Source organism: Podarcis melisellensis, assembly GCF_964234715.1.
Source record: "Podarcis melisellensis genome assembly, chromosome: 4".
In the NCBI taxonomy this organism is placed as follows: domain Eukaryota; kingdom Metazoa; phylum Chordata; class Lepidosauria; order Squamata; family Lacertidae; genus Podarcis; species Podarcis melisellensis.
In genome coordinates, this window is record NC_138531.1 from 62,385,341 (window position 1) to 62,457,429 (window position 72,089).

The window sequence follows — 72,089 nt, forward strand, 5'->3', positions numbered from 1 at the left end:
AAAGTGCCTTAGAGTGCTCACCAAATATCTACGATGTCTTTGTATGCATATTCTTGCCAATTGTCATCAACCAACTTTGTATTTAAAATGTCTCTTTCCCAGCCTTAAGGAAAGTCCAGTCAAGATTGAAGTGTAGAATGGGTGAATTGAACCTTAATCTAATGTGCTTGGTGGGCAAAAAAAAATCCTGCTTGGCCCATAAGTACCAGTTAACTTTACTGCATGGCCAGAGCAAATATCAATACAGCCACGTGTCATGTCCAATGTGCCTGCCTCACTTCTGAGGAACACAAAACTGCTCCCAGGTGGACAGGTGAGACCACTTCCCCAGTACAGTTTGACAGGTAGTTAGGAAGACAAAGACAGATTTGAGGGCAGAGAGTGGGAATGAGCAGCAAGCTGGGAAGAGAAAGAATCAGAGTCATGCTTTTTATTTATCCCAGGCTGTGGCTATGGAAGAAGCAAGCTCCTCTTAGGATGTCAATGCTGTGAACCCCTCCATCTTATCATAAAGACAGCACAACCTCCACTGTAGCTCGTTCCAAAAGGAAACACAAACCCTAAATAAGTGCCTGGAATCCCTGGGACCTCACAGGATTCAAGATATGATTCTAACGCAGTATGTAATAACGCTGCACCATAAGTTCTTCTTCTTTTGTAACAGCACGATGTGACCTTTGGAGCTGGTCGTGACTGGAGGAGGTACAATGCAAAAGTAAGATATATTAGGAAATGCAAAGGAATGCAAAAAGTGGGTTGAGAGCATATAGCATAAAAGAATATGGTAAAATATAGATGTGTTAGTACATGAAGTAGCTGAGACAGAATGAGTGCTAGCGTGGAGGTGTACACATCCTTGGTCTAATTTCTTTTATTTCAGAACTATAAAACCACTCCTACATGCTTATTCTTGTGCAACACTGTGCTAATATTTTAAGAATTTATAAATCCTTGCTGAATGTTTAAAATGCCAGCAATGAAGTTCTGAACGTTTTTTCCCCTTTTAATCTTTAGCTGAAGCTCTTATTTACTTAGAGATAACCCAGCTAATTCAGACCTTTTTTTGGTCTTCCAATTCTAACTTGCTTTTAAATTAAGTTTTTCTTTTTCTTTTTTTATAAAGGAACTCAGCTAGGGAAATTTATCCCTGCCAGGAATCAATCAGATTTTCACATATGCCAGGCTAGTTATCAGTAAATTTAGCAATTTTTTTAATGAATGAAAACACTTTCTGATAACAACACAAAGTAGAGACTTTTTTATATAAAAAAACAAACACTCAATCTTTTCTGTCTGGTTAATGGGCTTTTATCATCTAGTTGAGAGGGGATTGCTCTGACACCCTCAGCAGCCAGCTGTACTTTCTCAGGCACTTTGGGGACAGAATCAGTCAGATTTAGACAGTTAGAAGCCACTGTTAGAGCAACTCCAATGGAGGGAACCAGTGCACTGTCTGTTCCATCCATGCTGGACCGGTTTTGATTACTGTGTTCCAAAATGGCTGCATTAGAATAGCTAAGCACCACAGATAGCAGCAAAGAGGTCTGACTAGTGGAGGCATGCACTTCATTAACCCTCCAGAGCCAATATCAGTATAGTGTAGCCACATGCCATGGGAGTTATGTGAGCTAAACAATTACCCAGCCCAAGATTCTGTTCTCCCAGGCTACATGGAGAAGGCCTGCAAGGCAGGGAGTAACTCTTCCAGGACTCATAGCCAAGATGATCACTACTCCTCCACCCTTTCCACACATGCATGCTGCGATCTCCCCTAATTAACCCATGAAAACAGCAAGAAAGAATTAAATGCCAGTATACCACTCATCTACCTCTCAATCTCTATATAGCTCTCCATCTCTAATCACCACACAATATACAAAGTTATGCTAGCTGACCTTCTGCAAGGTGTTTTGTGAGCTTCTATCAATACAGCCACAGATGCAACCATCTAAAGGGATACCTATTAGCAGGTAAGGGACTTCAAGAATAGCACATTCTTTGACTTCCGGAGGCGGCGCAAAACGGCAATGGCGGTCCTCTTTACCCAGTGAAGAGGGGCTCCGCGAAAAAGGGTCGTCCGCTACGGCAAAGCGGAGACCCATTAAGATAAACCGCAGGCAGAGCGAGCCTGCGGCCGTGGGACTCGGCGGGTGCCAGAAGCCCCCCCAGAAGCGAGGAAGGGACCTCGTAAGAGGCTCCGGAACGTGAAAGGGGGAGCGGCGCTGTGAGTTCATCGCTCTTTTCGCGGAAGTGAAGCCGCGCTGCTGCTGCTGATGAGCGTCGACCTTTCTTCTTGAAAAGTATCGGAATTGGCTGCAATTTACCCGTGAGTAAGGGGTACTAAAGATTGACTTAAATTTATTTAATTCGGCTGAAAACGGGAGGCGAGTAACAGGAAGTCCGTCTCCCGACCCTGCTAATCAGAGCAAAGCAAAGAATTTGATGTGGGCTGAAGCGCTTAAAAAGAGATTTTGAAAATAGTATGAAGGGGCATCAATAGACTGTGTTTTTAGAAATTAAAAGGAATGAAGGACTAAATCATTTGGTTTATTTTGCTACGGAACCTTCCCCCTACTGCGGAGTGACGTGGAGTTAAAGGGGACAACCGAACTGTCGGGCTGCCAGTGTTGCAAAGGAGAACTGTCAGGCTGCTGAAACTTCTTCTGAAGTATAAATTGTTGCATGGATGGATACATTATCGCCTTAATATTGATACTGGAACCTTTCTGTCACCTTGTGGCACTATTTTGAAACAGAACTATCTGGAAACCTCCTTTTTGAACTTGGGGATTATAAAAGTTGATAGGAACTTTGATGGCGGAAAAGAAACTTTCCTTCTCATGAAACACCCCCCCCCCTGGTGGATTTGCAGAGGTATAGAAGCCTGGGAACTGTATTATATCGAGATTCTTTGTGGTTTAATTGTTTACATTCTGGACTTGCCTTTCTCATGGATTGAAAGACTACTTGACCTTGAACAGAGGCAGCTGGGGAATGAGCGGCCCAGGGAAAACAAGAGCAGCCAAAGCTAAGGAAGCTAAGGAAGCTAAAGAAAAAGATAAGAGAGCTGGGCAGCTTGTTCAAACAACGTTAACACATCAACGTAGATCCTCTGTACCAACTGTGCTGACGGCACAGGAGGGAGAAGTTGAAACGCTTGCTACAGAAGAAATGGCAACTGGAGGAACTGATCCAGTCTTGAAACAAATCTTGGAACAATTGGCACTTTTGAATAAGAAGGTGGACGATCAGTCATCTAAAATTGATAGAGCTACATCTACTATCAGTAAGTTATCAGATCAGGTTTCCCAGCATACTCAGGCTATTGAGAAATTGCAAGGAGCTACGGCTGAGAACTATAAATTAGCTGCGGAAGCCAATCAAAAAGCTGAGCAAGCGTGCAAAAAGGTTGAGGAGATCAAAGGGGAAGTAAGACCTCTGAAAAGACAGGTAGGAGAACAGCAAGCCTACCTGTCAATGGTGGAACTGAAAAGTAAGGAATGCAATCTTAGGCTGAGGGCCGTCCCAGAACTGGAGCAGGGCAACCTAGAGGAATTTTTGACGCAGTTATTTTCTAAATTTTGGGGGGTTGAGGAAGACAAAGACTTCAAAATTGTGACGGCCTTCAGATTGGGAAGATCGGCTAAGAAAGACAAGTCCAGAGACTGTTTGGTTTGCTTGAGAACAAGAGAGGAAAGAGACAAGATACTAGGCCAACATTTTAAAAAATCTCTGGAAGTTGAAGGCAAAAGAGCAGAAATTTATAGAGATATTCCCAAATATCTGTTGGACCTTAGAGCCTCATATACAGACTTGGCCAAACTGTTAAGGTACAACGCAATTCCTTACAGGTGGGAATTCCCTCAAGGTTTATCATTCACCTATAAAGGAAAGAAGGTAAGAATTAAAACACTAGAGGACCAGCAGAAGTTCCTGTACGACAACGAGGAGGACCTCCAAAAGAGAGCCGCAGATTCTTGGCCTCCACCACCGGGATTACCACCAGGACACGTACCATCTGGAGGCGGACCGGCACCACATCCTTCGGGAACGGAGGATAACATAGATACCCAACTGTGATACTCAAGTACTAGACCAGGATGTCAAATTTACAGCTTCTTAGTTGGAACATAAATGGCGGGAACTCTCCAGAAAAAAGGAGAAAAGTATTTCATATTTTGAAAAAAGAACAATTGGACATTATCTGCTTGCAAGAAACACATGTGACAAGACTCCACAGAAAAGTGTTAATTAATAAAAGGTTAGGCCAAGAATTTATTTCATCGGACAAAGTCAAGAAAAGAGGAGTGGTGATATATGCAAAGGAGAACTTGTCACCAAAATTTGTATTTAAAGATGAACAGGGCAGAATTTTGGCGGTTGAAATTCAGACACAAGGAGAAAAGTTTAGGAATCTACGCCCCAAATGAAGGGAAATCGGAATTTTTCAAGAGGCTGCATGAGACTATGCTGGACTATTTGGATTACAACAACATTATCATGTTGGGAGATATGAACGGAGTCGTCTCAGTGAATATGGATAAGTCGCAAAGTGCTAACATAACGAAAGACGGCAGACTACCAAAAACTTTTTTCGAAATGACTGACAATTTGGACTTGACTGATATATGGAGGATCAAGAACCCTCTAGGGAAAGAAGGAACTTTCTTTTCTGAGGCCCACATGACATGGACGCGAATCGACCAAATATGGATAACTAGAGGACTGGCACCTAAGACTAGAAAAGTGGAAATCTGCCCAAAAACCTGCTCCGACCACAATGCTTTGAGAATGGAACTGAGATTAAACACAACCGGATCTTTCAGATGGAAAATGAATGACGCTTTGTTAAGAGATCAGGAGATTGTTAAGAAGGCCCAAAAAGTTTTAAAGGATTATTTTGAAATAAATTTAAAGACAACTGTGGAAAAAAGAACAATCTGGGACGCAAGTAAAGCAGTTATGAGAGGGTTTCTTTTTTCTTTTTTCTTTTTCCACATGCTTTTTATTGATTTTCAAAATAAAAGATACAGAAACATAATACACAAAATTAAATTCTCATTTTCACAGATTTTAAATATGACTTCCTTCAACCTTTCCTCAAATCATCCGTACTAACCTCTTTATAAGATTTCGCATTTGTTAGTTTGTAATGTCATTAAACATTTTGATTCTACCATTTCTCTTTCGACAATACCCTTTACTCTTTACAGAACTCCCTTAAAACCCACCAATGTTATTTGGCCCTCACTTAAGTTTTCCAGATAGTTCGTAAAACTTTCCCAGTCCTTGATAAACCTCTGATCTTTTAAGTATCTGATTTTCCCTGTCATTTTGTCCATCTCCACATATTCTAGCAATTTTGCTCTCCATTCCTCAATCGTCGGCAGACCTTCTGATTTCCAACTTTGAGCCAATAGGACTCTTGCCGCCGTTGTTGCATACTGGAACAGCTTGTGGTCTTTCTTTTTTATCTCCTTCCCTAGTAGGCCCAGCAAGAAGGCCTCGGGTTTTTTAACAAAGGTGTATCTTAAAATTTTTTTCAGTTCGTTATACACACTCTCCCAGAACTCTTTAACCTTTTGGCAATCCCACCACATGTAGTAGAAGGACCCCTCCCGTATCTTACACTTCCAACACTTATTGCAGGAACCATACATTTTAGCTAATTTTGCGGGGGTCAGGTACCAGCGGTAAAACATTTTCATTAGGTTCTCCTTCAGTGTCACGCAAGCCGTAAACTTAATATGTTGTTTCCAAAGTTTTTCCCATTCTTCAAAATAAATGTTATGGCCAAGGTCTCTAGCCCAGTGTACCATTGCCGGCTTGACTTCTTCGTCTATTAAGTTCCAGTCTAGTAACAGGCTATATGTTTTAGATAGGGTTTTGTAATTATTATTAAGTGTCTCAATCTGGAATCTAGAGGGTTTATCGATATATCCTTTTTCTTTGTTATCTTTCTTAAACATGTTATTTATCTGCAGGTAGTGCAACCAGTCGTAAACTTGCTCTTTAACCTGGTCATACGGCTTCATTTTCCACTTTCCTTCCTCTTTCATTAATAGTTGTTCATAAGTAGCCCAATTAGCCCTCATATTTGTTTTTTTAACACTCATAACTTCTAGTGGCGACAGCCAATGCGGTGTTTTGGGCTCTAGCATGTCTTTATACCTCTCCCATACCTCAATCTATGGGCCCTTAAAAATATGATTTCCGAATTCTTTATGTGTTCTCCTGCGGCCGTGCCATAAATAAGCATGCCACCCAGACCGGTTGTCATGTCCCTCTAGATCTAGCACTTCCCTATCTTCCAGTTTTATCCATGTTTTCATCCAGCATAGGCATGACGCCTCGTAGTATAATTTCAGGTCTGGCAGGGCAAAGCCGCCCCTTTCCTTCGCATCTGTTAACAATTTGTATTTTATTCTCGGTTTTTTGCCCTGCCAGACAAATTTTGAAATCACCCTCTGCCAGTCCTTAAATACCTTCATGCCTTTAATCACGGGGATATTCTGGAATAGAAACAGTACTTTTGGGAGCACGGACATCTTAATTGTGGCTATTCTGCCCCAAAATGACAGTTTAAGCCTACCCCATGTTTCAATATCTTTCTTGACTCCCTTCCATACTGTTTCGTAGTTGTTTTTAAATAAGTCTATATTTTTTGGCGTTACCCAGATTCCTAGATATTTTACCTTCCTGGTCACCTCTATTTCCGTTTCTCTTTGCAACTCCTCTACTTCATCCGTGAGTTATGAGAGGGTTTCTAATACAGCAGAACACGATCAAAAAAAGGCTCTGGAATGAAAAGAAGGAGAAGATTTTGGAGAAAATAAGAGAAGGAGAGAAAAAACTGAGATCCAGGCCTAAATCGAAGGAAGTGTTGAGAGAAGTGAAGTTTTTCCAGGCACAATATTCGAAATTGATAAATCAAGAGGTGGAATGGAAAATTAAACAAATGAAACAAAGATCCTTTGAATCAGCTAATAAGTGTGGGAAGCTGTTGGCTTGGCAGTTGAAAAAGAGACAAAAGCTTAATACAGTTACAAATCTAGAGATTGAAGGGAGAATGGTTCAGAAACCTGAGGAAATTAGAAAGTGTTTCCAGAGATATTTCAGAGAACTCTATTCACAAAGGCCACAAAAAGATTCGGAGGTGGATCAATTTCTCATAACTAATGGATTACAAAGAATATCTCAGGAAATGAGAGCAACCCTGAACTGTAACATTACGCTCCAAGAAATTGAATGCGCCATTCAGAATCTTCAATTAGGCAAGTCTCCAGGACCAGATGGACTCACTTCCAAATACTATAAGGTATTGAAGGACTCTTTGATACAACCACTGTTGGAAGTTTGCAACCAGATTATGGAGGGGAGGAAGGCACCGGAAACGTGGAAAGAAGCTTTCATCACGTTGATACCAAAATTAGAAACTGAAAAAACTCAACTTAAAAACTACCGTCCTATCTCACTCCTAAATGTGGATTACAAAATCTTTGCAGACATTTTGGCAAGTAGGTTTAAGAAAGTATTAAATGAAGTGATCCATAAGGACCAAACAGGCTTTCTCCCTGGTAGGCATTTATTTGACAACACAAGAAACATCATTGATATTCTGGAATTTTTACAGACAAATTCAAATACAAGAGCGGTGTTGATCTTTATTGATGCGGAGAAAGCCTTTGACAACATTTCTTGGATGTTTATGAAGAAAAATTTGGAAAGGATGGGAGTAGGGCGGGGGTTTGAAAATGGAATAGAAACAATCTATTCAGAACAAAAAGCTAAATTGATAGTGAACAACGTGGTGACAGAGGAGTTCAAAATTGAAAAAGGGACACGACAGGGGTGCCCTCTGTCTCCTCTGTTGTTTATCTCAGTCCTGGAGGTGCTATTGAACAAGATTAGAAATGACCGGTTGGCACAGGGAATTGTGGTCGGAGAGAAACAATATAAACTGAAAGCATTTGCAGATGACTTGGTATTAACACTACAGGAGCCAGCCTCTAGCACTAAAAGAGCGTTAGAATTAATTTCTGACTTTGGTCGGGTGGCGGGATTCAAGCTGAATAAACAAAAAACTAAAGTTCTAGCAAAAAATTTGACAACTATTGAAATAGAGGAGTTCAGAAAAGAAACGGAATTAAATGTGGTTAAAAAAGTAAAGTATTTGGGGGTGCACTTGACCTCCAAAAACTTGAATTTGTTTAAGGACAATTATGAGAAATGTTGGTCAGAGATCAAAAGAGATTTGGAAACATGGTCAAGACTGAAACTTTCCTTGTTGGGTAGAATAGCTGCTATAAAGATGAATGTATTGCCGAAAATGCTATTTCTGTTTCAGGCCCTCCAGATCGTGGACAAGGTGGAATGTTTTGGAAAATGGCAGAGGGATATTTCTAAATTTGTCTGGCAGGGCAAAAAGCCCCGAATTAAGTTTAAAATACTAACGGATGCGAAAGAAAGAGGGGGGTTTGCCCTGCCGGACTTGAGGTTATATTATGAATCTGCAGCCCTCTGCTGGTTGAAAGATTGGATTTTATTGGAGAACACCGATGTCCTCGACCTGGAAGGATTTGATAATGCTTTTGGGTGGCATGCATATTTGTGGTATGACAAGGTTAAAGTTCATAGATCATTCAAAAACCATATTGTCAGAAGGGCAATTTTTATGGTCTGGTTAAAATATAAAGACTTATTGGAGAGTAAAACTCCGAGGTGGCTCTCACCGATGGAGGCCAAAGCACGGAAAAGACTCAATATGGAGGCCCACTGGCCTAAATATTGGGAAATAATTGAAAAAATTGGAGATAATTGGAGGTTGCAGAGTATGGAAAAGTTAAAAAACAAGGTGCGAGATTGGTTACATTATGCTCAAATTCAGGAAGTTTTTAAAGCGGACAAAAAAGTGGGTTTCCAGGAGGAAAAGTCGAAATTAGAGACAGAGCTGCTTGAGCCAAAATTTAAGTTAATTTCGAGAATGTACAACTTGTTGCTTAAATGGAATACACAGGATGAGATTGTTAAATCCTCCATGATAAAGTGGGCGCAGGATTTGGGGCACAACATTATGTTTGAAGACTGGGAAAGGTTATGGAACACCGGAATGAAATTTACGGCATGTAGTGCCCTGAAGGAAAATATTATGAAAATGACATACCGGTGGTACATGACCCCAGTCAAGCTTGCAAAGATATATCACCTGTCTGACAACAAATGTTGGAAATGTAAAGAGGAGGAAGGGACATTCTTACACCTCTGGTGGACCTGCCCGAAGGTGAAGGCCTTCTGGGAGATGATACATAATGAACTAAAAAAGGTGCTTAGATTTACCTTACCCAAGAAACCGGAGGCCTTCCTCCTGGGCATGGTGGACCAGAGGGTGGCAAAGAAAGATAGAATTTTCTTTATGTACGCTACTACAGCAGCAAGGATCTTGATGGCAAAGCACTGGAAGACACAAAATCTACCCACATTGGAAGAATGGCAGACGCAGCTGATGGACTATATGGAACTGGCTGAAATGACTGGCAGAATCCGAGACTCGGGAGAAGAAGAAACGGAGGAAGTTTGGGAAAAGTTCAAGGATTATTTGAAAAAGCATTATAAGTTGTATGAATGTTAAAAAATGCTCCTTTTTAGGAAATTACAGCTTCAGCATCGGTTAATTTTTTGAATTGGAAAATAAGGAACAACAAGACAGAAGTGGTGTAATGAAATAATTTTATTGTGTTGAAACTAAAACAATGGATTTGGACTGAAATGTCTAGAGACCAGATATCACGATAAAATGGAAGATATATTATTATGTTTAAAATAAGTTAACAATTTGCTGAGGTTTTAAATTTACAGAGAATGCAGTGTTCGGAAGATGGGGGGAGTCCACTAGATTTATGGAAATAAGTGTTTGGAAGTTGGATTTTGTATACTATAAACTTAATAAAAATTATATTAAAAAAAAAAGAATAGCACATTCTTTGAAGTTTCTGGTCTAAAGCCAAGAGAATTAGATACTCATTCCTTCGCTCCTAAGCTTTGGTTAATGGCCAGCCGTGGGAATGAAGTGATACATCACCTGACTGCAGCTGCTGCTGCTATAGCATTTTTGCAACTGTGGACACTGCTGTTCTCCTCCTGGACTGCATCTGTGCTTTCCAATCTCAAAATAGAGGCAGCATCTGTCTTCTAAAAAACAAAATGCAAGCCCATTGTTCTGTGCTTATTTTGGCTTTTGGTGAACACTGCTCTCAAACAATCTTCCTTTCCACACTCCTAATCTTATTTATAGAAGCATGTTCTAGAACTTCTTCTGCAAACAATAATATCAGTTGCTTCGACACTAGGCATTTAAAATTGCCACAAATTATTCCTACACTCTTTAGCTATGATACTGTCATTGACATCTTGTTGTCGTGTGTTTTCCTTGTGCTTTTTCAGCCATGCCTCCCCCAAGAAATAGTAGCATAATGGCCAGAGGTGTGGTTAGCACACTGCCTTAGCACACTGCCTTTTCTTCTGCTTCTACTTCTTCCGCTTCTGCTTCTTCTTCTTCAAGAGGCATGCTTTTGAGGTGTCCAGTGAGATGCTGGCTGAATTACTGAAATTGCTATACAGGTGAATTCTTGTAAAAACTGGTTCAAAACATTGAAATCCCATGCCTGATCTATGAAAATGTCTTACTTGGAAGTAGGCATGCATGGGATTAAACTGGCAATTCCTTCAAAACTATATTTTGGATTCTCTTTACAGATTGTCTGAAAACTGCTACAGCATACAATGGTCCAGTTCTCCATATGCATCATCATCATTATCATCATCATTATTATTATTATTATTGATTTTTGTTGGTGGGCAATTTTGCATTCTACCAAATGGTAAAACATGTGCACCATTTGGGTTGCTTTATTCTCTTTGTAAGACTTCTGAAATAATGATTGCTTTCAATGACTGTTTAGAGGCTGCAGTTTATTGTAGGTTAACATGGTTTAAATATCAGTATATTTTGTTTTACTTGTTTTAAAACAGAATTGTCCACTCTTAACCTACAGGATATATAGTTTACAAAACACAAAAAAGAGAAAGTTATTGATCATTTTGGAGAAATGGAGTATACTTTAGGTACTGCAGGATAATCTCAAATTCACTAAAGACAGCATATAGGCGAGGGAAAATAAAGCAGCATGTATAGGTATTTAGAGTATTGTCTCTGGGTATAAATAATTGACAGCAGAAAGAATGCTGTACTCACTTATGCTGCATCTTCTTAACACAGAGCCTGTAGGCTAAGCAGTCAAAGTGCATTTAGACATTTCAAGACTCATGAACATATAACTTGAATTAGTGTGCTGTAGACATCTTGTTGTACACCACCTTAATCGTCAATCAGGGCGAGTTTCCAGGGGTTCTAGGCACTTACCCAGGGTGTGTGTTTCCTTTTGGAAATGAGGCACAGTGGAGACTATGGTGTCTTTATGATATATTGTTTATTTATACATATATTCAACCTGCTGTCAGGGTGTGGCTGGGCGAAGAGGAGTGGTGGTAGGTACCAGCCGGGGAGTTGGATTCTGAAAGTGTTTAGTGAGCAGGAAGGGCCAGTGACAGGGAGCAGTTCAGACTCCAAGGCTAATGCAGAGGATGGGGTCAAGAGCCTGCTGAAGAATCCAGGGACTATCCCTCTCATTCTGTGACAAGCTCCCCTCCCCTTTGGTCTCCAAGAATACTCAGAACAATGAGGAGGGCAGAACAAAGACCAGAGGTGCACAGACACAGTTTGAGACTGCTTGGGAAACATCCAGAAGAGGAAGAGTTTGGATTTGATATCCCACTTTATCACTACCCTAAGGAGTCTCAAAGTGGCTAACAATCTCCTTTCCCTTCCTCCCCCACAGCAAACACTCTGTGAGGTGAGTGAGGCTGAGAGACTTCAGAGAAGTGTGACTGGCCCAAGGTCACCCAGTAGCTGCATGTGGAGGAGCGGGGAGGCAAACCTAGTTCACCAGATTACGAGTCCACAGCTCTTAACCACTATACCACACTGTTCCATAGGGGCAAGACCTGCTTTATTCCTTGAATAAAGATTTAACTTCACTGACAACAGAGCCTTGAATCTTTTGTACTGACCTGTGTCTGACTCCAGCCCTAAAACATAAGTTCACAGCATCAACACCCCAAAAGAGTCTTGTTTCTCCCTTAGCTTCAGCCTAACTTTCAGACATCAAGCATTGCTATCTGACTCTCTCTCCAGCTTGCTGCTTTACTTCTAGTTTACATCACACATTAAACTAAATTCTGGCTTTATCTATTGAAGGAGGGCCACCTCGCCCATTTGCCACCTCTTATGGTAATCCCCCTTAATGGCTAATCACCCAAGTTATGACTTCATGAGAAGCTATCTTGACTTGATTAGATTTTAACATTTGCTGGATCCAGGGATTAATTAGAGGGGTCAGGCACTCACAAACTCATATCATTATTTGGCTACCATGCTAACAAAAGCTGATTTCTACTCATACAACATTTGAAGAGCAGGAAGAATTCTACCTCCATGCACACACACAGCGAGAGCTCTTTGCTTGTCATTGCACATACTCCCACACATAATCATGCTCTAATACAAATGTGTTTAACTCCCCAGGCTGATGTGCTGTAAAGCAGTGTTTCCTAACCTTGTGCCTCCAGCTGTTTTTGAACTACAATTCCCATCATCCCTGACCACTGGTCTTGCTAGCTAGGGATGATTGGAGTTGTAGACCAAAAACATCTGGAGGCACAAGGTTGGGAAACACTGCTGTAAAGTCATATTCAGATGCTCTTACACCTAGATACTCCCAAAATACTTGACTCCTTAAAACAGAACATCTCTGCAATTAATAATAATAATTTATTATTTATACCCCTCCCATCTGGCTGGGTTTCCCCAGCCACTCTGGGCGGCTTATCTTTGAACATGCATATGCTTCCTTTCTCAATAGGTTGACAGTACATTATCAAAGGGCATTTGATATCTAAAAATAAAATAAAGTTAACTAACTGACCACATAACTTTCTTTAGAAAAAGCAGTTACGATTTCTAAAATGCACCTGACATACACAGAGCTCTGTATATGTCATATGAGGACAGTCAGACATTGCAAAATTTCAGACAGTCCTCAAGAGAAAAGGGCCCATTCTGGAAGAAAATCTCCCAGCAATCAGATATGTAAACCACAGAAAAAAATTCACGGCATGGACAGAGTATATATCATTCATTTCCACACCCAGTGGGGAAGGTGTCATTCTGGAAGACAGGAATACAGAGAGAACAATTACTAAATGCTCTTTTTAAAAATAAAATAAAACACCTAATATTCACTGTCAAGAGTTTTCAATGACGGATGAAACTCATGTAACTGCTGTGTCAGATGGTTGTTGAAAAGTTATCTCCTAGCATATGCGGATGTTACTCATCTGCATTACAATATGTTCTCTTCTCACAGTGCCCTGCCGAAGTTAATAGGCAACACTTTTTGATGTAGCTCATGTAAGTAGAAGTCAGGTGAATCGAGGCTTTCATGACTAATCAACAGGAAGGAGTTATGTGGCAGACAGACCAATCCTATATTCCCAACAGGGGTAGAAATATATCACTACTGTGCAGGTGCAAGTTCATCATAACCTACACACATATAGTTCAGAGCAGGACAACACTTTGCTCCAAAAGAAAAGAATGGAACAGAAGCCTCACTTTCAGCATCTGTGACAACCAGTAGCAAGCAGTATGGTGGAGCAGCATGGCTCACCTGACCTCCAATTGGTGACATTCTGCTGCTTACCGGGAGGTAGAGGGGAAGAAGTGAAACGATAGGGAGGTTGGTGTCATGAAGTCCCTCAGCATTCCACTCCCCCTTGACTAGCTATTCACCTTGACCAGTACTGAGCCTTTTATTGAACACAAGACAGGCCCCTCTGATCAAGCTCTACAATTTAGCTGAAATTCCACCCTCTTAGTGGTCAATCATTATGAGCCAATAAGATGAAGTAGAATGTCTGGTAACTGACCACTCTTTTTGATGCCTTTGATTTTAAATATATGGCCAGAAACTACCCCAAACATAGCTATCCACTTGTTGACGCTAGGTTATAGCGACAGCTTAGCTGACACTTGTTTCCTACTGGTGTGCAATACAACATATCCCTCTAGCTCCCAGCAGCAACACAAGTCAGCTTACTTCACAGTCAATGCTTTGCATAAATCAGCCAGGTTGAAATGATACAACATTCTTAATATAAACTGTGGCACACAAACAATATGATTTTATACATACACTATGCTTTTTCTTCTTATCAATATGCTTACTAAATCCTGTCAAATTTAACTGTATTATGCCTTAGATTCTTATTGTATCTGTTCTGTTAATAGGGCATATCTACTGCGGATGAGTTATCTTCTGAAATGATTCAGCAGAAGAATCATATAGAGAGAAGTGTTTGACTAGACTCTATAATTTCTTCAATAAATATGCAGACAAATGTAGAATAATCTTTTAATAAATGAGAAAGGGCTTAAATCTGCCCCATTCATATCCACCTTTCATTGTGGAGCTTATATATATATTTAAACAATTTTTTATACTGCTCTTTAGCCAAAAAATTGTCCCAACCCTCCCAGAATAGCTTACAGATCAAAACAAATAAGGCAGCCCCTACCCTCGGGCTTAAAAAAATTAATGACATAACACAAAAGGAAAATGTATTGGGAAGGAGGAAGAAACCATCAAACATGGATGGAAAATTTGAGGAAAGGCAAAGTGAACTTGGAAAGTCTTCCAGTTACTAGATTTAGTATGTGGACTATGATGTGGTCCATTTGCTAGAACATATACATCATGTATACGGTTATATTACAGTGTTGTTATTGTTGTTTTGTCACAGCTAGCTTAAATACACTTGGATTCTCTGGTGCTTGCTACAGACTGTTTCATTCATCCAGACCTTTGCTGCTTATCAGCACCAAACTTCTAGTGATTTCCTATTGCATTTTTTGTTTGTGGATGCATTTATATATTATGTACCACCCTGGAATTTTTATGGATACATTTGAAATAAATATATAAAAACATCCCATACTTCAAGTACTCTCTTCCTCTCCAAACACAAATCTCAGGTGTTCTCCATTACTGTAGGTTTCTATAGAGACTGAAAGAGCTAGAACAATATTTATTCCTGAGCACAAATAACGATATATTGACTTGTTAAAAACATCCCCACACATTTGTATGTAATGCCACATGCAGCTGATCCAGTTTTATTAATACCTCTCTTTCTTGTAATTTTAAACAATTTTATATTTTATGAAAGAAACTGGTCTTTGTGCAGAAATGTTTGAATGCTCTGCAGTTCTTGGCCACTGCTTATTTGGTCTTAGATGACTTGGGTGTTTAGATGAGTTTTTACACTGTCGTCTCTGTGCAGACAGTCATCTTGTAAAGCATTATTGTCTTGTAAATGCTGAGCTCATGAAAGCAACTATTCCATGACAGTTGTCAGTATTGAAGACTGCCCTGACAAATATCAGTAGCGGACCAGTCCCATTTTATACTGGACTAAAATACTGGGCACTTGCGTCTAAAGGAGGAGATTGATGTGGCTGAATTTGTACCATAATTGAAGACATTCAAGTGTTCTATTACAGCTTTCTAAATATTCAGCCACAGAACTTTTCCCTAGGATTTACAATCCATTGAGATCCAATAAAAGTAAAATGTGCATACGGCTTTTGATTTCCCCATTGCCCTCCCATTCTTGCAGGAAATGGAATAAATTATTCTATGCTGTGCTCAATGAAATACTCAAAACTTTCTCAATATTCTTCTGATGTAAATGTTTGAAGATAACCTGTACTGCCTTACGTCAATAGAAAGCTTGCCCAGTCTCGTTAACATTGCCATTTTCTCTGAAACTAATATGAGACTAATGATAAAGCAAGGAAGAGGCAGAACAGCACAGAATAACATCTCTGTGTGAAATAACATCTCACACAAGTTTCTTAACTACGAAAGATTACACACCAACATCCTTTTCCACAGAGCCACTATCAGGAGTTGGCACCAGTGAGCAACCTGAGTCCTCACCACTGACATAATTGGTCAGCTACAACCACTTGGGCTTAGCACCTAGGGTCCAATAGTTTTATTCTGCTAGTGCTGGGTATCTGTGGCAGGTTCCAATAATTTTATTCTTCCACAGTGCCTCCAGACATTACATTTGGTCCCTAAGGCATTGTAGGGAAATGAAATGGCAGATGACAGCAATAGAAAGTCTCCAGAACAAAGCAAAAGCAAAAAGCAAAAAAGCTATAGTATTGCCACAATATGGCTGTCCATCAAAGGTGGATCTAGGGGAGCTTCTGGGGTGCTGTGACAATGATGTCCAACAGAAGGCAAGAGACAGGGGTGTGCTGGATTTTGCAATCACACAAGGCGACACTGAAATTTGAGTCACCAAGGTCCGCCATGGTGTCCATCTTTTGCTTGTAGACTTGCACCAAGTCTTCCCCATTCTTGTGCTAGCAGAATGGCAGCATTGGATATACAACTGCTACTTACTGTAGCATTTATCTGAACTAATAAAAATTAGCTTTTCTGACATCTAAGATACATACAGTATATGACTACGCTCAGTGGCAGAGCTTCATGCACCTGCACCGGGGGGCAGAGAGCAGGTGGGGTGGGGCTGGCGCGTGTCCTGGGGGCATGGCACGTCGCCCACAGGGGTGTGGCATGCATCCAGGGTGTGTGGCATGCCGCCTGTGGAGGTGTGGTGCCCAGCATGGATAGGGGGCAGCCGTGATGGCACCCCACCAGTATCGTGCTCCCCCCGCACTCCTCTTCCTCCACCAGTGACTATGCTCACCTTTAGTTTAACATGATCACAAATTCCAGCATCATGTAGTCACTTTCCTACTACTGTGATATTTTCTGAATTGGTGGGGATCAAGCTAAGGATAACCAGTAGTGTCCTCCCTATATCTTCTGAAATAGGAAGTTGCCAGAAAGCTATGTCAGCTCTTTATTTCAAATCCCACACTTAGCAGAGTTTGTCCACTATTATTATTAATCCTAGATTCCTGTTTGCTCCAGAAATAAAAATATTATACATCTTCTCCTTGGTATTTCAGCCTATGGTAGAGTCTGAGCACTATGTTAACTTCTTTCTCCATTTTTATACTATCCATAATAGGCAGTCAACAAAGTGTTAAGCTGTATGCAAAAAGAACAGAAACAATGATATAGAAAATATGATTTTGGGGGTCATTGTACACTTTATGTAGGCCATAGAAGTGGAAAATGATGAATGTAATAGAGAATTCATCAGAATTACCTTGTGGCTACTGTTCAAATTTACTTTATCTGATCACTTTCAGATATTTTTTTTCCAAATCCAAGATGTTATTCTCATTATTATCTATTTGTTTAAGCCACTTTGAATTGGGATGTAATACCACAGAGCAGAAGTGCCAACTTGGCCCCCACAACCATGGGTGCCTGGGGCTGTGGATACCACAAAGCATGCATGGCACTGGCACCAAAATTTGTGGGTGCCTGGCCCCTTCATGGGAATTTTGTGGGTGCCCAGGCACCCAGGGCCCCATGGAATTGGCACTTATGCCACAGATGAAAAGATTCTTCTCCGCTAATTTTTAAAATGGTGTTTGTAATCCTAAGTACAATTTTTTAAAAGAGTAAAATGCTGTAAGGGACAAGTGAGTCCCACCATATGCACAGCTTCCATGCATAAGGGATTCTCACCCATTTAAGAGTAACTTGCACCACACAGAGGGAAGGTATATACATTGATTTTTAATTACCCATAGAGGTCCATTGTGATGCCACAAGGGCAGGGAGGAAACAAAGCTCTATTTAATTCTCTTTAGAATGCCCTAATTCTCTGTGCCATGTGTAATAAATAGTAATAATAAACACTAATTCTAATGGTGACTAAACATTGCTCTTATATTTCCCTTCTACGATACTGCAATATGAATTTCCTTGGAGCAGAAAGGATAGAAAATTAAACCAAAAATAGCTAAAGATTACAGACATATTGGTTTGCATTCAATGGCAGTTGATGAGTGTGGATATTGTTCTATCCTGCAGAGATCAGATGTCCCACTTCTGGGACTAGCCATTGTACAGTGTTAAATATTTTCTTGTTTGTTCACTGTTGCTTGAAGATAATGGGAAGAACTGAGAGGTGTTGCAAAGATTTGATGAGGTATACTAGCTTGTGATCAGCACTGAAGTGAGCTGCTCCTGCAACCTTCTCCTCCACTTGCCTTGGGACCCAAGGAAGTCAGAGTACCATGGGCCCCTCCCAGACCCCAGCAAAGCACTATTTTCCTGCTTGGAGCAAAGCTACATATCCCAACATTTCCAGAGAGAAAATGACATAACGCCTAGAGTCATTTCTGTAGGTTTAATGTACATAACATAATTTTCCCAACATGGGAAATTGTATAATTTCCTACACCCATCTCTGGTGAAAAAAATACTTTCCAGTATTTTATTAACAATCCTCCAATTTCCTTCTTCATCCTGTCATCCAATCTTATTTTGTTTCTATTTATGCACTTGCAAAGGCATATTCACAGTGGCTTCAAATTTGTGTGTTCTGTTAGAGAACTGGGCAAGGCAAATAAGGTAGGAGCATGCAAAGATAGAGAAGCTAGTTCAAGGAAGGGTCATGCCACAGTCAAACAGGTGGGCGAGGCATTCAGTCCAATAGGCAGACTGAGAAAGTACTTTCAAGAATGACAGGTCCTTCTAAGGTTGGAAGACCCTCTGAAGCAGATTTATGGGCTATTCTGGTAGTCGCAAGGAGAAAAGAGGGAGAGGGTTGCATTTCAAGACCTGACATCCCATCACATAACCATTGATTCAACTCATGATGTTCATACATGCTGTTCCAACTATATAGTCTTCAAAGCAACTTATAATATTGAAAAATCTAAAAAGCCTATTAAAAAATTAAAGAGCAAGAGATAAAACAACTATAACAATATATCCACTATTAATACAAAATAGCAGCAGCATAACAAAGAAGCAACAAATTCAAATCAATGTCTGAATAATAAAAGAATTTTAAAATAGCATTAAAAATGCAATAATGGTGCCACACTGATATGTCTAGGGTGGGTATTCCATGAACAGGGTACAAGCGCAGAAGAGGCCTTCTGTTTCGTTGAAAGCCACCAGTTAACAATCTACCTGCCATACTTTTACTCAGCTGTAGCTTTCAAACAAGATCCAAGGACAGCCCTCTGGGTAGAACTTTACAGTAGTCTAACCTATTCCCAGAGTATTGATAACTGTTGCAAGATAATCTTGTAAACATATGGCATGTGCGTGCCCACACACACATGTACATTAATGAACTTATAATTACAAAATAACACAGAGTTGCTTTGTTGAAGTCTTGTGTTAAACTATGCATATATTTTCTTACAATTTGCATGGGTGGAATCTGTAAAGTCATTCAGATAGTGTCACTGTCAACATTCAGCTATAACCTGCATATTTATGCTCAAGTTTAATTTTCTACATTTAAAGAACTGCCAAGCATAGAATTATGAAGTTGAACGTGTGCAGTCTTTTGTTAAATAAAGAAATAAGCCATACCAAGTCCAGAATTGAACTCCCAGGTCTTAATTGGCTCTTGTTTTTACTGCCGCTAATGGTGTATAATTGCTGTCTTTCCAAAGCAATGATAAACAAAAGAAAACTATTAAAGTAGAGACCACTTTCAAATCAAGAATTATCCTAGGGTGATTGTTCCCATAACAATTATGTATTGCATCTGGTATAGAAGGCAGTTTCATGGAAACAATGCATCAAAATTATTTCGCAATACTTGATGCCATCTGTATTTCTGACACTATAGGCCAAATAATTTGTACAAATTGCATGTGAAAAAGCAAACTATGAAAAAGTAGCCATTTGCCTCCACATCCAGAAAGAACTCTCAAGACAATTTATGAGGTGATTTCAAAAGGTTGCAGTTATTAAAATATAACTGATTAGAGGATCTGCCAATTAGCCAAAAAACTAAGTGTGGGCTGGGTGGAAGGGGGGGGGAGAGTAAAAGATTACATCAGAGAAAAGCATCCCCCGCCCTCTCTCTCTCTCGCACGCACGCACACACACACACACACCTTGAGCATGTAAGTCAGCAGGTTTTTTGTTCTCCAGCCAAGCTTCTCACTCCTTTCTCAGATAACTTTGGATAATTGAAGCCCAACCTGAAAACCCAGGCCATACTGTCCAGCATTACCTATGGTGCACAGGCCAGGCCCCAGTGGCACCCCAAGTACCCTCAAACCTCAGTCTATGGGCACCCTTAAAAAGTACCCCTTAAAAAGAACAGCCTTAAACGGTGAGCTACTCTGCCTCATCCCTTTGGTCCCTCCAGCCCCACAAGGTTCCAGAAGACAACCACCTTGAGTCTTTTCCCCCTATCAGGGGGTGAGGCAAATCTGCCCCCTGTTGAGAGAAGGAACACAATTATTGGATTTCATGCATGATGAACACAAAGCATATAGTTTTATGTATTTAAAGTTCAATGCTAGCATAGCTGAACTTAGCATAAAGGGTTGCTCAACACTTGTTAAATATTAAATCTCTTTCTACTCTCCTTTAGCAACAACCTTTATTGTGTCTTAAGCAAATCGTTTTGTCTTAAAGTCACAACTAACATCAAGTTAGAATTTTAGAGTTAAAAATGTTATCTGCATGGTTTTGAAGCATGTTCCGTAAGCTAGGCAGATGATAAATGACAGGTAAGGAGTTCAGAAGAAGACTATTTGATTACCTAGTAAAGTATTTACTGCTTATGACTAAATTAATGAAAATATAAACAGTTGCCTTCATTGGCAGATGCTTTCACTATGTTTGACATGCTGTAATCTTTTATTAAATTTACTGATGGCCAGTTAGCCTGGCATTATTAATACACGGGGTAAATAGTGCTGAACATTTTGTCCACATAAGCTTTTGTACAACACCTGCCTCAGATAGAAATGGTGCAAGACCTTTGAAACCTTCAGCACATATGTATGTATGCATGTGTGTATGTGTGTGTGTGTGTGTGTGTGTGTGTGTATATATATATATATATATATATTTGCTTTCGTAGATTTTCACGGGTACAGGAATGCAGGTTTTGGTGTCCTCGGGTGTCTTCCCGTGTAAAAGTTGGGGTGTCTAGGCGACGTTTCGACGAGGTCTCACTCGTCATCTTCAGGCTGGTGCTTTCGGCTTCTTGTTACTGGAACAGAGCAGGATCTCAGTGTTTGAGTTCCTATAAATACTGTTGAGGGGGTGTGGTGTATAGCCTCCAATGTTCTGGGCAGAGAGGAAGTTCCCAGGCTAGTGTGCCTTTTCTTCTTTTGTTCCTTAATTACTTGAGGGATATCCTGAGTGATTTCTTGAGTGATATCCTGAGTACCACTTAGGTGGGTCATTAGGTGTGGATTAGTTGCTAAAGTCTTTGTGTCTTGACCTCTTGAACTTTGTGAAGAGTTTTTCTGAGAAGATGGCTGTACTGCACTTAGTTGTGCTCTGGCTTGGCTTCGTGTATAGGGGCGAGCTGTGGTTTTGTGGCTTGTGTCAGCCAGATCTGTGTAGGGATTGCAGGGGGGTGCAGCATCCGGAGGTGCCTCCATGGTTTGGCTACTGGATGGTGTCTGTAATTTATCTGTGGAGAGGGTCTGGGTTTGGGTCTGGTGTGGTTGATTGGTGATGGCGTTCTGTGTGCCTCTGGATCTGGTGTCAGTTTTTGTGGGGAGGGCTAATTTCCAGAAGTCTGGCAAGCGGGATGTGTCGTCACGCTTGTTCATGTTGTGAGGGTGTTTCTCTATCTCGATGGCTTCCATGATTATTCTCTTGTGGTGATGTTCCATGTTAAAGAGCAATTTGGAATCTGCAAAATTAATTTCGTGTCCTGTTTCTTTCATGTGTTGGAAAAGAGAGGAAGTTTTTTCTTCTTTTTTGACGGCATTCTTGTGTTCTGCGATACGTGCATTTATTCGTCTGTTTGTTTGTCCAATGTACGTGGCTGGGCAGACCCAAACCCAGACCCTCTCCACAGATAAATTACAGACACCATCCAGTAGCCAAACCATGGAGGCACCTCCGGATGCTGCACCCCCCTGCAATCCCTACACAGATCTGGCTGACACAAGCCACAAAACCACAGCTCGCCCCTATACACGAAGCCAAGCCAGAGCACAACTAAGTGCAGTACAGCCATCTTCTCAGAAAAACTCTTCACAAAGTTCAAGAGGTCAAGACACAAAGACTTTAGCAACTAATCCACACCTAATGACCCACCTAAGTGGTACTCAGGATATCACTCAAGAAATCACTCAGGATATCCCTCAAGTAATTAAGGAACAAAAGAAGAAAAGGCACACTAGCCTGGGAACTTCCTCTCTGCCCAGAACATTGGAGGCTATACACCACACCCCCTCAACAGTATTTATAGGAACTCAAACACTGAGATCCTGCTCTGTTCCAGTAACAAGAAGCCGAAAGCACCAGCCTGAAGATGACGAGTGAGACCTCGTCGAAACGTCGCCTAGACACCCCAACTTTTACACGGGAAGACACCCGAGGACACCAAAACCTGCATATATATATATATATATATATATATATATATATATATATATTACTGTCCTGTTAAACTTCATAAGAAAAGAACTTCCAAGAGATCTGGAATACGTTTTTGGAACACTTCACTGTGTAATGATCACATCTAGCAGATGTGGGAGGCACAACACAGACAGAGAAAGCTATCCAGTTTAACAGTATTTAATCTGGGAGTCAAGCAGAGCATTGACACTCATTTGTCCTAACTCTTACCTGAGCTTGCAAGCCTGAACACTGTACAGCACACCAAACAACTGAATATAGAAATGAAAATGCTGTAATAACTGTGGGACATCATGACAGAAGGAGGCAGGTGACTGGAGGTGGTGGTGATGAGAAATAAAAGATTGTGAAGTTTTATTGTAGTACAGTGGTACGTGGGTTACGAACTTAATTTGTCCCGGAGGTCCGTTCTTAACCTGAAACTGTTCTTAACCTGAGGTGCGCTTTTGCTAATGGGGCCTCACGCCGCTGACACGCAATTTCTGTTCTCAACCTGGGGCCAAAGGGTTTGTAACCCGAGGTACCCCTGTAATGTGAAAACCCTTATAAGTGATAAATAATAAAACAAGGGGCTTTAATTATGACATAAAAAGTTTCTTTGAAGTAGATATAAAATTCCTTGCTGTATTTCTAAACAGTTTATTATTAAGGGGGAGGGAAACCTCCAATGGACAACAAAACCATAAGTATAAACCAACAAAAATACTGCAGATTTACAATATAGTATTATAAGCACTTAATGGCAGAGTCCCATTTCAGTAGCCAGGGAAAGCCTGAGAAGAAAGGTGCTTCTTAAAATGCATCTGAAACAGATGACCAGTGGTACTTCCTGTAAGGTGGTGGGGAGGGGAGCATTCCAAAGAGTAGGGGCAAAAGCAAAAATGCCCTTTTACAGGTCACCATGATGCGCAATGGTCTGCCATGTATGGTGCTTATAAAAGGAGCTTGTGATGTGTTCTCAATGCCATACGTGGTTTAAACAGGGGCAGACAATTTTTCAGATAATCGGGTTCCGAGTTGTTCAAGACTTTTTGTGATAACAACAAAACCTTGATCATTACCTGGTAGCCAATCAGCAGCCAGCATGGTTCCCTCACCGCAGGTATGATATGTGCACATACAGGTGTTCCACTTACAGTATTATTATTTACCGATCCTTCACCCTAAAGTTCCAGAGTAGGTTACAACATCAAAACGCAATATTAAAAACCATTTAAAACAACTTACCATCACTAAAATAAGGTGGGTCCTTAAAATTGCAGTGGCCAAGCTATGCTTGTCCAGGTCTACCAGGGCGGAAGCCTTCTGATAAAATTAGAGAATACAGATGAAAAATTCTTTCTGTAAAAAAATCCCACAGGCAATCCCCCAAAAAAGAACGGAATAAATATGAGGCAGAAATTGTACAGGGTTAGGTTCCTCTCATCAGACTCTCCCTGACTTTGTGTCAGGCAAGCTCATTCTCCACATCTCCATTGGGACAGCTCAAAGACATGACTTTGGGTAAGGCTTAGAAAGTCAAAGCTCCAACAGAATTCTAAGAAAGTTTTTGAAACATGTCTTTGCTTTGTTGCAACTTCCATGTCTTTGCGTGGTTTTTCTATGTTGCTCTTCTATCCTATGGTTTTATTAGGTCAATATTGTTTGATATTGCAAAGTTAATTAGTTCTTACGAAGACATTTTCTCCCAAAATAATAATAATCAAGTCTCTCTCTCCCCCCCTTAAATATTTTTGTCAGTGTAACACAGAATCCACAGTAAATCTCAAGACAGGTACATGTCGTGGGACAGCTGGTATTGTTCAGTTAGCTGATCAGCTTGTGTTCTCATAACACTGCGAAAACATAACTCTCCTAAGAGGGGCAAAAACATGAGAAAAGTACAAGGAACATCAAGTGCAGTTTCATAAACCACTGTTAGAATGTTGAACAGATTTCTAAAAACTTGATGTATTCTATTCCTTCAGCGGTTGAGTCCAGAGACCAAGATTTTCACTGGCCATTCTGCTATGCGCCCGCTATCTGACACTGACTTGGCCCACACTAGTACAGAATCTCTTTTTGGGGAGGACTATTGAAGATACTCCACTCCCTGCTAAAGCGTCCACATGTGACAACTCCTCTGTATATCATAAACTCACGTTTCCTACAGCTTCAGTGAGAAGAGCTGCTAGTGCAAAAATGCTACCCGCTGCCTGCTTTGTGCAAGTACAAAAGGCTGGCTCACACTACTAGTGCACCTCAGAAGCAGGGAAGAGCTGCTGCTGAGCCATGGTGGATGACATGCTGGGGCAGAGGCACTTACATGACCTTTTCAGGCCCCATCTGCGCTGTCCATTTAAGGCAGTATAATACTGCAATGTAATATTGCTTTAAACAGTCATGGCTCCCACCCACCTACCCACTCAAGAATCATGGGGACTGTAGTTAGTTAAAATTGCTGAGAGTTGCTGGGGGAGACCTATACCCCTTGCGCAACTACAACTCCCAACGTTCTCTGGGAAGAGGGATGGTCTGTTAAACCACCCTGGGATCTAAAGTGGCAGAATAGTGCTTTAAATGTATAATACAGATAGGACCTCAGTTTGTTGGGGGTGGAACTCACCACTTTTGCTGCCAACTCCCCTGCCATTTTTGCTGGAGGCACCTCTATTTCTGAGGACACCATGTGGCTTGTTTCCAGCACAAGTGACTGCTTCTCCAAGTAACAACATTATATACAGTACCATACAGTCCAGTTACAGAGACTAGTATGTGTGTGAAACAGAAGCACACAGATACTAAGAAATAATAAAAATATTATGACTAAATAAATAAATATAAATCACTGGCAGACTACAATATAGTGCACCGGGCACTACAACAAAATGCACTGCAGCTCTAACAGACATTAATGTTTGTGTGAAATATTCACACAGACATGAAGGAATAATAATAGAGGCTATGAGTGGTAAACAAACACTTGGAGCAAACTAAAAGAGAAAACAAACTAGTGTTATTAAAGAAAAATCACTTGTACATAGAACTGTTCCAAATGGAAAGCAGGAGATAACTCTAAGTTGACTCTCTAACTAGAACTAACAGTTGTTCAGAAAAGAAACAGTGAGGTAAAATCAAAGGAATAAATGAAAAAGGACTGTAAGGATTGGGAAGATAGGATGGGTAAATAAGAGACTGATGCAGGATAAGAATGAGGACAACACTGTTACTGGTACAAGCAAAATAAAAGACTCCAACTAACTGCTCTTAAGAGACAGAACTAGCAAAAACCAAGAAGGAAGAAGCTATTTATTTACTTCAGCATCCCTCCTGTAAAGCACTGGAGTTGGAGAGGCTTGGTAAAAATCATTTCCTCTGCCTACAAGCTAGACCTACCAGTCAGAATGGAGTTGTCCCTCCCCTATTTCCCCACAATGGCATGTCCCCTTTCCACTTCATCAAAAACTGCACCCTTAGAGTACGTACACACATGGCATTTGAAACACACAGGATTGGTTTTTTCACAGAGTGCTTTTCTACATAGCAGTTGTACACAACTTTGTGCAATAATGTCATCAAAAGTGGCAGCTGCTATCAGTGCTGTTTGTACACACAGGTATGCATGTTCTCAAACTAGTATGTAATGGTGTCCTCTATTGCCCTCTCCTCAATTAATGTTTCTGTAGACCTTTTTATTACAAAAAAAGTATCTTTTGCATTATTTCAAAACAGAGAGGTTGTAAACTTGGGTGTTGATATATTGATTTATAGTGTGTATATGTGCACGTCTGATGTTGGGAAAGATGGAGGGCACAAGGAGAAGGGGACGACCGAGGACGAGATGGTTGGATAGTGTTCTCGAGGCTACCAGCATGAGTTTGAGCTGACTGCGGGAGGCAGTGGAAGACAGAAGTGCCTGGCGTGCTCTGGTCCATGGGGTCACGAAGAGTCGGACACGACTAAACGACTAAACAACAACAATATGTGCACGTGTGTGTGTGTACAGAAGTAGGTAAGTTATTGTACTACTTCCTGCTTTGCCTATTTCATTCATAAACAACATGGTGCGGTGGAATGTCACAGCCCTGCCACTTCAGTAGGCCAATAGGAGGTGTCCTAATAAAGCACTCTCTGTGGACACATGCATGCTGCAAGCACCTGACAAGTGCATTCTTAGAACAAAATGGATTGCAACTGGTCCAGCAGAATGCAGTTTAGATTGAGAAATAGTATGGGAGATGGAAGACATGGAGATGAAGTCATGTCTACAGCATCCCAAAAAGGGATTTGTATTAAGTATGGACCGCAATAAAGATATATATATATGAATGCACATTCCCACACAGTGGGCCCAAGGAGTGAAGCTTCCTTTGTCAATAGTCAATGATTTCCTTTTAGGATCAACAGCTGCTTTAAGAGGAACTTTTCGCAGGAACTGCACTGAGGAGAAGGATTAATACCACACACTGCAGGCACACATGAGGCCAAGGATGGGCCTGTATGATTTGTCACAGGATAAAAGGACTAGTGAGTTGGCCATGATGCATTTAGAATTGAAGTTCAAGACAACTGGATGCTGTCACAAATATGTGGTAAGCATTCCTGAAACCATGGGTTTTTTTCCACCCAGAATTCACCTAATCTCAGTTCCGGGACTTTTCAAGGTGGGTGCCATTGCCATTGCAAGAGAACAAGGGAGGTGTTCATGGTGAGTTCCAGCCCCTCTTTTTCTAGAAAAATAGCACTAAAGCCCACCCATTTCATGTTAGAGGATACCATCCAAATTCTTTCACATACAGTACAGTGGTTCTGACAATCTTAATGATTAGTGGTAGGGCATATAAAGGTAAATAGCCCCCCCCCCAAGTATATCATTGAAAATTTTCACCTAAAAACTCCCTTTGTAATTCTACAACATCCTTGTTTATATGCTATTGCCTGATCCTGGATATATTGACTACAGCTTCACTAGGACCTCAGTAGAATAATTATAGATGACAACTACATTAGGATTGTTTAGTTTGAAGATGTTTGGAATAGATGTGTGCATTGTTTTGACATATTACCATGCTAGAAAAATAAGCTTATTCTACTTTCTCTCTTGCTGAAATTGCCAACTCTTGCTCTAATATTTCATTAACACCATGACCTTATTTGTTTGGATTTGATTACAACCCTTTTGGTTCATATTTCTCCCACAAGATATATTTGAGAAACAAAGTGGAAATATGCCAAAAAATGAGGTGATGGATTAAATTATATAAATGAGTCGTCTACCTGCTTTAGAGAAAATCTGATAAAACATCCAGATTCAGACACAAAACAAAATTAAGCTTCTATTTATATTGATGTGTTGGGCAGCTAATTCTATTATTATTTAGGCATTCCTTCAAACATGACACCAATCAACAGCTGCATTACATCCTGATACATAGGTGAACTGGAATACTCTTATTGATTTAACATGAATATGAGATCTATTTCAAAAAACTGTGGTACTCCATAGCAGGGGTTACTAAAGTGGTGCCCAACAAATGTGGTTGGATTCCAATTCCCAACAACATATGGAGGTCATTGCATTGCCCAGCAGTGCTCTATAAGTAACATGCTCAGTTTTTCCTCCACTAAAGCCTAACGCACTGTCCATATACCAAAACCAAAGGAATCCCATGTAACAAAACAAGCAAACATAAAACACATCCACAAACACCTACTGAGCATCAGAAATGGACCAAAATTACACCAAAGTCTAAATAAACCACAGACTAAAGAAATAAATATGATTAAATATAGATCAAGAGCTGCCAAAACTTGTGTGGACATAGATGTTTTCAATTGGTGCCTAAACACCAGGAAAATGCGGTGATAAAGGACTTCTAAAGCCGTCTGTGCCACACAGTATAAAAGTCCATATCTTCTGAAGCAGGTCCTAAGGTGGGAGTACCTGGAGTACTGAACAGATAATTTTAATATCAATGGTTATTTGTATAAAAACAAGTGGTCATTCAGAGGCCCTGGTCCCAGATCATGTAGGGCTTTAAGGCCAGACCCAATAATCTGTATTGTGCTCATAACACAGGTTGTTTGTTTGTTTGTTTGTTTGTTTTTGTCTGTTTTTCTGGAACTCTCCAGCTTTCTCTATAATCCAGCACATGTTTGCAATTTGGTCTCTGGTTCCTCTGCCTCTTCTAAATCCAGCTTGCACTTCTGGGAGTTCTCGGTCCACATACTGCTTAAGCCTGCCTTGTAGAATTTTAAGCATAACCTTGCTAGCGTGTGAAATGAGTGCAATTGTGCGGTAGTTGGAACATTCTTTGGCACTGCTCTTCTTTGGGATTGGGATGTAGACTGATCTTCTCTGGCCACTGCTGAGTTTTCCAAACTTGCTGGCATAGTGCCAATTTTAAAGCACTTTTAAAAGAATACTTTTAATAACCAAGCAGTCATTTGATCTTTCTGAACTGTCTTCAGAAGCAGTCCGATGCATAAAGCACTGCAGTAATCTATCCACTAGCTGCGGCCTTGAGGGATCTCTTCGGGAAAAGAAAAGGCCAAGGAGTCCCTCTGCTTTCCTTTGGATCACATCAGTGATGCTTAGAAGGGTCTTGTCTTCGGGGCAGCTCAGGACCTCCATAAACACTGCCAAGGCTTGTGCCCCCAAGGAGGTCACTTCGGTGCTGATAATGCAGCAAACACAACGTGGGAAGCAGCCATTACAAGTTACTAATCTCTGCAGCCACAGCAGGTGCTGTAAATCTCCAGAGGTTTGACTTCACCACTGGAGGCCCACTCCATTGTCTCCCAAGATAGACAGATGCCAACAATCTATCCACATGAGCACATAGCTCAGCTATGGTAAGCTGGTGCTGAATTGATTGTGCTTTTTCAATTAACATTATAGGTGCTATCTATAAGGTAAATGTAAAGCTACTTAAGATATATTCATTCATAGTGACCATGAGTGTTTCAAATAAAAAATATGGCAGATGGGTGCAGAGAACACTTTGAATAACAGCTTTGGAAGACTGTCCAAGTGCCTAGGATCATCTAGAATAGCAAATTACTGTCATCCTGGAGTGTAACTTAACCAAAGGGGAAGAAAAGGAAGAAATTAAATCAACAGAACCTTCTGATTCAATGCAAAGTCTTGCCAGGCAGAAAAGGATTTGGCTAAGTGGAGTGAATTATTCAAACTAATAACAGTGATAATTAGTACAAGATATAGTGAGAGATCAGAAAGGAATGGGAAGTGATTTATTTGGGAAATAAAGAAGTTAGTGATAAGACCCATATTTATTTAAATTTATGAGATAGACAATATTAGATATTCTTCTTGCACAATAAGAGATCATAACTAAGAGAAGAAATATGATCTTAGAAACAGGTAGTACAGAAACACACATTTAGCAATCTAATTAAATAATACAAATAACTTTAGGGGAAATGGGCACTTGGAGAAAATAATAATTACAAACGGTAGGTTCTACATTTTTAAATGATGAAAGTATTTGTGAGTTAGTGGCATTTCCCTATGTGAGTGAAAGGTTATATTTTATAGCTATTGGTAAGTGTGGCATAATCAATTCTGGGCATTTTCCCAGAATGGATGGCTGACTGAAAATGAAGCGCATTTATAGTTCTTTCCAGCATAACTCCGTTTTTGCTGTGGCAAGGCAAACATAGTTTTTTTTCAGGACTTAGTGTGGAAGAGGAAAGGAGAAGCACAGTTGCTCCAAAACAGCTCCTAGGATGCCATATTCTTCAGAAAATGGAAGATTTAGCTCTACCCATGCCCTACTCAGACTATTAAACAACACAAACATTTATATGCACTGTGGAGTAGCAACTTCTGTGATTAGGTCCTAGATCTACTGTGAAGATACCTTGTGCTGGGATTCTTAAGCTCTTTCCTACAAGTCATAAGAATAAGTAATTAGCAATATAGAATTCAATTAGTATTGGCTAGGTTATGGAATTTAGTGTTGCTATACTCAGTGAATAAAAGATGCACATTTGCATAAATTAGATGCCTTGGCTTTTCTTTAAAGGCTTCTGCCTGCATTATGAAGGGATAGCTTACTCCCCACTCTTTAAGACATTAAGTGAGGGGATTTGGTTGCTACTACTACTAATGATGTGCGCATAATAGCTCATTAAATGTATATTTCATGCTCCAGTTAAAAGTATTACTATTTCTTTTGACATTGCTGTCATAACCCTGTTAAGACCTTGCATGATTTACCCTGGCATTAATTTTTTTTGTTGGCTTTCCTTCAAATTCAAGATTTCCTGCCATTTCCAGAATTTAATCTAGACAGTTCATTTTGTAATTGGACTTGGGTCTGTGAATGATATGCTGTTCTAGAGAACTGAACACACAATAACTGAAATACGATTTTAACATACCATAAAGCTTATGAAGCTGCCTTATATTGTCAGACCATTGATCCATTGGTTCATCCAGCTCAGTATTGTCTACGCCAGCAATGGGCAGAAAGTAGACTGGGATCTACTGCTAGAGCACTGGGAAATTTATTGTAGAGCAACAAGGATTGTAGAGCAACAAGGAACTAAAATAGCTGGAGATTTTGATATTAAAAACAAATTCCTAGTTTTGTAGTTTTTTTAATTCTAAGTATTTGTATTTTTAACCTGGCTCCCGTTGGTGGAGCCCGAGATTCTCATAAAAAACAAAGGCAAAGTAGATACCACAGGGCTGACTCCTGAGCTACACTGACTGGTAGTAGCTCTCCAGGTTCCAGACAAAGGTATTCCCCAACCCTACTTGGATAATCCAGGGATTGATCCTGAGACCTTCTGCATGCAAAGGCTGTAGTCCACCACTGTGTTATGACCTTTGTAATGCATGGGATTGTGGTGTTTTTTAGGGAAGTTTTCTTCTTTCTACATACGATTATTTCTTAAAACAAACAAACAAACATCAGTACATCTGATTATAGGTTCTAGAGTAATTGAGTCAGTTGGTGTTCCACAGAGCAGAAACTATTGTAGGGAAGGCATCCATGATATTCACTAGGGTTGCATTCAGTAACCATGGGTGGCTTTATATGGTATATGGTGGGCCACAGTAAGGTAAAGGTAAAGGTACCCCTGCCCGTACGGGCCAGTCATGTCCGACTCTAGGGTTGTGCGCCCATCTCATTTAAGAGGCCGTGAGCCGGCACCATCTGAAGACACTTCCGGGTCACGTGGCCAGCGTGACGAAGCTGCAGCTGGCGAGCCAGCACCAGCGCAGCACACGGAAACGCCGTTTACCTTCCCGCTATAAAGCGGTCCCTATTTATCTACTTGCACTTAAGAGTGCTTTTGAACTGCTAAGTGGGTGGCTTTGTCGGTCCACCATATGTATATGGTGGGCCACAGTTCTCGTTGTTATGTATTTACAAGACAGTAGGATCTAGGGATTTTATCCAATGCTCCATGAGCATATTTCCATTACTGCAAGAATATGTTTGCTTTCTCTCCTCCTCCTCTTGAGCTTTCCCCAAATCTGCTATGGGGGGTCTCCAGCACACACACCCAGTGCCCACTGATGATTTTGAGGCTGGTAGGAAATTGATTATGATGTAGTTTAAGCACTTACAATAAATGCTTCTGAATGCTACCAAAATGCATGTTCATTCATGCTTATTCTCTTCTCTCATATTGCAAAAGAAGAAGAAGAGATTTATAACTTTCAACATTTTGGAATTGTAATCAGCAAGGTGCGAGGTTCACAGTTTCTGTTCTTATTCATTGTAAATGCCTAATGGTGAGTATGTCAAATGCATTACAGCCAATTTTCCTAATGCTAGACACAGCCAGTTACTTTTCTTTTCCTAATTAATTGAACTTCCCTTGCATTCCTAGGTTTCCTATTAAGCAATAATTCTCCTTCTGAAGAAACAAATTGACTTTCTACAGTAGATGTCCACTGTCTGGAGACACAGAATTTTTTTAATAAAAAAATTAAGCAAAGCACTTCAGAATTCTTTAAGTTGTGTTAATTAGCACAGTAGGTAATTGTCAAGAGCCTGTCATTATCGTACAAAACATTGCTTATATATGCACACTTTTGTCTTCAGGGTTTTCTAGTGTTATCTGCGCCACTGAAATTAATGCCACATATGCCACAATCAATGGTGCTTCTAGGCAATTTGAAACCCTGGATGTCATGGTGTTAACAGTGCTCCCTTCAGATGGCCATGAGTATTATTTCATTTTTTTAAAAAAATATTTATTAAAGATTTTCTTAGTACAGTAAAGAGAAAAAACAAAAAACAAAAGAACAAAGAAGAAAAAAGAAAAAACACTTACATCAATAAACATATTTTCTTCACTTTTTGGACTTCCTCACATCTCTCGTTCCTGCGTTCCTGGTTTATAAACTTTTAACCAGCAAATTATCACCTTATTTCAATTCTTATTTTATAAATTTCCAATATTGTGTCCCTAGCTTTAGATACTTTTATCCAGACCTTAAATACTTAATTTAGACATAATATTTATCCAAAACTTGTCTTTTCTTAGATTTCACTTATGTTCATAATCTTTTCAACTAGCTTAGTGGTGCCATGTTTTTTACACTCTTGCATCTTTCTTAACACTCATACAATTTGCAATGTTTTTGTAAATAGTCCTTAAATTTCTTCCAGTCCTCTTCCACTGCTTCCTCTCCCAGGTCTCGGATTCTGCCAGTCATTTCTGCAAGTTCCATATAGTCTATCAGTTGCAACTGCCATTCTTCCAGTGTGGGCAAGTCTTGGGTTTTCCAATGTTTGGCTACAAGTATCCTTGCTGCTGTTGTTGCATACATAAAGAATGTTCGGTCCTTCTTTAGCACCCTCTGGCCAACAATGCCTAAAAGGAAGGCCTCTGGTTTCTTAGGAAAGGTATACTTAAATACCTTTTTCAACTCATTATATATCATTTCCCAGAAAGCCTTAACTCTAGGGCAAGTCCACCAGAGATGAAAGAACGTTCCTTCAGTTTCCTTACATTGCGTGGACAGGCGGAGTCCCCAGATCCTGCGCGGTCCCCCCGTCATGTGGAATAACGACTCAAGACAACGTGCTATGGGATTAAATTGGCCACAACTTTATTCAAATGTGGGTAGACCTTGGCTCAGGCATTGGGCGTTCTCCCTCCCCAGTCCCCAGCCGGGGACCTAGGGAGCATCAGGGTTATCCAGTGTGTGGGGGGGGGATGGGCCGGCTCTGGAGAACATATGTTCAAGCAGAGATAGCCGCCCCCGTAACGCCGCCGCCACAGGGGAGAGCAATGACAACCTTCCGGCGTACGGTCAAAGCCTCCCTTCAGAAACCCCTTTAATGGGGAACCCTGGTATTGCCGCCGCAAAGAGGAAGATGGACAAAAGGATTCCGCCCAAGGCCTGATACCGCCACCCGAGACCGCAAAGATTGCGAATTCCCAGGTAAGATCCTCCCTCCTTTGTGTGGGCAGGTAATCCCTCCCCTACCTGGCCTGGTCTCCTTGGCAACTCTTCCCCCAGGTGGGATTGGACAACTGACTGAGGTAGGCGGAGACCTCCAGGTATCCCACCTGAGGGAAGGCAAAGCCTAGCCTATGCTGTTGGAGCCGCTCCAGGTCTAGGGGCTGCACGCGTCCACGCAAAGGGTGCCCCCCGTTTTAAGCGGGGAGCGATCATTTCCAACATTTATTGTCAGACAGATGATATATTTTTGCAAGCTTGACTGGAGTCATGTACCACCTATATATCATTTTCATAATATTTTCTTTCAAGGCATTACATGCCGTGAACTTCATAGCTTTTCCCAGTCAGCAAACATGATATTATACCCAATGTCCTGTGCCCATTTTATCATAGCTGATTTAACCATTTCATCTTGTGTGCTCCATTTTAACAGCAAGTTGTACATTCTTGAAAGTACCTTAGTCTTAGGTTCTAACAATTCTGTTTCTAACTTCGATTTTTCCACCTGGAATCCTATTTTTTTATCCAAATTAAAAACCTCTTTGATCTGAGCATAATGTAACCAATCTCGCACTTTATCTTTTAATTTCTCCAAACTCTGCAGCTGCCATGAGTATTATTTCAGTTGCACGAACATTTCTCTTCTCCTCCCCCACTAACATTCCATGTTAGTGAACTGCTTCTGTATTCCTGATATGTTGGAGCAAAACACTCTCAGCATGTGCAGCTTCACATTTTAAAAACTCACTTTGATTACAGCAACATCATCATGACCATAGGTTTAGTGTTTGCTTCTACCACCTCGATACTATACACATTTATTTGAAAACAAGACTATTTTGTTTCTAGAGAAGAGGAATGTGCTTTTCAATGTAAAAAAATATAAAATAGCATCTGTAACTATGTACATGCCTGCCTGGCGAGCCCCTGAGTTTAAACTATTTTTAAATATAAGAAGAAAGGAAGGATGCTGTGGTGACCCATCTTGGTCCCAATGGATGTAGGCGCCTGTATGACACCAAGCCTGTTTGTTGCTGCCTCCCCAATCTGTCATCTCTGGGTGATCTTTTGGGGATTCCTCTAGGCAACAGGAGGTATTGCGGTATCCCTGGTGTGTCAAAATTACTGCTAAAAATATGTACCTGAGAAATTATCCCCCCCCCCCAAAAAAGAACCATATTGGATTCTAAATAAATGGTGTTTTCTAGCAACTGGAGTACCCCCGCTTTTATTTTTTTTCTGCTTTCAAGTGATGCTACCCCAGGTTCGTAGTTGATCTTAAATCCATAGTGGGCATCAAAGCATCTGATTAAAAGGATACACATACTTATAGCCGTGATAATTTCCATCACAATTACAATTATCCTCAAGTCAGTGCTGTTATGAACGATGCAGTTCACATGCAAGCTTGCAAGTTCTCACATGCAATCTGACACTCAGTTCTACATCTTTTGATGTTGAGACCTGGAGGCACTACAGGAGCTTGTCACCCAGGTGTGAACATCAGAAATAAAGCAGAAGTAATTAAAAAAAATATCAAAAGGGAATTAGCTTAAGGTTTTTAAAGAGGAAAAAATTGTCTTTAAGAAATGGTTTGCTTCTGGAAAAGTCCTATTCTGCTGCCCAGGTGAGATGGGGAAAAGAAATTAACATATATTTGGGGCTCTGAGGGCAAGAGCCTCAGGTTACTGGAACTTATTGATGAGTAATTGTGAGGGAAGAGAGGCAGGTGACCATCTTATGGTTGAAAATTTTTGTGCGGAGTATAATTGCTCTTTTGTTTATTTTTAAATCTACAAATGATAAGGGAAGGATTGCAGAGAATTACAGGAAAAGGGGACTGAATTCACCAGATGCTCTTGCATCTCAGGATGCTTGAAACATGCCCACCTGGCTTTCCATAAAGGAGTCTCTCCTGAGGCCCCTCCACGCCAAACCTGAAACTCCCTTCTGAGGTGCAGGCTGTCATAGCAAAAGCTGAATAGTTTAGAGATGTTTCATAACAGACCGTATTTATTGCATCCTGTGAAGAAAGAAGAGGGTTGAGTTTTTCATTTGTAGGGTAAATTCTTTCTATTTGGCTGCAATTCCTGAGGAATTGTGATATTAGGAATTTGCCTTATAGTGAGTCAAATTATTGCTACACCTGGGTCATTATTACCTTCCCTAGGACTAGCCACCATGGTGCCTTCCAGATGTTGCTGGACTCCTACTCCCATCAGCCCCATCAGTCACCATGGGACTTGGATCGTGGGAGTTGTAATCCAACAACATTTGGATTGCACCATGGTGGCTGCCTCTAGCCTGTGGATCAAAAACAAACCCCTGTGTTGCAATAAGAACCAATCACAACAATACAAACACAACACATAAGCTAATAGTTAGTAGAAAATATATAATAGAATAATGATATCATTCAAATTATAGGAGTAAGCTAATCAAAGTTCATATGTACCTCAGGTTACAGACACTTCAGATTACAGATGCTTCAGGTTACAGACTCCGCCAACCCAAAAATAGTACCTCGGGTTAAGAACTTTGCTTCAGGATGAGAACAGAAATCATGCGGCGGTGGCGCAGTGGCAGCGGGAGGCCCCATTTGCTACCTCAGGTTAAGAACAGTTTCAGTTTAAGAATGGACTTCCAGAACAAATTAAGTTCTTGACCCGAGGTACCACTGTATAACAGAGTGGTAGTGAGGACCGTTGAACTGTGTGTTCAGAACAGATGTCTAAGAACAGTCTCACAATAGTCTTTCAACAGACGACGTCTTTAAAGTTTCAAAGGTAAAGTCTCTCAATTGTCTTTCAAAAATTTCAACGGAAGACGCGTCAAAAGCCTCAAAAGGGCAGTGTCTCCGGAATGATACCACTGTTTTATAATAGTCTTCATCAGCTGGAAATAATATACAAGGCATACAACCCATGAATGATAACATAACTGAGCTATCTGCAAACACATTGTAAAATAAAGCAGAATATATAAAACAGAATAAATAAAGGTACATACCCGAGATTTTTCAAGAGAATATGTAAGTAAGCTTCATGCTAAGGATCAGTGCTCACTAGATAGTGTAGCTGCTGATACTTGCAACACAACTGCATAGGACATCTAGTCTGTGGATGGCAGACAATTCCAAAGGAAGTGGAAGTTGAAATTGCAGATGTTAACTTATTCATCCCTTATCCAGAGCAGATGTCAATCCAGGGACTGAACCAGGGACTTTTTGTAAATAAGGATTCTGTTCTATAACTGAGTCCAATCTCTTCCCCAAATAACCTACCTACACAAGAAACAGTACATTTGGCTGTACCAGGAATTTCTGTGCATCATCACTAATACTTATTGTAATCCAATATCCTTGGAAAGGAGACTCAGTGCTGAGGTGTCCACAGAAAACATATCGCCATGGTAATTGTAGACAAGTTCATATCTTCTCTGCATGCTGCTTCTTTTCTTCAGTGTTTGCAGATACAGAGAACATTAGGTTGCATTCCCTGATAGTCCTGAATAATAGCCAATTATGGATGTACTTTCCATAAAAATTTCTAACCATTTTTGAACTGACTCAATGTCATAAAACCACAGATTAATGGTGTGCTTCTCTATAAATGTGCTTTATTGTGTTGTTTTAATTGTCCTGCCTGTCAATTCAAAAAAGTATCTTCAGTGCTGCAATTTGAAAGTAATACAGTGCTTTTATTTGTTTTCCCACAAGTGGTCATGATCTTCACCTGGCCTCTATCATCTTTATTTCAGAAATACACTTCCTAGTTGGGGTTGGGGTTTTTAGGGGGAAGGGGGAGGTTGAAGCCTCTCTGGGTTAGAAAACATTTTGAGGTCACCAAGAATTTTCTGGTTTGGCTTTGTAGCTTTTCAGATTCTTCTGGGTTTTTGTGGGGCCAGGGTTCACACTGCTTCATTTCCAATTAGTGCATGTCCCTTAACTTCCTGCTGAAATCCTGTAATATTTTTTTATACCACAGATGTTCTGGTTTATTTTTGCCCTGCTTTTGTGGTGCTATAATGAGGCAGCATTGGGGGATTCATCACAAGGCAAACTAAAGCAAAATAAATCTACTACTAATGCACTATTATTGTGTGAAGAACATGTGGCAGAATACACCCACAATAAAACACTGGTCTGTAGGGCCCTTTAGAATCAAACAATGGTGTCCTTTCTGAAAGGATCCAGACTAAGGCTGACATCCTAACACCACTGGAAGGAAGCCTCATTGAATTCAGTAGGACTGATTCTTGAGTAGATCTGTTTAGAATTGCATTGTTAATCATGCTTAGAATAGACCCACTGAAATCAGTGGAAGTTCTTTGTCATGACTAAGGATGCATGAATTAGACAATTTCAGATTCCGATAACATCATTTTTCGAGTATTAAGTTTATTTCACTGGGTCTACTGTAATATGATCAATGTAGGACATCACCCATTGATCTATTCATGATTAAGTCTGGGACAAAACAAATATGTTTTAGTGCTCTAGACTGAGTATGTGAAATATTTTTATTCCAATTGCACTCAAGAACTGAAAATCCAATTCTGCTCACTGTCTAAACTCAGAGAATGCATGGGTGTAAATTTGTTCAGCAGTGGATTAGAAAATAATGCACAGGAATCCTGCTATTACTTAACACCCACACATCTTGCAAACTAATAATGGCATTTGCACCAAATCTTGTATATATAGTTCTTTCTTATCCTTTCCAACCAATCAACCAAACACCAATTGCAAATAGTTTACTACGGGCTTTTGTTTTACTGTGAGCAGTAAATGGTGGTGTAACCTGATTGAAGTCAGTGGGTTATAATAGATCAACTGGACTCAAGACAAATAGCTCCTTCCATTCAGCCAGTACTTTGTATACCTGCATTAATATAAACTTTATCTGTGCAATGAGGGATCCAGCCATTCACAACCTAAATGTACAAGTCATGATCTGAATATTTTAAAGCAAATCCCCAACCAACATATTTGAGTGATTATTTGATTTTTTGATTTTTTGTCAAGTTCTCACATAGTTTTTTTTTTAAAGCCCCCACAGCTTTAATTCTTTAATAAGGTTGAATCATGTGCTGAGCTTTTTTGAGTCTTCTGGGAAAGTTCACATTTTGTTCTGAATGAATATTTCTTCAGAAATACATTGCTTTGGTATGAAATTAAGCTGCCAGTGATTCAAATGAATTAGTCCAGCTGCCTACACTAATCTAGAAGAGGCAATCTGTAATCCAGCATGACAATAAAACTAATCCAACACTGAACTCAATAAGTCAGGAGAAATGAAAAGGAACCAAAGCCATTTGCCACCAGCATTGATGACAAGCAAAGCAACTATTCTTCCCTTTTATAAAATAATAAAATAACTAAGGCTGTGATCCTATGTACACTTACATGAGACCAAGTCCCATTGAATTCAGAGTAGATAAGCATAGGGTTGCATTGGTTGCATGTCAAGGTCCCCAGGTCCACCCCAATAACTCACACATCACACAGAATTTTTGTTTAAGGTTTTTGGCATAATTTTGGCCACAACTTTATTAAAATACAAATTTGTGAGTGGTTGCTTCGGCATTGGTTGCGACTATCTGCCCCCACCATGGGGGACAGACTGACATTCCGCACAATGCGAAAGTCAGAATGGGGGAATACACTTGGGGGTTACGCGGAGCAGGGAACCTGCCCTCACCCCAAATGCAACCAGGAGCTCATTGCTATGGCCCGAGCCCCCTTGACAGAGTGGACAAGCAATAGTTAGCCCCCAATTCCTTTAACGGAATCCCTTGCAGCAGCAGCATTAGAGGGGCAGGCACAGCCAATCCATGCCCCTCAACCAACCAAACCATAAACCAATGCCTAACCGCAACCTTACAAGTTGTGACGATTTGCTACGCAGTAGGCAAAAACCAAATGGCCCCAGCCAATCAGCCAGATGGACAAAATTCCTACCAGGCCCCCGCTCCAAAGCAGACGACCCCATGACATACATAGCAAGGTCAAAGCGAACAACCCTATTCTAAGGAGGGAGGGAGGGCAATCCGCTGCACGGGCGAAAAGAGGAAGCCCTGGCCTCGTGCAAGGAGTTTTAGTATTTCTGGCTGTCAATCAATAAATGGCAACATTAATTTCTTCCCAACAACAAGGGAAGCCCCAATCGCATTAGTGGCCAATGATCAGTTAGCCCGCCCCCAACTTTGGAGTGTCCTGGCAGCCCCCACCGCAACACGTGCTCTCCATGAAGGAGAACACGCTTAGCCAGAAACCTATGCACATTTTCCTGGGGTGAAACTTAAATGGAATTAAAGATGGCTTACTTCTGAGAAGACATGTTTAAGGATTGCGCTGTCACTACTGAGATTCCAGTGAGCAATGCAAAAGTCCATAGTTCTCTTTACTAAGACTTTTCTCAGAATACGGTAATTCCTTCTTAAAATCCTTTAGTCAGCTTCAAAATTCTTTACAATATTTAATTTATGCATCTTGACATTACAGACAAAGGATTTTTGTCCACTATTTAAATGAAGTTGGATATCCAAAGTATATCTATCTGCTCCCCTTCAAAAATGTTTTAATGTTAAAATCCATTTATACCTACAGAACAAAACCTATTATTATTTGCTGCAGAAAAAAAATTCTGACTTATTTTTTTCTTGATCCGTTTCCTTTTCTATCTGAAAAGGGTTTTAGAAGTCCTTGAAGATTTGTGAGCTTTAAGATGAAACCCTAATCACATTACCAAAATACAATATATTCTGTTCTCACCATGGTTCCCTTTACTCTCTGTTCTGTCACTAAACTCATTTTGAATATATGACTTCACAAACAAAACACCATGAAATACAAAAGTCTGGACCATACTGTCTCTTGGTGTACACTAGAAGCCCTGAATGTAATTCACCCCCTCAACTGACAAGAAATAAACATGTTTTTTTGCAGTGTAGGGTACATTGAGTTTTGAAAAGGTAAGCAGGGGGGCAAAGAAAATCTTGGAAAGCTAAAATAATGCTTTCACGTGCAGGAATATTTGACAGAAACCCAGCAACAATGATAAAAGAAAAAATTATGTAGACTTCTGAAATCTATGTAAATTTGCTCTGTTTGCTAGCTTTGTAATGAAACATTCAGAGAGAGAGAGAGAGAGAGAGAATCTCTATTACAAAATATAATGGGTCCAAGTCATCAGGTGGTACAGCACAAGTCAATCAGCTCTTCAAAACCTATTAATTCCAAGTCATTCTCCATGATTAATCAGCCACTCATTCTGCAAATGAAGATCATACAAAAGATCTGATTTCATGAGCAACATAACATGAGAATGCCTTGAGATGTATATTGCTGCAATGCACAGAACGGGAAGCGGGGGAATATAATATGTTCAGTCTATGTCTCAGGCCCCCACTAAATGTGCTATACATGATTTAGATATTTCAGCATGTGTTGGCGGAGTAAAAGAAAAAAATTGAGACCAGAACTCATTCTGAAGAGACTATGCAGCCTCATAGATAAAGAGGCTATATTCTAGGGGTGTGGATGTTCCTCCCAAGTTTGCCTTCTATTGATGTCCCATGGTGGTTGCCATTTTTTTCTGTACAGTGCTGTGCTACATTGTGTTGTGTCACTAACCAGACACATTTGAGGCTACACTTTTAAAGCACTTAGCAGAGCTGTGACTTGCCTTTGTAAATTAGTTTTTAAAAATACAAAATAGAAAGATCACCAAAATAAAAAGGCCCCAGAGTCACAGAAATTATCCACCATAGCTTTTCAGGATATATTCATCCAAGCAGTAGGATAATGCCTAGGTAACATTGAGAAAATCACAGAATACAACATGGTAAGAGGGAATGTGGAAGAGAGAAACAGGAAGAGGAGGAAAGCAAATGTAACTTTCTCCATACTGCCAGTTTTGCCACACAACTACTCCCTGCAAGTGTTCATTGATCAAGGCTCAGTTCTGATTTCATACCCCCAGATGATGTGTAGGGGGTTACTTTTACAAATGACCTGGTTTGTGGGGAGAGAATCTACCAGCAGGGGGAAATTACATACTTCCTCTACACTTGGATTATCACCTGAAAGTTTCCCTTTTCCAACTCCTGCATTACCATTAAATAGAAAAATGATGATGATAATCATTTTATTATTTATATTTCGCCCATCAGGCTGAGTTTCTCCTGTCACTTTGGATGGTTTCCAGCACCTTTAAAACATAATAAAAATGCCAAACATTAAAAACAAAGGTTTCTGGGGCCCTTTGTTTTTGTTGTAATTTCTAGCTTATACCATGGTTATCACAAGCCATAGCCAGGGCAGTCCACATCCAGATTGTCACCTTAGGCTGGTTTCATTAGGAATCCCAAACGTTATCAGTGAGAACTGAAGTCATTGTCTGCTATCAGCAGAACAGAGAATGAGTGAGTGAATATCCAGAGAAATGAGGAAATAGTACTGGTGAAAGGTCATGACCAGGTTAGAGAATGCAGGTGAGACTGAGCCAGAAGAGACAGCAAATCCCAGAGCAGCTGAGGAAGATGAAGATCTGAGAAAGAATACTGAATTCAGAGGAAATACAAAGGTCACATCATGTTCAGCATGGAGCTAAAAGATAAGCTATTTCAGCTGTAGAATAAGTACTGCTCTGAGTATTAGAATTAAGATGTGTGCAATAAATATTGCAACTTGTCTTATCATACAGGATTACTTGACTGCACTGTTTGCAGCCTGAACATGTATAATATTATTTTTCTCCTTTTATTACCATACTCAATGACACAAATTAGGTTAAGTGGGACTAAATCAGCTCACACCTCAATACTTCAGTTTAAATTGTTTCTTTCATCATGGTCCCATCATGGCCGCTAAGAAGGTAACAAGAGCTGTGGAATTAAAATAAAATATTGAAGATAGTCAGTCCCTCTGGGTAGCTTGCATTGCCCTTTCCTTTAATCTCCTTGGTGAGAGATGCTACACTTTCAAATTAAGCAAGCTGGGCACAGGAGGGTATGGATAAATGGGTAGCATTTGGACTATTCAGTTTCATCTCTGTCACATCTATTCACAATAGCAAGGGAACAAAAGTGGAAGTGATTTTAAGAGAATTAAATATTTATTATTATCAAGAAGGGAAACAGTAGTCATTTAATAAGTGTCATAATCTGAACTACAAGAGGAAGGGCCCACTATTTTGGCTGATGGACTCCTAACTGATGAGCTCAGTGAGCTGAGTGGAATTCTGCATTAAGTCAGGGCCAAAGGGCTTAGGTTTGTTTTCATGCCCTTCTGTCAGATCCAATTCAAGATAGGATAAAATAATGCCAATCAAGACATGTTCACATTATTTGGATTTCAAAAGTAAAAAGACATACTAACGAAAATTCCAAAACTGTGTTAACTTCATTTTGAAACTTTTAATTTTTTTTAAGTGTATATTGTTCAAAAATTACATTTCGAAATTTAATATTGACAAAATAAATTCCCTGCACTTGGAAAGGAGAAAAAAGTTTACAATTTCCACAAAGCAAAAATTCCATTTCTCACTGAAATGAATATTGAAAGAAAGGGAGGATTGAGCTTACTCATGTGTATTAAAGCCGACAGCATTAATACTTGTGATTTTAGTGGTGTGAGTATGGTTGGCAAAAAATCAATTCATTATCAAGATTGCTCAGTGAAAATAAGAGTAGAAAGATGAAGCTAGTGATAAAAACAAATGAAGCAAGGGCCCAACAATGTTGTCTATTTCAGGATCAACTTTGCGAGCCAATCATTATTTGTCAATGTCCATTAAAATTTCACCAAGTTTGTAAAAAGTGCTGGAATAAGTCTTCACTGAATCAGTGTGAGCTCCTAACTCTAAACATGTAGCTACTGCAAAGCCACATTGATTAGAACCTGATTCTTCAGCAGCCTTCCCCAACCTGATGCCTTCTAGATTCAGATGTTATATACAGCTGAGCATTAGCATCTTCCCTAAAAGGTGGCATGGATCCCTGCTTTCACTCATGCCACTGACAGGGGGATTTGTCACCTCAGGATTCATCTGAATCCAGTGCCCATCCCTAGTAGATAGTACTGTACAGTAAATATATCTGCATCTTCCTTAGAGTTGGGGAGTCTGAAATGAAGTGAAATGCCAAGGGTTTGTTTTTTCAAGATCTTAAAACTATTTTTACAACATTTCCCTTACAAAAATTCAGGACTTTTTGTTTCTTGGAGCTGTGACTTGTCTATATCACTATGTATTACATTAGCACTCCTATTTTCTGCATGCAGCATTGAACCAAGGCAAATAGGGATCCCGATCACAAATGTTACACTAGGGCTGCCCATTTCACACCACTTTCTTTCTTCTTCTGATCTTGTGTTGGACAATTCATTTCCCCCCATTTCCCCCAGCAGTGCAAAATAAGCAGCAAACAGATATGTGTGAGTTTATTCAATGTTAGCTTGCCCAAAGCACAGCTGGAGGTCAATATTCTACACTAAACAGAGGATGCAGAAGGTGGAATCAAAGCCTTCTCCCATCACCACTTATCTCATGGCCACAACTAGTCCATGCATAAGACAAGGTGACGCACGATCTACAGAGGCAGCACATCTGGCCTCCAAGGAATGCATCTCTTGCTGCTGCCTCCTAAGCAGTACTGCCTCTCATGCCACCCCTGCAGTGTCTTCTTGGCGAATAGGAGGCACTGCTGGTGTCCTCCTACCCTTGTTCCCAATGTAGATCTCTACCCCTACCCCCTTCCCGGCCCCTTGTTCCTGATGTAGAACTTCACTCACCTTTTCTTCCATCTACAATATGTTGTTACTGTTCTTCATAAAAGCTATGCATTTGAATCAGGACACCACTGACAGCACTGTAGACTTGAGGTCAATTCAGCCCAAAGGGAATTGTGCTTGGGCTCCTTCCATTTTAGGGAATGCAAGGAAACCCAAAATGACTCAACAACACTAAGCAGATTCATTCAGCTTGGATGGAATTAGCAGGGAATTGCTGTGAAGAAGATACAGTAGAGGATAAGCTAAAGGTAAGGGTTACTATAAACCTAAATCCTGACAACCCATACATCTTCAGGAGCAAAAATTAAGGAATCTATCCACGCTGGAGTTAAATGTGGATTTGAAGCTCTATTTATCTTTTGCAGCATCCACATGGCATTCTACATGACTTCCACATGACTTTCTGTCCCACTAAATTTGGATGTTCCTTATTTGTAGATAATTCACTTTGGGAAGAAAATCCTTGATAATACCATATGTTACCCAACTGTGGACATGCTGAAGCATTTAGTGTGGGTGTGGGGTTTTCTACATGTGTTTTGCTGGGTGCCCTATATTTCCTCACCCCCTACATCCATTTTGTTTCCATTGGGTCAGATTAAGGGATGTGGGCTGCCCTTTTTGATTAGTCATTGCAGAAGGCACATTTATTTATTTAATTTTTTAATAGCTCTTTAGTATGGAACTGTTCTGGCACAAAACTATCTATCTATCTATCTATCTATCTATCTATCTATCTATCTATCTATCATCTATCTATATAAAAACACTGCCTTGCAGGTACAGGGGGTAGGAAAGGGAAAGGAAAAGCAATCCAAATTGTTGTATGGCTTGGATTGTCACTTTTTAACAGCTGTTTGTGCAAATTCGGAATATCAGAAATCTAGTATTTCTAAACCACCCTCTTTGGATTTCAGGCCATACAGTATAAAATTAAGACACCCCCTCCCCTCACACACAACAGCAAAAAAGGTAGCAGCTAAAATTCTTTACAATAGACTGATTAAAATTTGCAAATAAATAAATAATGTGTACTCTCCAATATTATTAATAGTCAGAGTAAGTCCAGTGAAATAAATGGACTTAAGTAACTTTGGTCAATTGATTTTACTTGGTTTACTCTGAGCATTCCTACCATTGGATACTGCCTCATTTGTTTTTGTTTGTCATTACTATTACAAATTGAATTAGTATTTTGACTTTCACCTTGAAGGTAAACAAAAATCTATACCACTAATATCAAGAAAAAATAGGGTGGCGATGAGCAGCATGAAATCAACAATAAAATTCTATTCATAAAACAAGTAGAAAATACATCACAAATCAGTAGATCAACTTAATACATCAACATAGCTAGATCACCATTCTGGGAATGCCTAGGGTGTACATATCTTCTTAGACATAAAAATGTAATGGTGTCATCATGCAGCCCATATTGGAGGATTTGACCTACCTCATCAGAATCCTGGATTAGTGTGAAGTCTGGGCAAGAGATATAGAATTCATATCAAAAGATAGAACATCAGATTAAATGGATGGGACCTGCTGTGAAAAGGGGATGGACACATTTCACTATTCCTCTGTTCTTCACTCACTGTGCTCAGTGGGACTTGCCCCCAAGTGCAAAATGTATTGTATCTGTGAAATAAAGGAGATAGGAGCATTTCATGAAACTATTTATCAAAAATTTCATAGGCATCATCCGCCCAAACATGTGATCAGTGATTCCTTCAGATCTGAGATTTTAAGAAATTGATGTTCTAAATAGAGAATTGAGCCCAGGTCTTCCCTAGTTCCAACACTTTGTGGATTGCATCACAGGATTTGCAGAGGTTACAGCCCTACATCCATCTCAACTGTTTGATGTCTTTGCAAACAGTAGGGGATGTGCTGAAAAAGAGCAGAACTGAATAAATCTACCTTTCTTGCTAAGGGTATATTGACATAGCAACTGTAAGGGCTCAGGCAACATCTAGCACCATGGCAACTAAACAGCTAAATTGCTGGTAGCATTGGCTTTCCCACTACTTTTCTGGATGGGTCAATCAATCTTATTCTCTATTTAGAAATACTCACTAGAGAGCAGAGCTCTGAAACCCTTTCCTGGGAATAGTCAAGACATTTAAAGAACGATCAGCAACTATGCTGAGCTAAAATCCATGCATTTCAACCAGTTTATCTTGGATTTAAACTTGTATGTGTGTTTCAGTGTTTGTATGTGTGCATATCAACCACACTACCTTTTGACACAAACTGCCTCAAGGTGGCCTACAAATATCAATGAAGGAATAAACTCCAAACAAACAACAACGAAACCACTAGGATAAAAAGTAGAAGACAGTGTATTGGTTTACATCCAAGTTGGATTGGTTGGGTTAACAAACAGTGCACTCCTGTCCTCACCGACACTCAAATATCTCACTTATTGGAGACAAAGTAGCTAATTCTATTAAATAAAATGCTTCAATTGAATTCAAAGTGCATCATTGTCATTCAAGTTCAGAATTCAGCTTAACGGGTTGTATGCACAATCAAGCTTTCCTTCACTGCCAACACAAAAAAGCTGAAATCAATAAAGTACAATATAATTAAATGTTTTGACATGTAGTTAAGCTTTTTAAGTGTACAAGAAAACAATACCCTTGAAATCTTGAGATAAAGGTTATAGTCATTTTCTGCCATGCAACTGGCAGTTATAGAAAGACTTCTAGGCTCCATGAATTAATTGTGCAATAGCAAGGCTGTGGCTGCATAATTTCCAGCACTCAAGAGACTTAACATTCATAGGCTTAGCATATGGGTAGAAAACTGTATGAGGCAAAAGCCATTCAGACAGGCTGGTGCAAAGGTAGAACCATATGTAGTGTGCAAAAGCAAGGGGTCTATGTAGCCTTGTTTCAAAACAACACCAATCCTTCCAATCAGAGAAAAACATGTGGCAAACAATATCCAGCCAATGACTCCCTATCAGTAGGCAACCGTGGGATATGTACACAAGTAAACCAGCCATTCAAGACAGACATTATCAAATAGCAAGACATTGCATTCAATGCCTGATGATTAGGTAGTCAATAATGAGTCCTAACGGGATATTATTATATTGTGAATGAACTAATTAGAGTAAAATCTCTAATGACTGCTTGGCAACAAAAGCATTTCAGAAGCACAGCATTGTGTCCTAACATTACTGGTTAATCCTTTCATTGCAATTCCATGCACTGCAAGCCATTGTAACACATACCTCTGGAAACTTTTGAAAGATGGGGAAGCAGGGAAAATATACCCATAATGGACTTAACTGGGATCAGAATTTGAAGAAATGTGTTGATAAGGGCACAGAATTTAAGTCTGGCTTTATTGGTAGGAAACAGAGCCTGCTCAGACTTCTGGAACGACATAGAAGTCAAACTCTCATGCCACATAATGTCAAATTTAATGAGCCTGATTTAGAAGTGGATTATGCTGCCCTGAAATGTGAAACTTATTTTGAAGAGCTTCTAAAGAACTTTGATTCAGAGAAACAATTCCCTATACAACATCACTAGAAGATTGGAAATGTAACTAGAAGTTTAGTGATAGCAAGAAAAGGAATTACCAGACACCTAAATTATGAATTATATATACACAAGTGTGTGTGTGTTGTTTATGGGTAATTAGCATTTTATTTAGATCTGTTTTTAAAAGTTGAAATTCAATAGAGCATTATCACATGAACACTAAAGTTACATGCAAATAATTCTTCCCATAAATATCTCTATGCTCATCTGGATTTGCTGGTTTTTACTCATCACATTATACTCATGTCAGTTATTTCTCATGGACATATTTTGCAATCAACTGTCTATTTACAAGTAAATGTGAGCTATTGTGAAACTTGATATTAAGTGTAAAATCTTCACTCAGGTTGCTAACTTTCAGTTTGTTTGTTTGTTTGTTTTTAAAGTTGCTTGGGAAAGGCGTCCTATAGGGAAACCCAGCCAGATGGATGAGGTATAAATAAAGTACTATTATTATTATTATTATTATTATTATTATTATTATTACTACTACTACTACTACTACTACTACTATTAACCAGTGTCCTGTTCCTATAATATATCTCTCAGTATTTTTCCACAAAGCTAGAAATACCAGGCATCCCTGTGTGGGACAAACAGGAAATTATTGTTAGAGCCTGTAACCAAGAAAGCTCTATAGGACATTCTGAAGATTTCTTGGAAGGCTTACCAGTAATATCCCTGCCCTGGTTTTTCCTTTCTACTAACAGGCATTAATGGAATGATTCTGCCCTCTATTCCAAGCATAGGATGTTGCTTTGGCTGGCACAGCAAGTGCCATTGTCATTTCTGCATTAATCTGTTCAATAAGTTTACAATTGAAGAACATTACCGCAGCTGCTGATTCAGTGTCACCAGTACTATATATAGCTAGACACAGATGTTTGGGGTCATCTGTGTGCAAGTAATGCGGAGTTATTAAATAATCTTACCTTGATTTACTACAGCCATTGGTTTTCTATAAAAATGTTCCTTTTCAATCTCAACTTTCTCTCCAGTTGGCATAATGCCTGCTTCATTGAAAATAATTTTATGATCATGTTCAGGTTGCCTTAAAATCTCTATCTTACTAATAGTTCTTACTTTTTTTTCAGACCTTTTTAACATAGGCAAAAAAAAGGAAACCATTATAGTGTGTTGTGAATTATCATACGGTTGGTGGGGTGTGGGGAGAGAATACACGAGGCTGTAATGCAGCTACAACTCTACATATTAGCTGTTTAAATTCAGTGGAAACAGAACTGTGTATTTTTTTAAAAAAACGAATAGAACTAAGGTTTTTGAAACAAAAAGGGTCTCTTCTGATGTCAAATCAATATGTAAACTTAATCCACTCTTGCATCTACAACAGTGAGTCAGCCGGGCTCAGGCTCCTTCCCCAAGGACATGCCATTGGATACACCAGTGAGAACAGACCAGCCTACCTATAGGATTGCCTTGCTGCTTGGCCAGTCCCATTGCTTGGGACGAGAGCCCAGGTTTGTACAAGGTGTGAAACATCTTAGCTTGAGCCTAGTCATGTACCTTAGAGTCCTGCCTCTGAATTGCTGAGCCATATAACTGTAACCCGATCTACATATATTTAAATCGTGTAGTGAATTGGGAATAACTGAGTCATGAATCCGAGAACAGTGGGAGCCAGGACAGCTACATGCATTACTGTTGCTGTTACTTGCTCTTTGTAAGCTGCTTTGGGATTCACTTGAATGGAAATAAAAGGCAATAAAATGCATAAAATGCAATAAATCAAATTAAGCTGTAATACAAAAAATAATAATGGAGAGCATCAGATTGGGGAAGACTACTACTAGTAATAGGGACGCGGCTGGCGCTGTAGGTTAACCCACAGAGCCTAGGACTTGCCAATCAGAAGGTCGGCCATTTGAATCCCCACAACGGGGTGAGCTCCCATTGCTCGGTCCCTGCTCCTGCCGAGCAATGTAGCAGTTTGAAGGCACGTCAAAGTGCAAGTAGATAAATAGGTACTGCTCTGGCGGGAAGGTAAATGGCGTTTCCGTGCGCTGCTCTGTTTCACCAGAAGTGGCTTAGTCATGCTGGCCACATGCCCCAGAAGCTGTACGTTGGCTCCCTCGGCAACTAAAGTGAGATGAGCACCGCAACCCCAGAGTCGGTCACGACTGGACCTAATGGTCAGGGGTCCCTTTACCTTTACTACTACTAATAATAATAATAATTGTATTATTTATACCCCACCCATCTGACTGGGTTGCCCAGCCACTCTGGGCAGTTCCCAACAGTCAACCTAATAGTCAACTTAATAGAACATGTCATAAACCTCTGTACTGACATAGTCTGTGGCTAGATAGCTACTTTAAATCATCTTGGTTTTGTTGTTCCTTTTTAACTAAACAGTCACACCTGGATTTTGACTCCAGCTACTTTGAAGCTTGTTTCTTATTATCAGGGTAGTCCGCCCTTTACAAGAACTCCTTCCACATGCATGCCATCTCTTTAAGTAAGAATGACCATCATGTGGTAGCTCATAAACAATTGTAAGCCATAAATCATGGACTGCAGTGTTCTCCGCATATCCTTTCTCTGACAGTTTGCTCCTGCATGCTAATTGGCAGGTTCCCATGGGCCATATTTTTTCCCTCTGAATACTGAAAAGGTTTAGAGCTACAAGGATGAAATGCAAATCATTAAATTACAGACAACATACAACACGATGTCACACATCATAGAATAATGATCACAATTGCTAAGGGGAATCTAACACAAAATAAAGAATTTAAAGAAAGTTATGCCAAATTGAAATTAAATTTCTCACTGCTTGAAACTTATTAAAAAGAGTTCATTAACATGCAAACTCTTCCATAGCAATTTTGTTGTCAATGTTTTTTTCAGAAAAACTTTGGAAAAACTTCCTGGACCAACTATTCCACAGGGCTCTATCTTGTCCTCCCTCCTGTTCAATATGTAAGTAAGGCTGCCAGGCACAATCATGAGAAGATTTAAAATAAGGCATCTCCATTTCTTGTTGTTATCAGGCCCATAGTCATGTCATATAACATAAATCTGATTGGATTCTGCTTTGATATCCTGGCTTGTTGACAAACTGTGGTTTTGGCAAAGCACCATTTACTGACCATATCCTCTATTTGTGCATGAATGGGAGAGAGAACATGTGAGCCCCATGCATGTAACAACAAGCAATGGTTTGTTTTAACATCTGAACTAATTCTAAGTACTTGAACAGGTTTATGGACTAGAATTACACAAGATTCTCCCTTAGAATACTGAAGAATGTAGGTATTTCAGGAACATTACATAGGACTGAGGGGAAACTAATAACATAAAATCTAACAAGCATTGCAAGGTACTATTTGTTTTCTTTTTCTTGTTCAAATATATTATTCTTACTAATCCTTGTAACTGTCTTTATTTTGAATATGACATATCTGTTATATTTGCAGCATGTTAAGATTTGCAGCATGTTAAGACACAGGTGGCGCTGTGGGTTAAAGCCTCAGTGCCTAGGACTTGCTGATCGAAAGGTCGGCGGTTCAAATCCCTGCTGCGGGGTGCGCTCCCGCTGCTCGGTCCCAGCGCCTGCCAACCTAGCAGTTCGAAAGCACCTCCGGGTGCAAGTAGATAAATAGGGACCGCTTACCAGCGGGAAGGTAAACGGCGTTTCCGTGTGCAGCTCTGGCTCGCCAGAGCAGCGATGTCACACTGGCCATGTGACCCGGAAGTGTCTCCGGACAGCGCTGGCCCCTGGCCTCTTAAGTGAGATGGGCGCACAACCCCAGAGTCTGTCAAGACTGGCCCGTACGGGCAGGGGTACCTTTACCTTTACCTTAAGATATCACTGTGATCATTAATGTGCATATGGAATAAAGACCCCAAGAAGTTTGCAGTGTCTAGTTCTGAACCAACAATGCCTAGAAAAAACAACCTGAGCTACTGTGAATCAGTTTCAGAATTGATTTTAAATCAACATGTTCACTGTTAGATGTGTAAGAAGCTATGGTCTTCACCAAAATCCCTCAAACAATGTTATACTGGTCACCTATGTTATACTGGTTACCTACATATATTAACCAGGACATAATGTATGAGGCAACTACTTATTAGATGTAAATGCAACCACAAGGAGTCTGGGATAGGAAGCAATACATGGATGATAGAATGAAGGATCTTTCTTCCAGCCCCATCTCTATTTAGCATGAATCTGACACACCCTTTCTTTGCCTTGGTTTCAATTACCTCTTTTCTACCCATTTTTGTGTGTGCATAATGGCTTTATCTCTCATGGTTCTAATGCCTTCAGCTATTGTGGGTGTTAAGTGAATACACTGGTTGAACTTGCTGCACTGCCACAAGATCTTTCTTGTTCAACCAGTAGCACAGGATCACAAGAAATTGTGTTGTGCTGTGGAAGCAATTTTTGTACCAATATTTATAGTAGCTCAAAGGATCACGAAGCCACCTAATACTAGCCATTTGGCAGCAGTTCCCTGTGGTCTCAGGCAAAAGGCTAACCCTGCTGAGATCCACAGAGATACCAAACAGCAAAGCATGTTCTCTACCACTGGAAACAGAGACCCACTTCTGCAAGAGTGAAGTTTGGCTTGACTCTCAGCTTAATGGGAAAATGTGGACACATCTTTATAAAGCAAATGAGCCTACCAACAGAATATTCCTTTTCTTCACTGTCTCCCCCAAGTGATATAATGGAGAAAACTGACCTCATTTTCATTTCACTGAATGAAATTAAACTAGCCATCAGTTGTTTTTCACATAGGGGGAAAAAAGCCCTGGGCTATATTGCTTCACTGAAACATTCCCCAATTTCTACAGAATCAAGAATTTAAAGTGCCTGCTCTAAACATTAAATATAGCTGAGGCATTAAATAGTCTGCATAATAGGCTAAGTATAACTGAGTAAGATGTTTGACCTAAAATGTGAGGTCCTTCAGTTTCCTTTCTGACCAATCTTATGGAGAGATTGTTGGTTCTAATTTGAGAATTTAATAACAAATAGAACATAAAAAGAGACATTAACTAGTATTTTAACTACCCATCATGTAGAAATTTTATTTAAAAAGAAAGATGCTTGTTTGGTTTGTTTGTTTATGATTAAAAATATACCACGGAGGTATACAACAGACATGAACAAAAACCATACCAGAAAATCCACTACAATGTGATAAAACAATTATAAAAACAATTAATGACAGCTAAAATAATCAGAGAAGATTGAGGATTAAATCCTAACCACGACTGCTGCTCAGTGTGGCTTAACAGATCAACACATACTGGCTGAGGCAGAAGATGGGCAGGGACAATCTGATAGCTATGCAGGTGTGGAGCTTTCATAGCCATTGGGCCCAGATTGGGCCAGGTGCCATCACATGATGCAAGTGGAGCTGACTCAGGATCCAACAAATCCCCAGCCATCTCAGCCCCTTCCCACCTCTGGAAGGCATGTTCAGAGGGCAGAAGGGAGCTGCACACCAGCAGAGTGACATTAGCATTACTTCACTGGCAAAGGCCAGTGGGAGCCAGCAGGGATGCTTGGATGGGGTTTGTATTGCTCTGTCAAATACTACTGAATCATTTCATTCATTTGCTAATGCAAGTCTGATCATTCAAAGACTATTGGATATTTATTACTCACAAGTTTGACAGTTTGTGAGTGGCACAGTTTGCTAATTGAAAAACAGTATCATCCTAATTGTTCTAAGTCTTTATTATTTTTTCGCCTGTAGTATCTGACAAGAAATTAGTAGAATGTCCAAATAATTCCCACTGATTGACAGATTAGCGCCTCTCAAAAAGATCTATAATGCTTGAGTTAACTATTGATAACCCTCTAAGATCATTTTAATTTTCTTCTTCATAGCACTCTACGCTTTGTCAATGTACAGTTTCTTGTTGTTGTGAGTGCAACTCCACATCAGGCCTGCTATCAGTGAGTGGGGTGGGGGGGAGGTGGCAACAATGTATAAGAAAGCAAGGCTGGCATTGAGCCTGATATTTATTTATCTGTTGCAACAGAGTCTACCCCAGCTCCAACATAAGGAAGAAGAGCCTCAACAAAGTGGGAAACAACTTTTTAAAATTTCAGAAAGTGCCCATCACCCTGTGACAGAAGACCATGCAAAAATGGAATAAAGCATCACAAAATGTCATAGAAGGAGGGGTCGAAGATAAATGATCCCCTTGTTGCTTCTTCCACCTTCTGGGAAATAAAAGTATCAGTGAGGCAATGGAGGAATTTGTTGGACTTTACATTCTTCACACTTTGAGTTCCAACAGATATTGGGATAGTTGAAGGCTTCCATGACTACTATATCTCTCATTTCTGAGTGTTTGATAATCAGCTGTAGGCAGGCATCATCCAAGTCTAGCTTGGAAGTCTATAGCAGACACCTAAAGTAAGGTCACTGTTGTTTTCCTCTCCTACGATTTTTACCCATATACTCTCAATCTGCCTTTGAACAGTACACATCATTTACATACAATGTTACTCCTTCCTATTTGGTCTATTCCTTTTGAATAACTTATACACTCAATTTCTACATTCTAGTTGTGAGTCTCATTCCATCAGGTTTCAGTAGTGCCTATTAGGTCATATTTGCCATTCTGTATTAAGAACTCCAATTTGTCTTGCTTTTTTCCCATACTGTGTGTGCATTAGTATAGAAACAACTGAAACGCTGAGTCCTAACAGTTGCTATCATCTTGCAGTTTCTGTATAACCACCTCTGTTTCCTGTGTATCAATGAAGCTATTATTCCCAGGTTTCAGAATTTAGTTTAAAACTCTCCTGATCAGGTTTGCGAGACTCTTAGCAAACACATTCTTGCCAATCGCTGTGAGGTGCAACCCATCTCTTCCCAGAAGTCCTTCCTCAAGGCAGCAGAGACCATGGTCCAATAAGTTAAACCTTTCCTGACAACACCACCTGTACAGCTAGTGGTTTACCACCAGTATCTTCCTCTCTCTTCCTGAGCCACAACCTTCAATAGGAAGCAGTGATGAAAAAACCACCTGTGCCCCAAGGTCCTTCTGCTTCCTACCCAGAGTCTCATAGCCCCTTGCTATATGTTGAAGGCTGTGTCTGGCAGGATTATTTGCATCCACATGAATAAAAAGGAAGGGGCTGTGGTCAGTAGGCACGATAAGACCTGGCAACTTTTCTGTCAAATCTTGAATCTTTGCACCTGGAAGACAGCACACCACCCAGGACATACTGTTACCTCTACACACTGCTGCTTCTGTCCCTCTCACTGGGAAGTTACCTACCACCACCACATGTCTCTTCGTCCTCTACGGGGTGGCAGGAATCATTATGTGCACTGTACCTTCTACAGCCACCTCAGTGTGTTCTGAGGTCTGCAACTGCTGGACTTCCTCTTCTCGCCCAGAATCATTATGTGAGGTGAGGACATGGAATCAATTTTGCAGCTCCAGTGACACAGCAGGATTCCTGCTTCTTTGTATCACATTTCTCCAAGGGTTCATCTCCTACATTGTATGATCTTCTTCCTTCCTAGAGACACCCCACCCCCTGATGTTGCTGTTCCAGAACAGCCCACTCTGTTATAGCGATAAATTCTTCATCTTGCCCGATATCTCAGTTTGGTGCTATATTCATAGAATGCCCTCCCTAGAGAGACCTAATGCTCTGGTCCTTTAAGAACTGTTAGAACCTTGCTCTTTCAGAGTCCTTTTGGCTTCTTCTGGTAGCCTATTATTCTTTTCTCAAGTAGCTGTGGTTTTCTTTGTACTCTTGCTTGTGTAATGAATATTTCTAATGTTCATTTTGAGTGTTTTTATTGCCTTATTTTTTTTTTTTTTTTGATATTTTTCCCTGTGAGATGCCTTGTGCCATTTTTGAATAAAACATGATATATGTTTCTGGAATAAGAATGAATGAGAGTATGCATTTTAACCCACTAAATATTGTTGCTTTTTACTGCAAGCATGTGATGGTTTCTCCTGTGTTTTTGATAATATTCTATCAAACTTTATTTTCATTTAAAAAATTCCTCATGACCACTATTTCTCAGCTGATCTATTAAGGGAATACTCATAAGCCAATTCTGAAATAGCAAGGGTCAGTATACATTAATGGGGATCAATCCAGTGAAATTATTATTAGTTTTTACCCTGCCACCTAACAAGAAGTGCATTGAGCTTAGATGCTATTTTATAAGTTAATAACACAAGAAATAACAAGGTTGTGTTATTGCTTCTCTAAGGGAGCACATTAAATGTGACCAAACTACTAATTCTGCTATAACCTTCCAAAGTGCCTTAAGGGCCATTTATTAAAAATAAAAAGCTGCTTCTGCTGCTGCTGTATAAATCCCTAAATATCTGATGTCTTGAGGGCAGCAGTTTGAAGGGGAAATATTTAGAAGTGTCAGAAGCAAAATTTGCTTAGTCTGTAGCTTTGTGGGTTTCTGCTGGAACAATACTGCTGCATGTAGTCATAAAAAATGATTACATTGGCTGCAATCCTGCACACAGTTAGTCTCCTTAAATCCTATTGACTTCAACAATGTTTAAACAGCCTTACCAGGTGCTGCACGGCAGCCATTGCCATTCAGCTCAAGTGGTTCATTCCATGGTTTGGAGATACAGAATGTGTTGTGGGTTCACCTCCTTCCTCTTCCTGCTCCCCGTTTCACACACATATTACCTCTCCCTCCCATTCTTCATGATAGCTATCACTTGCTGTTAAGTCTTTTTAATAACACAAATTATAGTTAGTATTAACCAGGAATTGCTTTGCGATCATGAATTTAAGCTTGACAAACCATAGTTTTGAGACAAACCTGGTTAGTACTAATTTTTGTTCATCAGGTTCCAACATTCAAAACTAGAGGGTTATGTCAAAGGCCTGCTTCCATCACAGGCTGAGAAGGCCTAGCTACTCAGCAACACTCTCTTGCCTGAGGAGATTGTAGTGGGAGCCATATACTGGTCTGAATCCAAGGAAGGGTAGGGACTGGAAATGCTGCCTATATAATTCTGCTTTCAGATGGAAACTAAGCATGTGTGAAGGCATCGTTTGCCATTATATGTTGTTCATAGCACAAGCAATGCTGTTTCCATTCTGCTGCTGAATTGTGTTCTACCAAAAGCATGGTTATGTGTCCCGCTGTCCGCTGTGCTGAAATTAAGTAGTTTATATTGCCCTAATGTTATTTCACCTCATTCATTTAAATGCAAAGGAAATAGAATGCAAATAGGAGGAAAAGCATAATCAATTATGTATCATTTCCATTTTGAAAGCAACAACAAAGAATACCTATCATATTCACTGGATTGATTTCTGTATTGGGCAAAGGATGAGTAAGTGAATTTCAGAAATTTCCTTTCCTGTTTCTGTTTCTGCCAGAATTCTCTCACATCCCTAATGAACACCATGCAATTTCTGTTCTTGTACTACATTTGAGTGTGGTTTTATTTGAGAATCTTTTATAAGTTGTTTTGAGTGCCTTTATTGGTTATAAAGCAGAATGCAAGTAGACTAAATAAATAAATAAATGGAGATCATTTTTGGCAAACATTGCATGGCCCTAATGGTATGGCTCTAATCCAGATCAGAGCTTCCCCTTCTTGTTTTTTGTAAACATAGAAATATATTCAAGCTCACCCAGAGACAATGTTCATACTTGCTGAGAAGACTGAATGGCAATGTTGTCAACTGAAAAAAGATGAAAATGATGTTTAGGAGAGAATTCAATAAATTCTGTCTTCTGCATATTAAGTTTGAGATGATCTGACATTCAGACATGAATAGCTATCAAAAAAGGCACTTTTAAATATTAATGAGAACAGAGGGAATAAAGGAGGAAATAGGAAAATGACATCCAACTTTAGTTTTCCTAACAGGGATATTATAAGCCAAAAGAAGAAATCAGATTGCCAAGAAGAAGAATGAAGCAGATGAAGATTTGAATCTCTGTCCTGCAACGTCAATGTGGTGGCACCTCAAGTTATGTTATAATTTAGTGTTTTGGTCAGTGATATCATCATACTGCATCTAATGTGATAACATCATGGGTATGCATCATCAATATCAGCATGGCAAACTGGATTAAACAAGTGTAGTCAAATAAAGTTGAAGTCTACTAGGGTAGCGATCAGCACAGTAACGAGAGTTTAGAACAGCATACAATCAATGCAGAGGTTCAGTGGGATGAGTATTTTATTCTTTATTACAGTACGCTTTTTGATGGTATGATATTTATTTCAGCTATTTATAGGGGTCTCTCATGAATTTCATGAGACTGTTTGCGAGTTCAGCAATGCAAAATATAGTCCAAAATTGCAAATACTGTAAAAATCATTTCTGCAGTAACTCTGAACAAAATAAATTCTAAAATGTATTTTTTTAAAAATACATCTTGAATAGTTAGGGAGAATATTTGAATTGAAGGGACTTTCAAATGCAATTGTACATGATGGGCATACAGGGTTAAAGGAATCTCTTTGTTCAATATTTTCTGTGCTGCAAAATGAAACGGGAATGCAAATCATTGCAATTTGAAACAGAATATTATTTTTCTATTTCTTTCATATAACCTTATTTCCAGCAATAGGGTCACAGGTCTGAAATGTTAAGTGAAGTTTATAGTTCTCACAAGGTAAGATAAAAGAGGGGAAGAATAGAGGTCTACTTTATATAGTAGCCAGATGGAATGAGTTGTGTGAAAAGGCAACTGAGAAATACATTTCAATGTTACCAGAAATAATATGATGCAGATTATGATATAGGGCAATTGTACTTTGTGTTTCATTATAGAGCGGATTGTTGTCCTACATTGAATCTTTGAGTGAACAAAAGTGAAGGATGCTGACACAATCAATAATCTTTTCCCTTAAAGGGAATAAAAAGTTTTTTTTAAAAAAGCTGAGAAATGCTGTGAATAACATTGTCCTACTTTTTACCAGTCCTCTCATCACATTGTAATGTGGCCATAGAAAGTGATTCCAGATAATTTGTAACAATGCAAAGAAAATGTTAAGGGTTCAGCTTACCAGCAGGAAGCTTGGAAATTATGCATTCTGAAGCTAATTTGATTGAAGTCAATGATCTCTGATAAAATTAAGAAAACCAAATTCCCTGACTTTTTGGGGTGGAGGAGGAGGGGGAGACTGGCTTTTTCTCTTCTTGAATGAACTTTAAAAACAAACAAAAAGATTGCTTTTTATTTCCATTTAATGAAAATAATTCTCTTCTATTATCTAATAAATCATCCCTACATAGATGAAGAATGGGGTCTTTGTGTGTGTGTGTGTGTGTGTGTGTGTGTGTGTATTTCAACCAATAGTTTCCAAATGGACTTCCTTACTGAAGAAAATGGGCTGTTATAACAAATAAGAGTTTAAAAGCATGCTACATTTGACAAATGCATATTGTATATTTTGTTTTTTTAGCTGCTTTGCAAACGAGATGGTGAAAAGTAGGGTATAATTTAAAAAAACTAACAAATAAGGCTCAAAGACTATGGTTTCACATAGTACACAGACAGTCTAAAAAGCTCAGAGCACAAATTTTCACAGCCCTCTAGAAGCTATGGTGGCTCATTTCCCAGAAGTAATGTATTTAGTGTTAACTCTGGAAGTGTATATTCAATTCTGACCTGAAGTCTCCGCCACTCCATAACATTGGGGCAAGGTGGTCTGAACATACAATACCAATTTGAGCACAACTGCACTAGCTATCAATTAGTTTCTGGACTCAGTTTAAAGTGCTGGGTTTGACTTTATTGAGTCTTATGCAGCTCAAACCCCCAGTACCTCAAGGACCACCTCTCCCTACATGAACTTACTTGGACTCTGTGGTCATCATCTGAAGCTCTTCTTTCTGTGCCCCCTGAACGAGAAGTTTGAAGATAGCAGCATGAAACAGGCCTTTTCAGTGGTGGTCCCCTGCCAGTGGGGTGGTCTATCTAGGGAGGCACACCTGGCACAATCTTTATGTTTTCAGGCACCAGGCAAATATTTTCCTCTTTATCTGGGCTTTCATCCCTTAATTTGAAGGGTGGCATTTTAGCCTCTTTTTGTGGGACTGCATCTGCCTTTTATCTGTATAGCTGTTTTTAGGTTTGTGTAGGTGGTTCTTAACTGGAATTAATGTTAAGTAGCTTTAGATTACTCTGTGAGAAAAGTGAAAGAAAAAGAAAAAGAAGAAATTGGAGCATTGCCCTACATAAGCTTGTTATGACTACACAAAATACTACATTGTGTATCCTTCACGAATAGTCACTGCTATAACTGTTTAGAGGATTATTCTGAGATTATTTGTTAGGATATTGGAATCAAATGTTACACTTTTTTTTTAACATGAGCCAATAGAGAGCAGTGCCCAATTAATGATAAAAACTAATCTTTAGTAATTGACAAGCAGGCAGCTTTCACTTTTCTCTGTGACTCACATCATAATAACTGAAATGTTTTCTCAATGCTTTCCAAAACAGTATATGATACAATTTTTCAGTCAATTTCATTGACCATATAATTGATTGTTCCTTCCCACCTTGTTCCAAAGAAATGTAATGATCTACAAGAAACGAAAAATCAAAGTTTCTTTGTCTTTAAACACTCTATATGCCAACATTACAAAGTGCAAGTCCAGTAGGAAATGGTGTGGTTTTGCATTTATTGACCAGTATGCCTTAGCAAACCATAAAGTAGAGCGTCAGGATGGTTCTTAGAGTGATGTGATAAAGAAGAAACCTCTGATCTTCTTTGACTACCTAATTATATTTGCTTAGATTAGAAAGCAGCATTTTTACACCTTCAAGAGCTGTAGACAACTGTTGAACAAAATGGCGCTCATCTGTTATTTAGAAATAGGATTAGCTTTGATGTGATCTTTATTTTTTTTTACTTATTTTTCTCCTTTTTTATGTTTAGAGGGTATTTTGCTTCATATTTAATTTTGTTGCTTTAAATGTGCATATTTATTACATTTTCCCCTGATTTTCAGCTGCAATGTTTTGCTCTGATATTTTGTAATGTTGTATTTGATCTTTTAAGGTACAGTATGCCATAAACCGCTTGTAGATTTAATGTCCCTCCCTCAAAATATAAAGTTGTATATAAATGAATTAGATACAGTGGTACTTCTACTAATGAACACGATCTGATTCAGGGTGCTGTTTGCACCCCAAAGAGTCTGTAAGTAGAGTATCGCTACTGCACATGCGCAAAGTGCAAATAGAGCACTTCTGCACATGTGTGAAGTGCGCAAATCGCTTCTGCGCATGCGAATGCAGTGAAACCTGGAAGTGTGCGTTCGCAACCCGAAAATCTGCAACATTAAGCGAACGCAACTGTATAACTAAATTAAAGTAAGCAAATAAGGTAGTCTCTATGTGAGTATATTATATTCAATTATGGGGTATCAGAGTTTTTAGGGGCTAACCAGGTTGGGATAGTTGGGATAGCAGGCTTGTTGGTTTTTGAATGTCTGATGTAGATTTTTTTCAATTTCGTTGTCTGTATGGGACAATGACAATAAAGATTATCATATTGTATCGTAATCACACTAGTCATCACAGCAAGTCAAAAGAAATATTAATTTCTTGAAACCAGTCCAGATGGCAAAATTCACAATTGTTTTAAAAATGCCTTCTGTAGCATTGCTGAATGTCCTCTCCTTTTGATGGGTGGGTTAGTTGCTACTACTCACTCACATTTCCAGCTAGGACCAAACTGGCAGATTGGGGAGCTTCCAGGTTTGGGAAAGCTTGGTTCAATCCAATACAGAAAGAGTTCTTTTACAACTTCACACAGGTCTTCTGATCTGCTGGTCTTATTACCACATAAGAAATTTGTGATAGGCAAACTTCCTGCCACTTGATCTGGAACCAACTTGGTGAATGTGAACTTTATCATCAAGCATTCAAGATGGGAAAACAACTCATTTGCTTTCTGAGAATCTTTGTGCAGAAGACTTTTTAGTCTCACCTGCTCACATCTGCTTGCAGGGAAGTGATGTGGGCAGCCTGCTCTGTGAACAAAGAAGCAAACTGCCACCTTTCTCCTTGTGAAGAGATCTGCCACAGATTGGGGAGGGAGGGAAGATTCAGTCCAATGCTATATGAATTGTTTTTCCCTCAGCCATCTTCTGACATGGGCCAGAAGGAACTGGATTTCACATCTGTCTTGGCCATTTTTCAGAAGCCTTTTGGTTTGGTTGTGCAAGATTGCCTTGACTTAAGGAGCAATCTTAATGCTCGGGTATTCTCTCTCTCTCTCTCTCTCTCTCTCTCGGCACAAAAGTTTTGTTTTGTTTTATTTTGGTCTGCAGAAAATCAGCTGTGCTTGCTACGCAAACAACAATCTGATTGATATGCTTTGACTACTTAATTGTGCAAAGGGAGCAATTATAGAGTATTATTAGGATGTACCTTTGTCCCTGTAGAGGTTGAGACTGGTATCACAGCAAGCCATATATTATGACAAGTAGTCTTCAGGGCTTGGATTAGGTGCTTGAAAATGGTTGAAATAATAAAATATAAATAGGGAGGCACTCATACCATGTAATTAATGTAATACACCTACGCAGAAATGCATTAGCTGTGCACAAGCATCTGGGTGGCTATAAAAAAAGATGTCTGATGCCAGTGTAAGTAGAGAATATCACAGGTCAAGCATAGCAGAAGCAGGTGCCTCAAAAATTAATAACATTAGCCCTCTTCACAAGTTACTCAAATCACGGAGGCTCAATACACTGAAGAGTCTGAAGGGCCCCACCCCCAAATGCTGGAAAGAACACCTCTCGGATATTTGAAATCTGCTTTTTCCTATGTCTTATCCATGTCCTGAGATCTGGAGAAGAGGCCCTTCTGAAATTCCCACCGGTAAGTGTGCTACATTAAGCAGTGAATCAATATAGAGGCTTTTCTTTGATAGCACCTTCCTGCAATCAGAAATATGGATGATGTATGAGTTATGATATCAGCTTAAAATGTGCCTCCTCACCAAGGCATCTGATGGCAATTGACGAGTGGCTCCCATTTGCATTTGGGACTGTGTTGTTGTTGTTGGGTTAGTATGGATTTAAGTACTGTTCTAATTTTTTATATTGTGTTTTATAGTGTTTTACAGTTTATTTTATCACTTTAGTACAGTATGTGTAAACTGCCCTGATTTTATTTCTAACTAAGGGCAGTATATAATTTGATTGAAAAAAATAATTAGATAAGCAAATGTTCCCCAAATACCTTGAGAACTTTCTTCTCGAAAACAAAGGCAGCATTGAAACTTTCTGCTATGTGGAAAAGTGAGGAAACAATACAATTCCCTGAAAAATCAGGGAATTGAAAAATCTTGTGTTTTCTATGTTTTAGAGGTTAATTTTAGTCTTCATGGGTGGGTATTCTAGTGTACACTAAGTGAGTCATCATCATTCCACAGAGGTCTGTGACCTTTGATATTGTGCTGAGTCATAGCCTTTTCTCTTACTCCCTGGCCCAAAAACTGATTTTGCAAAACCTAGATGTAGAAGGAAAAAAGAGTGTAAAATTATATGAATAATATGGACCATTTGCCTGTGATTTCCCTAACAAAATGTGTTTGGCAATTTTGGCTGTTGGCTATTACAGGGCATTGACAGTCACTCATCACTATTAACCTCCTCCTCCTCCCCATGAATCCTCTGAGTGTTCATAGGATTTGGGAGGGAAGGGTGTGTGAATTTTATTCTTCAAGTTCTCATTTTTATAATCTTAAATCTGGTTATCCACATTTCTGGAGCAATTTGAGATTTTTTTTAAAAAAAAAACTTCATTTTAGTACAAATTTCTCCTACTAAAATATTTTTGCATGCCATTTTGACTGATGTATACAATAATGTAAGCAATTTTTCACAGTATAATGCATTTTGTATGGTATTTTGACAAATTTCATTTTTATGTACATTTCCGTGTGTGTGTGTGACACGCATGTGTTTCATATATTGTTCCAGAAAATGCAAATTTAATAAATCGGTTTTAATGTGAACTGAATCAAATCTGAACTCTTTCACTAATAGGATTACAGTAACCTAATGTAGGGTTGCCATATTTTGAAGAGCAAACAAGAGGACACATTTGCCAACTTCTACTTCTAACTATGGATCGCTATGATGACTCTACCCATCAAAAAGAGGATGTATCTTGGAAAAAGAGGACATATGGCAACCCTACAAGTTCAAAATTCAGTTTGAATATGGGATCCAAGAACTTATATTTTTAGCTCTAAATTACAGAACACTTTGGTAGATTATATTAGCTGCTAGGTTACAATTTGTACAAAAGTAGGCTAATGGCCGGCCTTAGTTCTTAATGAGCCTTTGAATTCATTCTTGGTACTGGTATGACCAAGAATCATCTGATTAATCATCCAAATCAGTAAACTTGTTCAGTTGTCTGCAGTTTCCTGCCAACCTCTAATGTACAGTGGTACCTCGGGTTACAAACACTTTGGGTTACAGACTCCGCTAACCTAGGAATAGTACCTTGGGTTAAGAACTTTGCTTCAGGATGAGAACAGAAATCATGTGGTGGCGGCAGCAGGAGGCCCCATTAGCTAAAGTGGTACCTCAGGTTAAGAACAGTTTTAGGTTAAGAACAGACCTCCAGAATGAATTATATTTGTAACCAGAGGTACCACTGTAAGCCTAATTGATATATTTTAAGAAAATAGCAAAATAATATTCTTTGGGAAATGGGGAGCAGAATGTATGTACAATTATCGCATTTGTCTTGACATTTCTCATATCTTCCATTATGCTTTTTTTTTTTTTTAGGTGTTGAAGGTGTTGAATGATAAAAAGAGGTCAGTTTTGATGGTATTTGCAGGAAACTGACTCAAGCTGTCTTGATCTCTTAAACAGAATATTTCTCCTTTATTATCCTTCCAAAGAATCCACAAGTAGCATCTTGTTATCAGAATCAGCTGATAATATGGCAGCACAACAAAAAGGCAGAGCACAAATGCTTTCCCCCTTTTGGGGGGTTTCTAAAAAGCTTATTAATGTTACTGAACAATAACAGTAAGAATTCTGTCTGGTTTTATTTTACAGTGAATATCTGTGTCTAGTAAGATGGGTATGTTTGTATACAGTATACAGCTGACATCGACTAAAAGGAGGTGGACATGTCATTTAAGAAAGGTCATTCTCCAGAGGAAATTATTTTTCCTGTTATCTTGAATACTATTATTTAGTTTTGAAACTTTCTGAAGACATTCAGATTTCAGTTTAATCATAACAGTGCATTCCATTAACTTTTTTTAAAAAAAGATAACGAATGACCTTTCATCAGGCAGAAATACTGAAGGGGCTGGCAGGTTTATGTACTTATTTTTAGTTAAATCTAAACTACAGCTCTGAGATTTGCTTCTGCCCCCCCCCCCCAATGATGGCAAAAAGGAAGAAAGGCAGGTCATTTAAGAGTTTGTAGCTACTTGGAAAATTGAATTATTGAATGATAACCATTTAAAACTAAAACCATTAAAATGCCAACAGCTTGCTCTCAAATCAAGGTTAAAAGAGAACACAAGGAGAATTAGCATGCCTACTCGTGTGAGGTTGAATCATGACACATATCTGAAATGCATGAGAAGTGGGTTCACCTCCTACCATACATGCAAACATAAATAAGAAGCAGGTGTTCCATAAACTGGTTTATGATATGCACTTGACTAGTTTCACTTGATCTACACCTTCTTTTGTTAGATGGAAGAGTTGCAAAGGGAAGTCTATATATGAAAAGTATACATTTGCTCCGCATCTCAGAGAAAACTGAACTGATCTAAAGCTCCTGAACATAGAACATAAATATATGTCTCCATCTGCACTTCTAATAACCTTTTCTGCCGTGCACTTCCTAAAAGTTTTATGAGGTGGTCCAATGGCTACAGTTTGTCCCCTCCTAGCGAACAGCCACTCCAAATGGCTATAAAGCCTGGGGGAACCACTATTGACACAGAGAGATTAAAAATGTGGCTGCAAATGTCCCCAAGACTGATGATGTGCTGTTGTTGTTGTTTAGTCATTTAGTCGTGTCCGACTCTTCATGACCCCATGGACCAGAGCATGCCAGGCACTCCTGTCTTCCACTGCCTCCTGCAGTTTGGTCAAACTCATGCTGGTAGCTTCGAGAACACTATCCAACCATCTCATCCTCTGTTGTCCTCTTCTCCTTGTGCCCTCCATCTTTCCCAACATCAGGGTCTTTTCCAGGGACTGTTCTCTTCTCATGAGGTGGCCAAAGTATTGGAGCCTCAGCTTCACGATCTGTTCTTCCAGTGAGCACTCAGGGCTGATTTCCTTAAGAATGGAGAGGTTTGATCTTCTTGCAGTCCATGGGACTCTCAAGAGTCTCCTCCAACACCACAATTCAAAAGCATCAATTCTTCGGCAATCAGCCTTCTTTATGGTCCAGCTCTCACTTCCATACATCACTACTGGGAAAACCATGCCTTTAACTATACGGACCTTTGTTGGCAAGGTGATGTCTCTGCTTTTTAAGATGCTGTCTAGGTTTGTCATTGCGATGATGTGCTATGTTCTCTTATATCATTTTATTTGTATGCTGCCTTTGCATAGTTAAAACCAGGCTCAATGTAGCTTACAACATGAAAAAACAAACCACATAATTACAAACATAACAATTGTAGTCAAACAAATAAAGCATCAGAATGTACACAACCAAATAGAAAAAAATTTCCACATAAATAAGATCTTGAGCAAGGATGCCAAAAACTAATATCAATAACAGCAACAGCAACCTCACCATCAATAACCCAGGCAAATACTGTAGTCTCTTCAGCAGCCTCAGCTTTTGTAGCGCCCCATCCTCCCTGGTCAGGTGTAACAGGCCTGTAAGGACTCACAACCAAGATGGTCTCTGCATCACCCAGGTGGCTTGGAGTGAAGATTGGGAGAACTCTTAGAACAGTGTGAAGAAGGGTCAGATTGTTCTGTCACAGGGGTGAGCAAGGTTTATCTTGCCAAGGACAGATTGGTCCCACAGAGATCCCTCCATGGGCCGGATTGCGCCCAAACTCGGGATTTTCAGCACAGTGGAAGTGAGGCCTTGTGCCACGCTGCACTTATTTGGGGCAGCGCAAGAGGGGGCAGCTTGGTTTGGGGGCAGCTCGTGGGCCAGCCAAACTACCTCCGCGGACCGCTTCTGGCCCATGAGTTGTAGGTTGCTAACCCCTGTTCTATCAGGTCAATGAGAAATGCTTGCACTGATAGGACGTTTGTAACAGCATAACATAAAATTTCTCCATAGAAGATTTTGTATACTAACCTTGAAGCTAAAGTAAATCTTGAAGTCTGCTGATACCAGTTTCTGGTGTGTGGATATAGTGCCATTTTGGCAACAGAAGGACCACCATTCAGAACTTAAATTAGATTATGATGATTGAAGTATGTTTCTGAATAAATGGGAACAATCCCATTGAGTATGGGACTTAAGGTGCATTCAGTGGTAGGGATGATTGTGTTCATTTTTCTCACTATAATTCTGGGTCTTCTGTCTTGGTTTTCAATGTTTCTTTTAACATATATGGAAATGTGGCTTTGCAGTCACTCCAGTGAGTGTGGTCTGGGACAACTGCAGACAGTACTAGACATGTCATTGACATGCTCATGGCCAAGCCGCACATTACACTAGCAGGGCAAGCCTAACTATGCCTACTTGGAATTAAGTCCTATTGAATTCAATGGTGCTAACTCCCAAGAAAGTGAAGAAAGATGCAGCCTAAGTGTGTGATCAAATCTTCAATTTTTAGCCAGTGCTAAAATGAACCTATCTCATCCTGCATGGCTATGGGGCTTTAAAAAGTCCTGTTGGTGTCATTGAGGACTTCTTTTCAAAATCCAGATTGCAGCTAGGGAAGGAATTGGACAAATCTCCCTTCCATGCACAATGCAATCCTGATTTAAAATAAAAATAGGGATCCTCTTCACCTGTAATTAGTTAAAGAAAATCTGAATACATAGCTTCACATTGCACATCTAACATTATGTGCAGCCTGGTCATCAGTGTGAGTCAACAGTCTGCTGTTTATTAAAATGGAGTATAAACACATCCCTAACGTAAATTCCTTGGCTTTAGTGAAGAATGAAAATGTAAGCCACGGTCTATATGTCTCCAGCTTTACTACCAGATGCACAACCCAATTTAGCTGAAGTATTTGGGTTCTGAGCTGATTGACTCCTGTTGAATTTAGGAGGAGGAAACCAGCTTAACTTTAAGTATTTGTCTTAATTTGTTGTGGACCAGGCTGCTTCTGTATATGGCTTTCAAAGGATTCCAGTCGTGTTACGGCTTGCAGATTATGATAAAATCAACAGGCTTTTCCAGATCAGAGTGCCATTTATTTGTTTTTTGTTGTCCTTTGTTTGGTTTTTTTTCATAGAGCTGATCTTTGTTATCCTCTCCAGGCTAGAAAAAATATTCCTCTTGCCATACATTTTTCTTTTTCTTTCCCAAATGTCCTTTCCTCCGTAGCAATTACAATGGAAAAGCGGGCATATGGCGGCATCTTTTAACTGCTGCAACAAGCTGCCGTACCACCTGGCAAGAGAGTAATGTGGAGGTACAAGCCTTGCTCTTCACCCCTGGAGGCTCAGCAAGCTCTATAACAAAGCACCTTCTCTGTGCCTAAATCTTTCAGAGCTGAGAAAAGGGGCTGATATTGGACTCTAAGCACTGCTGCTAAATACAGGCAGATAGAGTAGATTGCCACTGCAAAAGATCTATGGATCTGACATATTGCTGAATTACTTTTACCTGTTACTTTAACCTGACATAGTTTGTAAGGGGGAGAAGCAATTGTACCTGCTCTCCGCCATATAGAACATATATACTGCAACATCCTAAACATTTGGATAATTGATGTGGCAAACACACAAGAATGCTATATCTATAATGTTGCAAAAGCTACTGTAAGTGAAAATGACTATGGCTTGCATCCACTGTCTTCCTTTTCCAAATACAGGGACCTTTTTCATTTGCAGAAGATCAGATGCTCCAGGAGAGGCTACACCTTATGGAAGAGGGAGAAAATGATATTTTTGCCAATTCTCACCTCCCCATCGCAGCCTCCTGCACTAGTTCCCGCACTGTTCTTCAGGGCCTTTTAGCCTTCCAGACTAGGGGGCAGAAGGGGGGGAGAGGAAATCACTGAAATCCAATGCCTTTCTTTCAATGAGTGGGAGTTTCCTTAATGGAACTCCACCAGCGTAATATTTTGATCTGATTAGAGATGAGCAAATAGGTCGATTTCAGTTTTTCAGTTCCTCAATTTTCCAGTTTTACAATCAGGTCTGCATATTTCTGCATCATGTTTCTGACTTTTTCTATAAAGTCCTCATTTTATTTAAAAAGCTATCTCCTAATAAATACATTTTTATTTGTCATTTTGCCCAATATACACAATTTTTCAAAGCAATTTCCTCCAATATAATGCATTTTTTGTATGTTATTTTCACTAATGTAACCACTTAAATGCACAATTTACATCAGCATTTTGCATATGTTACGTGGCTGGAGAACTGCACTGCAGAATTCTGAGAAGTGCAAACTTCAAAGGATGGGTGTTTTTCAGCTTGCCTACTGCTTTGGAAACTGCAAATTAGGTAGGTTTGTCTTTAAATGTGAACTAATTTGCATTTCTCCCCCATCCCTAAATGCAACCACATTAGATTTCAGTAACCATGCTTCTGGTAAAAGAATCTAGAGATATGCATGAGTGCCTTTCTTAAAAAAGCTTTAATAAAATGAGACAGTGAATGTATGATTGTTCATCACTAATATTGGCTACAGTTTTGAAAAGATGTACATCTTTTCTTGCAATAACACAAATTCCTGAGCTCATCTGATATCCTGCCATAACGTTTTTGTGTTTTTTTTAAAAAAAATGAAGCAACCTTGATATATTTTAAAAAATAATTTTGGTTCCCTTCTGCTTAATAATTAGCCACATTCAGCTACAATAAAGTGGCACATTTTGTCTGCTTTATGCCACAAATAGATTATAAAAGGTTTCTGCACTTCTGTTTCCATTATCATCTGGTTCACACATTTTAGAAGTGAGAAATTGTATTCTGAACTTTTTTTTATTAGTATTCACACTGATTTTTACCATTGTTATCTAAAAGCTGCATTCAAGAAAATATGGAATGAGTAGGCATTAAAAGGAGTACAGCTAAAGTGACTCTTCTTTTCATAAATGGAAAGAGCTTTTGAGGGAGGAGAAATCACAATATTCATTGCCATTTGGGGGGTAGATGGAATTATGAAAAGTAGTGGGAAATTTCACTAAAAAAAGGGAAATGTGCAAGAATGACCAGTATGTGTTCCACTCCCTCATCTTAATATACAGTACTTCACTCTGCTTTGCAAGGTCTTTAAGTCAACCTACAGATGCAGCTAATTCAGATGGTAAAGTCATCCATGGACTTTACCAATTCAGTTGTAAAGCGGGGAAACCACATTTATTGATGATCTTTTATGCCATCAGGGTGTGGGATCCTTTTCATAGAAAACTAACACAGCATGGACTAAAGTTCTAGACCAGTGTGCTGCTTACTACATAAGCAAGATTTAAGGTTGTTTATTTCTTTCATGTGAGGTGCCATTCAACAATTCAATACCCAGCTACAATCTGAAGTATCTGCCTATTTTCGCCACTGAAGTTGTGATTACTCTATGCTTTTGTACTATGTACTGCTACCGTTATGGTTAAACAATTGAACACTATGCAGTAACCATGTAACGACAAAATATTTAACAAAAATTCATAAAGGCAAACAGATATATGCAGGCTGTGGAGGAGTTCAAAGCATTATTGCAGACATGCCAACTTCTCTCTGTTAATACCATGAAATATTCTGAGGTGTGGATAAGAACATAACACCCTTCTGGAACAAACTCTAGTTATAATATGGATACTTGTCCACTGCATATTTCTGAGGCCACAGTTCCATTAAAACCATGGATATTAAGGAGCTTTCACAGATGCTAGGAACACAGGAAGCTGCCGTAAACTGAATCAAACCAAAGACCCAACTAGCTTAATATTGTCTACATCAGAGAACCTTTTCCAGCTCAAGAGCTACATTATTGTCACAGTCAACTATATACATGCTACTATCAGCATGGTCAGGATCAGGCTTGAACTGGCAGACTCAGAGGAAGAAAGAGGAAGAAACATAGGAAAAGCCATATGTAGGGTTGCCATACATCCAGATTTTCCCAGACATATAGGAATACTGCAGCCGGCAGCAGTGTCCTGGCAGAAATCGTTAAAACTTTCTGGGAAAATCTGGACATATGACAGGCCATGTCAGCAGTGCCGCTTTTGCAGAAAAAAAGTTCAGAAACAGCATTTTTTGCTCAACAACTTTTCTGTCTGGATTTTCACTGTCTAAAATATGGCAATACTGTTGTTGTTTAGTTGTTTAGTCGTGTCCGACTCTTCATGACCCCATGGACCAGAGCATGCCAGGCACTCCTGTCTTCTACCGCCTCCCGCAGTTTGGTCAGACTCATGTTTGTAGCTTCGAGGACACCGTCCAACCATCTCGTCCTCTGTTGTCCCCTTCTTCATGT